Genomic DNA, 72,089 nt, shown 5'->3' on the forward strand with positions numbered 1-72,089 from the left:
AGTAGTACATTTTTTCACACTTTTGTTGATACATCATAAACTAGGAGAAAGCACCTACTTCCAAATATAAAACAAAGTACCAAACTACCATGTAACACTGATGGAGGTAAAAGAAACTCCTGGAAAAAATTTTCCTCTTTGCTTATTGGTCAGAAAAAAAATTAAAGTTTAACTTCCTTTGAGCACAAGTTTCTCAGTCTTCCTAATAAGAACAGTAGACTTTACTAACTTATTTATTACTGACTTTTTTGTGTTAGAAAGATATATAATTCACATTTGCCTACCTTCTCCTTCAAAGCAATCAATGTGGAAATATATTTCTATGAACTGTGAAGATTGGAGAAATAAAAGTAACAATTTTCTAAGATACCAAGACTATTTTCTTGTTTGTGTCTTAACATACAGACGATTGGAAGAGACAGTTCAAAGATATAACAGATAAAGAAGGTAGTCCACAAGTTCAGACTAAAGATACAGTTTAGCTAAGGGACATATTGTCAGTTTTCAGAATGCTGGGTTTTGGTGAAACAAGAAAGAAGCATTCAAGAATACATCTAGTTTTCCACACTGATTAGCATTTGACAAACCTACTTCTAGCTTCTCACTTTAAAACACGATGTCAAAATGTCCTTAAGTATGCTTAAATGACTTTTATGTATACCTACCTATCTACTTCCTGAGGGATTAACAGTCCAAAAGTCATCAAACAATTCTTAATCACACTGTAGTAACTTGACAGTCCACTAAATCAATGCATTAAACTGACAACCTATAAACCATTATTTACCAAATGATAGTTTACATATCAATTACTCAGTGGAAGTTTATTTATAATGATATCAATGAATTATGATCAGTAGTGGCAACAAAATTAAAAGATGTATAAACTTGCCTAATTGAAAACTCTACAGTAGCTTTACTTTGTAACTTTCATAATTTATTATTAAATTTTTAAGCAGTACAAAGTTACCCTTATTCATTGCTGTAATTTATGCTTTTAAATTGATCCTTTGTTGCTTCCCTTTAATTCTCTATCCAAGACTCTATAATTCTAAATACAAATGACACAAGATATAGGAAGACAATTATTCATTAATAATAGCAAAAAGTAATCATTTTCAGGGTTCCCCAAGTACTTATTAAGCTCTTTGCGTAGCCCAATGCTGACATTTGTAGAAATATAATATGTTGTTCAATAAAAAAACTGTAAGATTTTCCTTCTTTTACATGAGCAGTGGCTCATGTAAAGGTCCGCACACTGTATTAATGAGTTTACTTTGTGAATCTGCTACAAGGAAGATGATCTGACAATTCCAAAGGTCATTATATACCATGTCTTCTTTTATATATATAAAAGATGACAACTATTTTAGACATCACTCATAAAATGAAAAATAAAGTTTTAAGGTTTATATTTTAATATCATGGCCCATATTTAAATGGTATCATTTTAATCTGAGAAGTCAATGCTTTAAACATTGGAATTTTAGAGGAATTTAAATATAATTGGAATTTAAATATAATTGTACATTCATAACACATCCTCACAAACCAAGTAAAAGGAAACAAATCACTGGTAAAGAGCCAGACAGATCATAAGTATCATGTCTCAGATAGTCTATTTACTATGAAGCATGAATAGTATTACTTACCTGCCTCATTTAAATTAACAACATTTCCCTGACAGTAAATTCTGTGGGGGGTTTTTAGGAGTTTTCCATTCCTTTTAGACTTCATCCCTTTGTTTCATGAATGGATCCTGGAAATAATTATTATTTTCCCATTTGCACTTTTGTTATTTTCTCATCAACACTTGTTTTCTCATAACCGTAATGCACAGAATTCTTGCATGGTGTTTGTAGAGTATTCAATAAATCTCACTCAACATTTGGCATAGCTCACCCCAACCTACCTTTCCTCAGAGGTTCTGCATCATTCTGACAATCATGGCACTGGTGTAATTTCCTTTGCCAACAAGACAAAACAGGGAACATTCTACACTGCCTCAAGAGCACCAGCCCAGTGAGAGCATGAGCTCAGCTCTCTCATGGTACAATACCATTGTGATAAAACAAAAAGGTCCATGTAACAACTTTTTTTTTTTACAGATTCTCCATGAATTTTAATACTAAGAATCTCATTTAGAAGAAAATAAAAATTAATCCAAAGGAACAATTAATTACCTTTTCCTATTAGGTTCCTGATTACACAATAGGCTACTCTAGAAAGTCTTCCTGATTGATTCTCCAAGTCAGGATAAAAGTGACATCCACTAACAGGTCCAAACCAAATTTCTATTTCCAAAAAGCCAGATAAGAATAATATACAAGAGAACTCATTTTTTTGCTGGATATAACTACAACAAGAAAGGCTGGTTGAGCAACATTAAACTTGGCTCACTCATTTAATGGCCTCAGTTTGGGATAGAAGTGAATTTATAATGTATGACAGAAGCTAAGTTGTAATGTACAATTATATAATTTACTTGAACAGTTGGTTTCCATATGGGAAGTAACAGATTGCCCAGTTGCATTTTGGCTAAGACTAATCCTACCATTATTCAGGGTAAAACAGTTTTGTTGAAATCTGAAATCCTGCAGAAAGCATCTCTAAGTCTCTCTGATGACTCTTGACATTGTTTCCTTTTCCCTTGGAATAGTATACAGCTGTGTCCTCCTTTGTAAATGCTACTGACCTACATTTAGCACATAGTTAATTGTCTGGGAAACCATAACTATATCTCACATATTTTACAGATGAGATAACCACTCAGGTCATTCAGCCAGATTTCCATGATTAAAACAAAAAATGAAATAAAATTCAGAGATGAAGAAGAGATAGAAAAAACAAACAACAACAACAAATCTTTGTTGGCATATTCCTTTCTAAACATTTATTATAAGGAAAATGTACTGTGAAGGAAATGGGTCTTTTTCTTTCTTATTTTATATATCAGTTGATAACAAAGTAGAACTCCTACATATTTAATAATATTCCCTCACAGTTAAGTTATACTCCAGGAGAAGTATTTTATGGGCTGTGGAACATTCTTACTCATGACTTTAACATCTTAGAACAGGTTGATGGATAAGCAACGCATATTCTATATTGATGCATAAATGATCTGGATCCCAGGATATATCTTCAAAGTTTGAAAACTTACATTGTCCAGTAAAAATCTGTCATCATCACCCTTTGAAAGGGTCTTGAAATTGCAACTACCTATGGCCAAATATCATTTTCTGAACTCTATCCCCCTGTACATGGATTTATGAGCCCCATGGTTGGACAAAGGGAAATTATCCAAGGCTAGGTTGTCCAAATAGGCAGTTACCCAACAGACTGGAAGCCAAGACAATTCTCTGGAGGTAGCTGCACAGGTTCAACTGCAGCTGTGTGGGAAGTATGAACACCAGTCAGTTCTATGTAGAGTTTGGGTGTCCCCAGGAAGAACAAAATGGGAAGACTGTTTTTGTGTCCGAGGCTATTGTTTTATATTCTTTTTAAGTGGGAAGGAGGCTTAAGACATTTGCGTATCTGTACTACCTCCAAATAATTATATTATGTTATGTAATATTACAATTATGTTATAATATCATAAACTTTTTTTGCAGCTCTCGAGTATTCAAACTTAGAAAACCAAACAGAAACATAAGACTGAAAACACAATGCAACAACATCAGACACTTCCAAATAGTGCCTGCAAAGAATAACAGTCTTTCATTTGTAAACTAGCTGTACATATGCAATCTCATTTGATCCGCTGGATAACCCAAGAGGTAAGTAGTAAAGTTATTATGATCCTTTCACAGATGAGGAAATTAAAACTCATAAAGGTTGGGATATATTCAAAGGTGCCCAGATAGTAGGTGAGAACTAAGGATTCAAACCAGGTATTTTTTTTTTGAGAACCAGAGCTCTCTCCACACATGCCTTTTAGGGCAAATTCTATATGAGAGGATGGAAAGCAGTGTCAGTATTCCTGCATAATTAGGAACACAAAAAAAGGTCGTCCTCCCCATCTCCCTCAAAATTCCTACCATCTCCACTACCACCACTTCTACCCTACTTGATAAGTAAGTTCTCTACTAAGTCTTATTTTTAGATGAAAGCATTCCTGGGAGTTTTTAACATTTTAAGTTAATATGCTTTAATATAAATTCCTATTTTTATCAGATATATTTTTTACTCCTCCAAATAAGAGAGACAGAATTGGGCTTCCCTGGTGGCACAGTGGTTAAGAATCTGCCTGCCAATGCAGGGGACACGGGTTCAAGCACTGGTCCGGGAAGATCCCACATGCCGCGGAGCAACTAAGCACATGTGCCACAACTACTGAGCCTGTGCTCTAGAGCCCACGAGCCACAACTACTGAAGCCCACACACCTAGAGCCTATGCTCCGCAGCAAGAAAAGCCACCACCAATGAGAAGCCCGCGCACCGCAACAAAGAGTAGCCCCCACTTGCCGCAACTACAGAAAGCCCGCACGCAACAAAGACCCAACACTAAATAAATAAATAGAGAGAGAGACATAATTGGCAATGTCTGCAAGATAAACAAAACAAAGAAGAACTGGTGGCATAAAACACAAAAAGTCAAGGATGCTAAAACTGAAAATATTTATTAGAGTTGGCTCATTTGAAAATCATACAATGAGAAGTACCTAACCATATTCCACTTTCCAGATGTCTTTGAAATCCAAGCATAATACAGAAGAAAGTCATTACGGAATAAAAGTATCTATTTATGCCCATGCTACCAGAGCAAATGCATTATGTTCATTTAACCTCTGTTTACTGAATTCCACTGTGTGCCATATATTATGATAAACTCTGGGATTAAAAGTACAAATAAGAAAATATCCCTGCATTCAAGAAACCTGCAGTGTAGACAAATAACATCTGACACTACATCCTCTGTAGAAACTCCATTTGTTGAATGACAAAAGAAAATAATTAACCTGATACTGTCAATCATCCCTCCTTGAAACTCTCCTCCATTTGCTTATATGACACCAATGTCGGGTGCCTTCCCCAGTTACCTGCCTGTCAGCTTTCCCTTGGATGCCTCTGTGGTAGTTCCCTGTTGTTCTGCTCATCTCATAAATACCAGTGTTGCTCTCTTCCCCTCCAACAATACAGCTTCTCCCTGGGCTCTCTCAAACTCATAAGCTGATGACTCCCAATCAATGTTTCCAGCTCATTTCCCTCTCCTGACACCAGTCCTATATATTTAGCTGATTATCAGATATCTCCATATGAATGTTTTAGATATCTCATTCCCAAAATTGCTTTATGGATTCCTTTAGCCAGTGATTGGCAACATCAGCCAATTAGGACCTCAAACCCATGTATTAGCTTTTTTAATCCCAAAATTTCACTCACTTTATACATTTAATCAACTAAAAAATCACACCATTCATTCACTTATTCATTCAGTCATGTGTTAAGTATCTATTTAGTATCATGTAGTTTGTTAGACACTAGGGAGCCACGCTGACCTAATCATTGCCCTTACACAACTCATAGTCTAATCCAAGATACAGACAAACAGGTAAATATAATACACTGTTACAAATGCCATGCTGACATAGATACAGGGTGCCCTAGGACCTACACAGACTTAAGGTAGGGGTGAAGAACAGAAAGAAGGCTCCCTAAAGGAAGAGATATCTAAGATGAAATCTAGAAAATGAGTAAGAGTTAAACAGTAGGAGTGGAAAGAAAAGAGCATGTGTGAAATCATGAAAGAGAATGTAACACTGCAAAATGAATGGAAAGAATTTTAGTATGTCTAGTGCTTGGAATAAAAAAGGTTAAATGATGAATGGTGAGTGTAAAGAAGTAGACAGGGTCTTATAAGCCATGTTTAAAAGTTTAGGCTATAAGAACAACTAGAAGTCACTGAGGGATTTTAAACAGGTGAATAATATGTGCATTTGAATAGATTGAAAGAAGGAAAAAATAAAGCATGCAGATGAAATAGAAGGCTCTTAAATTAATCCAGATGACAGCTAGATATCAACTTGAACTAGGAAAACAGCAATAGGGATAGAAAAAAGTTGGCAGATCAGAGAAACTTTTAGAAGGGAGAACAAATATAATCCAGTTATCTTTAACTACAGAACGTAAGGGAGAAGGACAAGTCAAAGATGATGTTCAAGTTTCTCCTTTGAATAACTGGATGATGCCATTTATTGGAAACGACAGAGGATAAGTAAGCTTGTGGGAAGGGAAGATATGATGTATTGTTTTTTGGGGGTTTTTTTGTTTGTTTTTTTTTGTTTGTTTTTTTCCGGTACGCAGGCCTCTCACTGTTGTGGCCTCTCCCGTTGCGGAGCACAGGCTCCAGACGCGCAGGCTCAGCGGCCATGGCTCACGGGCCCAGCCGCCCCGCGGCACGTGGGATCCTCCCAGACCGGGGCACGAACCCATGTCCCCTGCATTGGCAGGTGGACCCTCAACCACTGCGCCACCAGGGAAGCCCTGATGTACTGTTTTGAAATACTTATAAAATAGCCACGTGAAAACATCTAACAGGCAATAGGATATATTGGTTTAGAGTTCAAAGATGATTGTTGAGAAGGAATCAACTGCTTGGGAATCATTACCATATGACTGGTATTTTAAGCTATGGGAATAGATGATTTAGTAAAAGAACTATAGAATGAAAAGAGAAAAAGGCTATAGGAGAAGCTCCTTAGGCAGAGTCCTACAAAGAGGCATAAGAAAGAACACCCAAAAAGGTAAAAAGAAATTTTTTACCTAGGATACCATGGAGGTCAAGGAAGTGTGTCAAGGTCAGAAGTGTCAAATACTAGAAAGTGGTAGAATAACATAAGGATTGAGGCATGTCTCTTGGCTTTATCAAGGTCACTAGTGACTTTGAAGAGAACAGCTTTCAGCCAAGCCCAGGAGCTAGTGGAGTAGTGAAGGTAAATGCCAGATCTCAGTGAGTTAAGGAAGAAATAGGCCAGAGGGGAAGCAAAAGTATAAGCAATTCTTTCAAGATGTCTGGCTGCAAGGGAGTGAAAAGAGATCAAGAGAATCCAGAAAGCGATGAGAGATCTAAGTTTGGTTTGTTTATAAAATGGGAAAAACATATACTATATTTAAATTCTAACAGAGTATATCAGAAGGAGAAAGGGAGTAATTCATTGAGGAAGGCCCCTGAGAAGAAGGTTCCTGAGAAGATGGCAGGGGATGAGATCCAGAGCTCAGGTAGAGAAATAATACTTAAAAAAGGATACTTCATTATGACAGGAGAACATGAGTAAAAGACAGGTATAGTATAGATTTTCTTTGTGGTATAATACATGTTTATAAGAGAGGAGTGGTTGGAGAAGGGCAAAAGTGGCTGGAGTACAAGGAGAATGGAAAAGCTTTCAAAGAACTTCTGTGTAGAATGAAAGAAATAAAAAGATTGCCAAGCCATGTAAAATATAAGGAAGGTTAAGGAACTACTTAAAAGTGGTTGAGATGATGAACCAGAGAAATTAAACAGGATATGGTAGAAAGTAAAGACAGGAAGTGACCAATAGAAAAAAAAAGGACTAGAGATGCACATGAGGAAGTAATGAAGAATAAGAAGTTGTATCAATAAGATGGTTTATTACTTCTGAGGAAGAAATGTTAGGCTATGACAAAGTCCAACGTGTAGCCATGAAAAAAAGATGAAGAAATAGAAAGAAGGTGAAGTTGTCTGGAGCCAAGTAAATAAAAGGATGAGATGCTGAACTATCTATAGACATGCAACATTGCAGCCGCCTAGGATGACATGACAAGTCATGAAAGAGAAAAGGACACAATGAGCCAGAAAAGTTAGTCTAAAGGGGCTCAAATGCCACATTCAAGCAACAATTACATCCAATGTTTTAATCTGTTCTAAATTTACATGTATTGTATTAGATACCAAGCCTGAGTTTGTAATTCAGAGTAAAACAATCCAATTCCTCCTCTCAAAATCTATTTAAAATCACTTGAATTCAGTTTAAAAAGTACCTAGATCCTGGGGGAAAAAACCCAGACTAGTATGGCTATTTCCCCAAAGGATTTAGATATTTGGGAGAGGGAGGTCTGAATATATGTGACAATATTATTTCCAGTTGTCACTTTGATAAATATTTCCAAATAGCATTCTCATTTCTACATAAGAGTGTTATTTTTCACCAAGCATAATAAAGGACTTTGCAAAAAGAAGTTTGGCTAGAATTGTTTAAATAATCCTTGTCTCATATTAACATTGATCAAAGAACCCAGAACTTTCACATTTTTAGTTAGGAGTGTTATTAGCTGCAAGTAAAACTAGAAACCATGACGAACAGTAGCTAGAACAAAAAGGGGTTTATTTTTATCACAAAAAAAAGAGATAAAGAAGCCAGTGCTGGTACACGTCTTCTAAGATCCAGGCTCCTTCTTTCCTTCTACTCCACTACACTTGGCACATTGACTGGTTGCAAAATTACTTCTACAGCTTTGCACCAGTCCTTCATTCAGGGCAGGAAAAAGAGAGGAGCATTAAACAGTTACATTTGTCCTTTCAATTAAGAAAACAAAAAGCTTTCCCTGAAGCCCCTGCAGCTTAAGTCTCAGTGTCCCTAAGGGGATCACAGGGCTACAGTTAGTTATGCGGGAGTCTGGGAAGTAGAGGGCAGGAATGCCACGATTAGCTCTGACCAGTAGTTCTCAAACAGTTCTCCTCCAACCCTTAAAGAATGTTTTAATATGTGTCAGGGCATTTTGATTATCACAGTGATGAGAAGGAGGCCAATTACTGATTGGCACCTAGTGCCTAGAGGTAAGAGATGCCAAAAACAGTGAAATGTAAGGAACAATCCCCTACAATGGAGATTTGCCCTGCCCAAAACACCAAAATGTCTCCACTAAGAAACCCTGACTCAGACCAGTTGCGACGAGTCACTGGAGTGGGCACACTGCTACTACAAACAAAATCTGTGTTCTGTTAGCAGAAAATGTGGGAAGAAGAGAGAGTGAGTAGAGTGAGGTGAATATCGGGTAGAACTGACAGTATCTGCAGCATCTTACCTGAGCTTTCTGGTGTTCACAATTATTTTTATTTTTTATGGAAAATTTCAAACATATACAAAGTGAAAAGAACAGTGTAGTGAATTCCCATGTACCCATCATCCAGCTTCAACAGTTATCAACATTCTACCATTTGTTTCATCTTTCCCAGTTTTTTGTTTTTATTTTAATTTTAGATTTTGACCTGGCAAGATTTCTGAGTAAATTAAAATATAAAAGAAATCTTCACTAGATAACCAGGACAAATACTGTCACTACACTGTGTATATCTAATTTAAATCTAATTGTTTTTGCATGCTCTACTACTAGCAAAGCAAATTTAATTAAAGGAGTCACTTCAGTTAAAGGCATATAGAATTCAAGCGAAAATATCTGGTGAATACTACTGTATATGAAAGGGAAAAATGCCTTTATTATTCACAATGCTCCTGACTTCCAAGACTTCTAAGAAGAGGAGAGTACTTTGTCAGTTGATTAGACTGTTGAGTGAGAAAGTAAAAAAACAGAGAATCCAAAAGAACTATAATTACAATCCTTTCAAAAAAGATTGAAGTGAAGAGAAAAATCTAAGAAGCTAAGAAGCTAAGACTCAGTACAGCTGAGAAGCAGTTAGGAAGAAGTGGGAGGGTAGAGAAGAAATGTGATACGGGTTACACCAGAAAAAAAATTTTGGAAAATTAACAAGGGGATATGTATTAAGTTTTGCATATGGTATGTAATGTACATTATTCTCCTCTCTCCATGCAATCTTCATAAAAATTTATATTTTTCATTAATGCAATAGAAAATTGAACATATTTTGGGGAAGCTTTGCAGTGCTGAGTCCTGCTTTAAAGTAGTCTCAGAAGGATACTACCACAATAAAATTATATTTACATGTTAGAGGATCTTTTTAAAGTATATCTTACTTTTCCCTTTATTCTTTATATTACACAAATAATAATATACTAAGATATATATATTTAACATATAGGAGAACAACATACAGGAAATAAAGTCCACTGAAACACACTGTAACACTACCTCCAGTCATGAGCCATATAAGCATTTCATTTATTTTTTTCCATGCAGATATATACTTTTTAAATGTTTATCAAAAATGGGAGCATGTTAATACATATAGTTTATAATCTGTGAATATGCATATCTTACAGAACAGTACTGTTCCATTCACACAACAGGGAGGAACTGGTACCCATGTTTAAAATTTTTGAAATTTCTCTGAAATTTCTCTACTGCCATGCAGAAAGCAGTGTCTTTATATTATTAAATAATAGCTCATTAAAGAAAATCTATTAATTTATAATTAATGTGCATTCCTGAAATAATATCAAGAGTGAAATTGGCCCCTTAAATACCTGCCATTACAACTGATAGAATGTTCAGAGACACATCAAAACAAATCAAACTCTGTCTTTTGATGCTTTTGTTTTGCTTTGTTTTTTCAGCAGTTGGTATGTGTTAGGTTGCTCCTAAAACAAAATAGTTGGGCCTCCCTGGTGGCGCAGTGGTTAAGAGTCCGCCTGCCGATGCAGGGGATACGGGTTCGTGCCCCGGTCTGGGAGGATCCCATATGCCGCGGAGCGGCTGGGCCCGTGAGCCATGGCCGCTGGGCCTGCGCATCCGGAGCCTGTGCTCCGCAACGGGAGAGGCCACAACAGTGAGAGGCCCGCATACCGCCAAAAAAAATAAATAAATAAATAAAACAAAATAGTTATATCCATTTTTGCATTTTTTATAACCCACAATGTCACAGAATCCTGATATTCCCATCAACATATTTGAACTATGAAAAGAAAAAAACAAGAGGAGGAAAAAGTATTCCTATTGGGAAATCACGGATGAAATAATACGTATGAATGGACGTAAAGAAGATGTATGGTTAGAGATAAGTGGGAACGAAGTATAAAAATGAAGTGAGGGGTGGGGATTTGCTATTCAAATACCATTACCCAGTCAACCAAGATTAATTCTAGGCCAGTCAAGAACTTCTCACAGATCCTTAATCTTGAAATTATAAATAATAAAACAATCCATAGTTATAAAATAATTTGTGACTCTTAACAAACTACTGCAAATTCTGCAGTTTATCTGGGCTGTATATAAGGGATCATTCAGCTATCATTTGTGGTATGCCAGACACTGTCCTAGATACAATTAAGTGAAAATGATTTCCTGCCACGAGGAATTCAGACTCTAGAGGAGACCAACATGTAAACAATTAAGTGAATAAACTTTTATAGTTGAAATAACAGAAGTATATAAAGGATCGAGTATACCCAGAGACCAAGAAACAGCTTCGTAAGTGAAATGAGTCTTAAATGGAGAGTATGAATTCGACAATTGGGCCAGGGAAAAACAGCATTCCAAGCAGAGTAAAAAGACTAACTAAAAAGCAAAGAAGCACGATATAGCAAAATACTTCACAAGATCTTCAAGTAATCCCATATGAATAAAACACAGCATGCAAGGAAGACTCTGGTAAGAGATGATACAAGAGGGAGGCAGGATGAGCTCATGGAGCGCCACATTGACAAATTTGTAGCATGTCATGTAGTTAATGAGAAACCACTGAAGGCTTTTTAATTTACAAGTAACATGACCAGGTCTTAGAAAGATTTATCTGGTAGTAGTACTGAAGATGAAATGGAGACATATAAGCCAAGACAAGGGAAATCAACTAAAGTAGTCCAGCCCAAGTGATGATGGGCTGAACTACACTTTGAAGCAGTGAGAATGGAAAAGAGGTAGATTTATGTCAGTGATGTTAACAAAGGAGAATCAGTTGGTCTCTGTTACTGTATATGGCCTTAGTTCAGACCCAGCTCTCTCATCTACTAGCTGTATGACCTTAAATAATTTACATAATTCTCAATTCAAATTTCTCCTTGACTTTAAAATAAAAATAATAATAATTCCTAACTCACAGAGTTGTTGTGAGAATTCAGTGAGCTACTGAAATATGTTAAATGCCTATCATAGTGTTAGATCACTTATTTTTATCATTATCAATGAATGGAAAATTAGTCCCCAGGTTGCTATGTTTGTTATGTGGAGGTATTTACCTATGAAAAGAAAATATAAATGACAAATTTTTGACATTTTAAGTGCCTAGCACAAAGCAGGCCCTCAATAAAAATGCACTGAGTTAATGAATAAATGAATCCTTAAAATGTCTATGGGAAAACTGTAAGATTTCTTCCTATATGTATCAGATATTTAGTAGGCAGCCCTAGATTACAAGTATAGATCTGGGAGTCATTAGTGTACAGGTATTCTTTAAAACCATGTATGACTAATTTCAATCAAGTGACCCATGCACTACAGAGGACAGATGAGGGGTAAACTCAGAACAAGAAATACCAACATTTTAAGACCAGGTAGAAAAATACACAAAAGAGCATTCTGAGAAGATAGATTATTATTTCCCATTTGCCACATTCATTGTTTAGCAAAGGAAACATGTTTGTAATTTATGATAATTATCTCAAATCACAAGACTTCTGTGAACATTATCATACCCTTCATATAACATTATGTGCTAAGATTACATGGGAAAAAAGGACAATATAACCCATAAAATATGAGGAAGTCTCTCTTTTCTATTCCTCTTATTGGAACTTTCATGAAAATGTTTCCTGGTGAAGAAGCTCTGAGAGAATACACACCAGATACTTAGTTAAATATAACTGACACATGTGACGTGAGGGAGGAAGGAAGACAATATTTTCCCTATGATTAAAAATTAGAGCATAGAGGACTTCTCTGGTGGTGCAGTGGTTAAGAATCCGCCTGCCAATGCAGGAGACACAGGTTTGATCCCTGGTCCAGGAAGATCCCACATGCCACAGAGCAACTAAGCCCGTGCACCACAACTACTGAGCCTGCACTCTAGAGCCCGCGAGCCACAACTACTGAGCCTGCACTCTAGAACCTGCAAGCAACTACTGAGTCCGCATGTCACAACTACAGAAGCCCATGTGCCTACAGCCCATGCTCCACAACAAGAGAAGCCACAGCAATGAGAAGTCCATGCACCACAATGAAGAGTAGCCCCCACCCATCTCAACTAGAGAAAGCCCACATGCAGCAACGAAGACCCAATACAGCCAAAAATAGATTTAAAAAAATTAAAAAATCAATTTAATTTAAAAGATGAAAAAAAGAACTACATTACTAACTCAAAAAAAAACACAAAAGTTAAAAAAATTAGAATATACAGATGTTAAACTATAACACTGCACCCAAAACTTATATAAAGGGAGAGTGTGATTTTTTTTAAAAAACTACATATAGGGCCTCCCTGGTGGCGCAAGTGGTTGAGAGTCAGCCTGCCGATGCAGGGGATACGGGTTCGTGCCCCGGTCTGGGAGGATCCCATATGCCGCGGAGCGGCTGGGCCTGTGAGCCATGGCCGCTGAGCCTGCGCGTCCGGAGCCTGCGCGTCCGGAGCCTGTGCTCCGCAACGGGGGAGGCCACAACAGTGAGAGGCCCGCATACCGCAAAAAAAAAAAAAAAAAAACTACATATATTTGGTCTTTGCTCACAATTCTTTAAACATAGCTCCTAAAACCTTAGTAATTTCCTGGATGATAGGGGTGATAGGAACATCGTTTGTTCTAATATTTGGTCTTTACCCTTGCTTCCTGACAAAGAGCTCCTATGTCTTTTGGAATTTCCTGGGTAATAGAAGCATCTTTTGTCTTAATGAGGCCACTCTTGGTGGGCCTTTACATAGCTTCAGGATGGGTGCTGGTCACCAGAAAGACCAAGGCATAGTTAGAGGGTTGGAATTTTCAGCCCACCCCTTAACCTCTGGGGAGGTGGGAGGCACTGGAAATTGAGATAATCACCAATGGTCAATGATTTACTCAATCAATGAAACCTCCATAAAAACTCCTAATGATGGGGTTCAGAGAGCTTCTGGGTTGGTGAATACATCAAGGTGCTGGGAGGGTGACATGTCCATAGAGGGCATGGAAGCCCTATGTGCCCCTCCCCCATATTTTGCCCTGTGCATGTCTTCCATTTGGCTGTTCCTGAATTGTATCCATTATAATAAACCAGTGATAGCAAGTGTTTTCCTGAGTTCTGTGAGATATGCTAGCAAATTATCCCACCTGAGGAGGGAGTCGTGGGAACCCCCAATACATAGATGGCTGGTCAGTAGTATAGATGGCTACCTAGTACTTGCTACTAACATCTGAAATGGGAGCAGTCATATGGAACTGAGACCTTAACCTGCGGGGTCTGTGCTAACTCTGGGTAGTGTCAGAATTGAATTAAATTGTAGGAAACCCAATTGGTGTCAGAGAATTGGAGAACTGGTTGTTGGGTGGAGGAAAAAGTTATTCAAAAGTGTTGTACAGTTTAGAAGAGAGTATAGCTAATGCAAATGCTGAGTACCAAATAGAAGTTTCAAGGACTTCAGGATATTTTCTATCTGCATGGCTAATCCCTAATAGCTATATGGTCTTCAAATGATATATTCCACAAATATGACTCCTTTCACTCAATTTCTTTTTCAATCGTAACAGTATAAATAATAAAGAGAAAATGTTGTGTACTGACTTGCCCTTGGTCTGGCAAACAGACTTTCAGTCTGCTGATGGGGTAAACAACTTCGACAAAGTTAGAGAGAGCGAGCCTAAAAAAATAATTAAATAATAAAAATTTGCAAACTATTTCCTCAAGCAAAAGTTATAAAAGACTGAATAAACCTCATTATTATTTCCTTTTCTTCACAACTTGCATCAAACTAATGTTTAATGTAGACTCTGCCTATAGCATGGTTAATACGGAAAAATTACACTAGCTGAAGCCTGGCTCCAGACAGCAGAGTTTTTAAGAACAATTCTTTTTACTGAGGAGCTGACAGGAAATCTCCATTTTGGATTGCATCCAAAGATGCAACACAACGTTCTTCTGAAGCAAAGAACAATGGATTGTATAACCCAGATCCAAACACCTCTCTTAAAATCCATGTAGAGAAATCCAATGGTATAGGAGGAAAGGGATTGTGTTGGCCTCATGGTCAAAGTTACTATTAACCTTAACTTCCACATTTAACTTTAACTTCCCCTTCTCAGATTATTATAATTTTTGGTGGAGTTTTCTCTACATATGGTTCTTTGTATTTACAATACATTACAGAATTTTTTCCATTGAATCCTGTGATCAATATCATTTATAGAACAGCCTCTTTTTTTCCAGTTTCTTCTCATAACCCAGCTAGCATCATAAAGTGAAGGTCATATCTTTGTATGCAGGAGCCCCCAGACAAAGCATGCTTTTATTCCATGTTTGACAGATGTGGCAATATATCTACTCTGCAATCATGTTTAATACTGAACTCAGGTGAAATACATGTGCTTTTTCCCTAATATATAAAACTTAAATTGACATAGCCACAGGCTGTTAGTATCCTGAGTCTTTTCAGCCTATACTGAATTAATTCTCTTACAGTTCCTTTTATCCAGTGCTCTCAGGCTGGGTACCATGGCTCTAAATTTCTAATTACTATAAAATAATTTTCTTCCCTTGAGTTAACATGCCTCTAACAGATGACCTCCAGAATGTAATTTGTAATACGTAAAGACCCGGTCTGAGAATAATTTTACATATTTTAAACGAACCTAATAGAAATCACAACAGCATCTCTACCTTTGCCAGGGGGGTAAAAAAGGCAATAATAATACACCTAACCTTAAAATAATGATCCTAAAATAAACTCTTTCCTTCTCATTAAAGTTATCCTTCCACCTTCATATATCCCCAGCAAATAATCATTGTTCAAGATTTCAAACCCAAACTTATTTCCCTTTAATTTCAGAGAAGTGATCAAAATTGGATTCTGCTGTGTTTTTTTATGGGATGGGTATATTTTGAGATGAAGGGAAGAGGAAGGATATGTTTCCCTTTTCAAAGCCTGCTTCATTCTTCAAAAAGTAATTTCAAAATCTTATAAAATCTTCAGTTATTTCAATAATCAAATCAAACCTAAAACCTGCTATCTTTAAGTTTTAAAATATACAATAACTAACCTGAGCTCTCCTTGAATAATTAACACTAAAACTGACTAGCCATTCATTCATTCTAGACCCATTTCCTCATGCAGATTAAGTACAAGGTAGAAAATAAAGTTACCTCTGTAAAAATCATCCCAAGATTAGAAGATACCAACTACAAATATACATGCCGGTCATAAGTAAAGAGAGCAAAGTTGAAGATGTCTTAAGTTAAAGAAAGAAAATAAAAATAAACCAAATTTTCCAAAAATATAATAATAAACAACTTTCCACTTGTAAAGGGAACTTGCTCCTGCATATAGGTAAGGAAAGAGCAATTCTCAGAGGCGTATGATCCTAAAGGCACGGGCATTTTCCAGTCATGATATTTTAATCCCAACTAAACCACCCTCCCTCTCCTTTCTATCAAGAACATTTATTCATGACTTGGCTGGAAGACTGGAGAATACAGTTTATGGTGGTTCTGGACATTTTTTTCTGGTAAGACTGCACATATTAATTAGCTCTCAAAAATATTCTCAGTATATGGAATTACAGGTCAGTCTTCTGCCCATTGCTTCCTAATTCCAATTCATTTTATGGATGAGGCACTGAGTTATAAATGGAGAATACGTCCAAGGCAACAGAGTCTCTGAGTACTTAATGGTGGCTTCATTATTCAGAAAGCTTCCCCAAATACAGGCATGACTGAACAAGAGGAAGCCTGATGCACCGAGGAGAGGTATAAAGGAGACAGCTGTGGCAGTAAAGGGGCCAGAAGAAACATTTGAGAAAAGGGAGGAGGAAGGTGATAACACAAATTGTGCCTGATAAGATTGAAAAAGTACACACTCACGCGTTTCGTGAAAATGTGGCTCCTTTCTTGTCCATATAATTGACGTAATGTGTCGCTCAAGTTCGTACTCTCAGCAGAATTGGGAAGTAAACCGGTCCATTAACGTTACTCCTTTTCTTCAGGTTGTAACACACAATTCCAGGGTGGAACAGTAACTTCCGGCTAAGTGATGCCTCTTTGGGGTAATGGCAGACTGCGAAAGTCTTCTCTCCCCTCCCGTTCTCCCAGATGGCGATGCTGCGGGCGGCATCTCGCACGCTATCTCCAGGCCTGGGTCTCTGTCCTAGGGAACCTACTGAGGACGTGCTGGGCTCACCCACCATGTGGGCCGCGGGCCGCGGGCCGCCCCACCCCACCCCCCGGGGTCGCCCAGGAGCAAGGCATAACTCCTAATGTTTCTCCTAACCCGTCGGGACGGCCCCGTACGCAGCTCCCAGGCTGCCCCGCGCCACGCACCACAACGCACGGCCGCGCACAGCCACGCACCACCGCGCACAGCCGCGCACAGCCACGCACTGCAGGCCAACAAGTGCGGCCTCTGCAGCAGGCAGGCTTCTTCGTGGGCCGGTGTGGTACCGCGGCCAGTACGTTTGTGTCTCCTTCTCTCTCCCTTTTTTGAAGCTTACGTGACCCCTGCGACTTGCACAGCGCCCTCGTGGTGCCTGAGTTTTGGACGCAGCCGTCATTCCCTTGAAGGCACAATGAGGTGCTTCTTGCTTCCCATCCCCACCATCAGTTTTCCTGGTAGTGCGGCCAGGTGCTTTTAATCGCCCCTTCCCACCTCGAAGTAAATCCCGACACGTGTCTGGCCATTAGCTTCCTCAGCCGCTGCCTGACTTTGTGTTTACTTGACCTTAGACTTCCCTTATATCCATCTTCCTCTTCCCAAGGCAGCAGTTCTCCCCTTCTTAGGAACCATAATGGTGGAATGGATGCAGGGGGTTTGAAAAAATAAGAGTTTACTATTACAGGATACTGCACATGTTTTCTATTTCTATAATCCCATCCCCAAAATATTAGTTTTAAAGTGTAATGAAGGGAATCCTAGGGTCATTCTGAAAGTCACAGACAGCCAAGTAATTTAACACTTACTGCCCACAAGATAATCTTTCTGGAAATATGTCCCATTTTGAATTCCCAAAGAACGTATTGCCAATCCTGCCTGGGCCTAGAGGGCATGATGAGATCTGGATGCACCCTATAATGTGTATGAGGTGCTTAGCCTGCCATATATATTGGTATTCAATAATGTTAGTTAGCTATGATTACCATGCTGCAGAAAGGGGGCAGAAAAAGATCTGAGCAGAGTGACATAGTAGGAAAAGAACATGTTCAAAGTAGTGAACCCCATAACCACATGGACCCATAAAAAGCTAAACTGGCCACTTAGGTTCACCATCAATTTCAAATGCTACCCTAGTCTGGGAAACAAAGGGCACACAACTCACACTCACTTTTGATCTCACTTTCCGTAAAGGAAACTGTAATACTGATCCTGGAGGGGAAGACCTGCCACCATTGTTTAAGATGTTCTGCCTTGCAGTGAATCATATACAGGAACATGATTTGAACCCAAGGTATATATAGTAAGATGCTATATTACAAGCTTTGGCTATTTTCAGAAAATATCACTCCAGAAATGAAAAAATTAAGTGTGTACTCAGTTGGAGATATAGAATCCTGCAAGCTGTTAGATGGATTACTGGGAGGAGAAACAGAGGGGAGAAATGGAGGGAAAGAATTAAAGAGTTTCGCCAACATAAACTCTGATTTAAGGAGGTAAGGGGGATGTGGAGGGGATGGGGCAGGGAAACTGTTGAGGAAGATGTTTGGTTAGGAAACATAAGGAAATCAGTTTGAAATGATTTTGATAGATTATCTTCCGGATAGAAGCAGTAATAGAGCCTTTCTTTTCACTTTTAAGTATATTTTAAATATAATGTTAATACTTTATTTCTTAAATATAATATTAAGAACCTTTTTTTTTAAAGGAAAAACCTAGCATCTGTTGTTGAAGACTTCACAAGACCATTCCTCATTTAAGTCAAGTTTACTTAATAAGGTCAGAACAAACTCAAACTTAATGATTTGTGGATTTTTTTTTTTTTTTTTTTTTTTTGCGGTACGCGGGCCTGTCACCGTTGTGGCCTCTCCCGTTCCGGAGCACAGGCTCCGGGACACGCAGGCTCAGTGGCCATGGCTCACGGGCCCAGCCGCTCCGCGGCATGTGGGATCTTCCCGGACCGGAGCACAAACCCGCGTCCCCTGCATCGGCAGGCGGACTCTCAACCACTGCGCCACCAGGGAAGCCCGGATTTTTTTTTTTTTTAATAAACAGCATACTACAGGATGACAAGCATATAAAAGAAAAAATTTGGTAAATCATTTGCAAGTTTATCAAATGAAAACCAGCAACTACCATTTCAAATGTTCTTGGGTTTTTATGTTGTGTGAAGGAAAACCATAGTTTAAATTGTTAACAAAGTTGCTACTTGATGCACTATTCAGTATGTAGTCCCAAATAACCTTCAGGAAGGTTATTTTGAAGGACAAAGGTGCTGCTAACCAGTTATGTTAACTTGATCCCAGGCTTACTAATGGAGTGGGAAATACCATCATGTTTGGAAAAAGAGCTTTCTCTTCAGCACACTATTTAAAGAAATAAAAATAAGGATGTCATTGAAGCTATTTCAGGTCAATTCTAAAGTATCTAGTAAAGGTCACTTTGTGGGGAAAAAATATGTTATTTAATGGATAACAGTACTTTAAAATCACTACAATGTAAATGTCTATTTCACAAATATTGGTTTATGTCATGTGGTGACTCAAGAACACTCACAACTACAACTGTAATGTAAAATATTCCAGAGGGAAAAAACAAGGAGAAGCTTCAGGACCAGAACACTGTCTTAAACTGAAAGGAAAATAGATCAAAACACACCATTTTCATATTTTAAAAGCTCCTAAAACTTGGATTTTCCGGTAACCAAAAAAGGTAATCTCCTGATCAGCTCATACACAGTCATATCTATTTCCATGCACCTCTCAAACTCTTCATATTTGATTACACTTTTCTGGATGCCAGCAAAACTCTTCACTGAAATCAAAAATACCCTTCAGGGCAGAATTTCTTTTCCAAACAATACAACTTGAAGAGTCACAGTGCCCTCTAGTGACCCATTGATAAGACCCACTTTTATTTCAATCTCAGAGAACAAAAGTTTAAGTGAATCTTGTACATTTTCAAAGAGTTTTTCCCATAAATATTTATAAATGTCAATTTATGTTTCTGGGAGGGAAAAGTATTTATGATAAATTAGCACAAAGCACACTGGAGAATGACTCCTTTTTTGTCCATTGCTCCCACAGTTGCATTGTATCTGGAGGGCAAAAAGGGCTTAACTCCAAACCTGCAAAACAAGGGACATTAAAATGTACAAATGTAAAATTTTAATCTCTAACTGTGGTAAGGACAAGTTTATGGAGTTTTGGATCTGTATTTAAGTCCCAAATCTGTCAATGCCTGATGAGACCTGTGGAAAGTAACGTGATCTCACTGCACCTCACTTTTCTTCATCTGTAAATGAAAAAAGGTTAGTAGCTTTGGTGAGGATGCAGGGAAATGGACTCTAAATATTTCTAGTGAGAGCATCGATGCTACAGCCTTTCTGGAGGGAAAATTGGCAATAACTCAAACTAACAGGCGTTTCCTAAGTTCATTGCCAGTAACTCTCAAAAACCAGGAGTTTCCAAATGTACGTTGCCTTAGTGCCAGAAAAAGGGCAAATATTTAACTCTAACTCTTGTCCCATACACTAAGTGCTTTAAGTATATTTGCTCATTTAACTCTCACAAAAATCTTATGAGCTAGCACTATAATTAACCCTATTTACATATCAGTAAACTGAGACACTAAAATTTGCACAAGTGGTGTAAACTCGGTAATACCTGGACACAAACTCAGGCTCTATGGTTCAGAGTCCACACTGCTAACCATTATGCAATACTTCCAGAGCTTCCTCTTCTGGGAATTTATCCTAAAAAAATAATCAAAAATATGCACAAAGACTTTTCAATCAGAGTGTTAATCTCACCATTATTTATAATAGAGGGGAAAAAAAGGAAAATAACCTAAATTACCATTAAAATGATTATGTTAAAACCAAACCATTGACTCTGCAACCTTAAAGAGTATCTAATGACATGGAAAATGTTCCCAAATATATTAAGTGAAAATAACACATTAGAAACATACATACATAACATGCATATGTATATGTACAGTGTGCTCCCATTGCTTAAGTATATATTCAAGAAAAAGGAAGGAAAATTATCAAAGTGTAAATAGTAATTATGTCTATTTGGTGAGTTTAGGGGGCAATTATTTTTATTTTCTTTTTTTAATGCCTATTTTCCAAATTTTCTAAATTAATTCTAAAAATACTTTATTTTTAATGAAGGGTTCAGGCCAAATGTGCTCTAAGGTATTTTCTAGCTCTAAATTTCTATTATTTGGAATGTGATGAATAGAGGATAGTCATGGAATTTTAGAACTAGGGGAGAAAAAATTTTACCTTCTCTCCAGAAGTTTCCAAATCTGTTTGATCCTCAGAATCACCTGGGCTGATCAAAGTACAAACTCCCTGCCTCCCTCTTTCCCTGATCCAAATCACCTGAGGATGAAGCTCAGGTGATTCTTGTAATCTAACAGTGTGGGGAACTACTAATTTACCCCCATTGCATCATTTCAATCCTCTCACTAGCCATAAAACAGGACTCATAAACCAAACGCAGACCAGAGCCATCGTATACTATTATAAGCAATCCAATTGATAATGATACTGACAAATTTTAACTTCAGGTTCAATTTCTTAATTTTCTTGAGGAAAAATGCATCTTAAGATAAACAACACATTTACTAATAAAAAATTTTAGCCATAACAATAATGAAAGTTAGATCCACCAACACTGAGCAGAGAGAATGTATTCTTACCTATATTCATTGCAAATAGCTTGTCCACATTTCTCAACTATATACATGCCTATTTAAAGGAACCAAGATTTGTCCCTTTAGGGGATTTGTACCTTTAGACACAAAATCAGATATCCCCCCCCAAAAAAAAACATATTTGATATTATGCGGGGGCAGTTCAGCTAATGCAGCAAGAAATTTTGTTTTAAGCAGAAGATTGTCCAAAGGTTCTCAATAGTCCTAGTTGCACAGAGTAAGAAAAAGACACTCTGGACACAGTGAAAGCATTTATAAAGAGACAAGGAAAGACTTGCAAAATCTCCCTTGAAGTTCCAGAATTTAAGTATCACCTTTCTGAAGCTACTTGGCTTATTCTTAGAGAAGCAATTCTTATTAGTGGTGTAGTAGCCTAAGTGAGTCTCACATTGGCTGTATGGAAAGAAATAAAGTGACACTGTCTCTCAGGGAGATGAACATCACCTGAGTCTATCTTATCCAAGCCACAAACCTAGTTGTCACTTTGTACATGAAGACATCTACCACAAGGTGTACCCCAGCAGAAAACAGGAGACTGACTGCTGGTTTTAAAAATGATAGGTAAATAAATTTGAGAGGTAAGCTGGTTCATCTCTCCTTCCTAAAATTCATAAAAGAAATATCTCCTGATATAAGTCTTAACAAAAAACATACATACGCACACTCACAAAACATTTAAAAATAAAAACCAAGACCAAGGCTGAGTTGAAAAACTTCATGAAAATAGTTTGGCTATAGTGGGCATCGAGGCGACATGAATTGTGGGTAGCATGTGCTGTTGGTTTGATTGCTTTGGTGACTCGTCAGATAACACTTTCCCCCAAGTTCTAACTCCAAACTCTGCTTCAATTCCCTTACCTGAGCTTTCATTCTGCTTTCTTACAGTCCTGGAAAATGTTCTACTCAAGGCAGCAAGTACACACATAGCTCAGATGAACTATAATTAAGGTGGCAAGAGACCAAGGAAAAGAGCAAGCAGTGTTAGTTCAATTGTTTCCTTTGCACGGGTAGCAGATGGACTCCGAGGTCTAATAACCCTTCTGTACTTCAGCTGAGGCGGACAATACATCATTATACTCAGATGGGAGCAAGAAGAAGGTGCCTAGCAACTTGGACCTGGAATGCCTGGGCTTTTGTCAATTTATGTCATAATCTTAATATTAAACAGGCTTGCTCTCATTTGCCAGTCATCACCTCATTTTATGTTTTTCAAACACAAGAAAATTAAATAGTCTTTCCTGAAAGTACTTTAGCCTACTTTAGATATAGAACAGTAGTAGTATTTAAGAGTCTCCCCTTATAAATGTGTACATAAAACTGCCATGAGCCTTGATGGAAATTATATCAGTAAGTTGGGGGGCCTACCACGGGTAATATTTTCATTAGCCACAGTATGCACATAACCCAGGTTCTTTTTGGAATTCAGTAGGATACCAAGGACTATTTTTTTGGACCCCATTACTCTTGTGTTCCTGTGCTTTATGTATATAAGAAATCATTAGAACTTCTATTTCTATCTAGTTTTATATTCTCCTTTTTAAGCTCTATTTGTCTATATTTTATGATGCAAATAAAATGTGTGTGCTTTGGATTGTGTGCTCAAGCATTTTAGGTGACTAGATCACAGTATGTGTTCAATTAGTAGTTGATAAAGGAAGACATGAAGAAAATAATGAAGAAGGAAAGGAGATCTGAGAATGAATAAAAATCAATGAACCATCAGTGGACCACATGCCCTTCTCACAGCGCAGCACAGGAAGAAAATTCTATTACTAACATATAACCAGGACGATGAAAATCACCACTTCTCTCCAATATCCTACTATGATGTCTATTTATGTCAATCCAGGAGAAGACAGAGCTTGTTAATCTTTCACTCTATGTGAAGAAAAGAAATATTGGGAAAAATTAATTTCTATCAGGAAACCCAGAAATTTTGGTTGGGGATGTAAATGTCATACCCAGTCCTTAGGTCTCAGGTAAACAGCTTAACATAATAGCTCACATTCTCCTGACTTTCGTGAAAAAGAAGAAAGAGATCATTATGTAGACACTGAATCTAAGTTATACCTGAACTCTTGCAAATCTTTTTGACAATAAAAAGATGGAATGAAAAAAATGTTGCCAACAGAATTATCATTAATTATGATGAAAAATATATAACAGTGTATGTTATTCATAACAGGACCCATCCTCCCCAGTAGCCATGGACATTTGGAGTCGGAAGACACTTCAAGGAGGAAAAAATTAGGAGATTTTATGGACCACATAGTTCTCATCAACTCAGGAGAGAGAGAAGAAATGTCCCAGTCTAAATTTTACTTGGAGAAGGAAACTTTTCCTGACACTATATTGATGTGTGTTGGTCTAATATAATGTCTTCTCCATTCTTCTCCCAGTGATATACTCTCCTGCCATATGACAACCTCTAGTGAGAAAAGTTGTGTCTATCTCATTCTTATCTTATCCCTATCATCCTATGGTATATAACCATATAGTTGGAAGATCTTAAGTATATGTTACAAAGGGCCATAAAGTAGTACAGAGAAGAAAAAATGTGAGAAAAGCAATTAGTAAAACAATTAGTGGAGGCAAAGAAGAAACGAAAAGAAAATCATTATAACTAAGCCATTGAAGGCTTCTCTCTTGAGTGGATAATGTCATATTCCTGTTTCAAACACAAAGAGGGATTTGACTTTTTTTTCTTCCTTCAAGATTGTTGTTAAACTTCTACAAGAAGTTTAGAGTATTTTAGAATCCTATATGTAAATGGATAAAAGTAGCCAAAGATTCTTCTCCATGGTCCTAATTTCAGCTGGACAACTGACTTCCTGTAGAGAACGTATTTTAACATTTCCAGGTGAAGGCCATGGCTTTCTCATTGGTAAAATGGAGCTAAATTATCTTCCAGTACTTCCTTCATAAATTGTTTTGAAATCCAAAAAACCACTGGGAAGTTTTAAAACTTTTTGTTACGTTTTTTCCTCCAAAGATAAAAAGGGATCATCCCTTCAATGAGGGGAAGACATGACATCTACAGGAGTAAGTCATTTTAGATTCTTAAATGTACAACATTTTTTTTAACATCTTTATTGGAGCATAATTACTTTACAATGGTGTGTTAGTTTCTGCTTTATAACAAAGTGAATCAGTTATACATATACATATGTTCCCATATCTCTTCCCTCTTGTGTCTCCCTCCCTCCCACCCTCCCTATCCCACCCCTCTAGGTGGTCACAAACCACGGAGCTGATCTCCCTGTGCTATGCGGTTGCTTCCCACTAGCTAGCTATTTTACGTTTGGTAGTGTATATATATGTCCATGCCACTCTCTCACTTTGTCACAGCTTACCCTTGCCCCTCCCCATATCCTCAAGTCCATTCTCTAGTAGGTCTGTGTCTTTATTCCCGTGTTACAACATTATTAAAAAGGAACTTCAAACCTTCAGTTCTGGATAACCTCTCACAATTGAGCCACTGTTTTAATACATTCTTATAATGCCAAGGTTTTAGAAAAGAGGGCAAAAATACCTTCTTAGGGCAGTTTGTGTGCAAATAGAACAGCTTATTAAAGATTCCCTCAATGAGAATGTGTAAACACTGGTCTTGGCCACAAAGAAACAATTTCCTGGGGCAAACTTCATGGTCTGATTTCCCAGAAATACCCTGGAAACTGAACAGAAGGAAACGCCTTATACTGCTTTGTCTGTAGCCACAAAATATACACATAGGGTCCCACCCAGCCTGAATTTAACACTATGCCCCCAAAAAGAACAAAAATAATAACAGAATCCCATAATGAGTCCACTGTATGTGTAAAAATAGTATCTGCACTACCTGTGGGTGAAAGCCAATATAATTATGGTCCAAGAAACTGAGTTCCTTCAAAGTGGAAATGGGAACAGGTGCCCTGTGATAATATTTTCTAGGCATGAAACCATTCAAGGTTACCTCTGCTCCCCTCAGCTCTACTTAGTTTAAATCCATCCTAGGGTGGAAAAGGAAGAGGGCACTTGCTAATTTACTCAATTTAGAGTATTTAATGGACCTCAGTGAATATTTACAAGAATATCTAGGGACTTCCCTGGTGGCGCAGTGGTTAAGAATCCACCTGCCAACACAGAGGACACAGGTTCGATCCATGGTCTGGGAAGATCCCACATGCCGTGGAGCAACTAAGCCCGTGCACCACAACTACTGAGCCTGCACTCTAGAGCCCACGAGCCACAACTACTGAGCCCAAGTGCCACAGCTACTGAAGCCTGCGTGCTACAACTACTGAAGCCCGCATGCCACAACTACTGAAGCCCGCGCACCTAGAGCCCGTGCTCCACAACAAGAGAATCCACCGCAATGAGAAGCCCGCGCACTGCAACGAAGAGTAGCCCCCGCTCGCCACAACTAGAGAAAGCCCGCGTGCAGCAACGAAGATCTAACGCAGCCAAAAATAAATAAATAAACATAAAAAAAGAATACATCTAACTATCAAATATTAATTTCTTTTAAAAACTGTCATTATTGTAATTGTTGATCTAACAGAAGAACGTATGTTTAACTATATCTCTACTACGATCTTATACCCCAAATCAGGCTTATTGATGTCTTTTTGTCCTACACCCATCCCATCAAACTAGTTTACTACCAAGATTAGCTTCTTCTGTTAGCAGATTGGAAACTATAGAGTCAACATCAACCTCTCTCTCTCCTTCTCTCCATATACTCAACTGATCAACATTCCTTTAAATATTTCTTAGAAATGCCTCTCATTTTCTCTGCCACTACCAGGGTCCAGGTCTTTGGCATCCTGCTCTGATTGCTTCCAACCTTGCCTTTCCACCATTGGTTCTCAACACTAAATTTTAGAATTACCTCAAAAAATTTAAGAAATACCCAAACCTTTCATACAACTATCCCTAGAGGGTAAGCTCTTGTTGCTTGCCTGCTTCACTCAAAATAATAAGAAATTTTAGTGTAGAGATGTGGAATTTTTATTATTTTTAAACGGTAGTACTTTACAGTAATATTTATATTCATACTATCAATGGACACACAAGTATTTCTGGTCCCTCCCTGAGTGTAAAATGACCGTGCCATTTATTTTGTAGGAGAAATTTTTCTTTGCCCCAAATTACCCACAGGTTAAAAACTGCTATAATTGAGTTAGGAAGGGTTATTGCTATTATATAATATGATTGAAAGATCACAGGACTAGGGGATTTGAATTTTAGTTCCAATTCTTGGGTAAATTATTTATTCTGCTGAGCTTCAGTTTTCTTTTTTTAAAAGAGAATAATAATATTTTCCCTTCATACCTCACAGAATTATTTTCAGGATTAAATGAGATAATATATATGAAAAAGTATGAGAACTACAAATTCCAAATGCCCTCCTCTTCAGTATATACATTTTAGAAATAAAATGTATATACTTTTATTTCTAAATAGACTTTAAATCTTTAGATTGTCTACTTTGTTATAAGTAAATATTGCAAATTAATCAATATTCTGCAAAGAGAAAAAAGCATTTTTCAACAGTTATTGTCTCTATAATCACATATGCTTGCTGTGCACCAGAGGCAGCCCTCTCTACTTAAAGAAACTATAAGTCTGAGAATGTGGAACCCCTCTCAGGCTGCCAGCACTTTCTTCCAATTCTGTAATCACTCCTCACTGTCCTTGGCAAACCCTCCCTAAGTCTGCAAACAATTCCTGCTTCCTAATTTCAGACGAGATCGGGCGCGTTCAGGGTGGTATGGCCGTAGACTCTGCTTCCTAATTTCAAAGAAAAGAAAAAGAAGCCAAACCAACAGGTAAACTTCCAGCCATGCATAGGTTCATCAGGCCTGGTATCCTCTAAATTCCGCTGTATAGGGGTCTGGGGAAAAGTACAGGAGAAGCTGCTGCTGAGAGTGAGGTTGCTCGCATCTGGTGAGGGTACCTCCTCATGTGTTTGATGGTGAGAAAGGAGAGTGTGTCTAAACGTAAATTCACAGGATGGCATTGAATAAGTGCAAGGGGAAGGCAGAGGGCCAAGGCTAGTTTCAGCCCAAAGTCACACAGCAGACAGATTTAAATCTGCGTAGGGCCTCACTTAAAGATTAATCTAGACTACCTCCCAATTCAGGGACTAAAAGAAAAGTCCATGGAACAGAAGGGATTTCTAATCATATCCCAATATACTAGATAAATCCTAATTAAGTTCATATCCCATGGGATCTTAGTCAAAAAAAACAAAAACATACCAAAAAACCCTCTTCTCATAAAACAGAGACTACCTATATCAAACTTCCTTATCCTAGATATTTAGAAACACTGGCAAGTTATAACAACTACCCAATACATGATTCTGAATATAAATTTAGAGGATTCTTCAATTAAACTGTATTTAAATGCAATATCCATTTATTTTCTTATTCAGTTGAGAAATTATTTATTGACTATGTTGAAGATAAAATGGCAAAATACATTTCTTCTATCTAAGAGTTTACAATATTGTATTATATTTCTCAATCATTTGGAGTTATTGAATTTTTTGAAAATCTGATGAAATATACAGCTTCTCTTACCAGAAATACAAAAATACCTGTAAAATTTGCATCAGTTTGAAGGTTAAAGACTATCTGATGCTTATTAAGAGCCCTTAATGTTGAAGGAAAAATAGGTATGAAGATAATACAAAGTAGCATAACATTAAAGCAATAAGATCTGCTCTAAGAGCTTAGACCAAGGACCATTTATTTAGGTGTAAAATACTCAGGAAAGTATTCATGATGGATGTCACTTTGGGGCTTGTCTTTAAAGGATGAGCAGGACTTTGCCAGACCGAGACAAGGGTGGGGAGACAACATTTAATGCTACAGGAACAGGATAAACAAAAGTAGGGGATAACATATGTGTGTGAATATTAGGCATGTCCAAACAAGAAAAAATTTAAAGTTCCACTAAAAAGTCTAGATTTCATCCTACATATAATGCCAAGTCATTAATGTTTTTTAAACAAAAGAGGGAAATCATCAGAATGGTGTGTTGGAAAGATTATCCTAGTGACAAAGAACGAATTAGTGTGGATAAAAATTAAAGATAGAGAGAAGGTTATTGCAGTGGTATGAGGGACAAGTAATGAGGCAGTGGCAGTAAGGTTCATATAACTAATGACTCTTCAGAGGTAGAACCAAGTAAAATTGGCTATTGATTAAAATGTGGAGGGTGCAGGAAAAGGAGGGATTAGAGGTGATTACAAAGACATCTCTTTTAAAAATGTTAGGAAACACAGGAAACGAAGCTCATTTTGAGGGGAAGATCAGTTTATTTAGGGTAGATTGAGTTTGAGCAATTAGTTGTCCCTGAAAATAAGATTTTGCTTATTAATCCATCCATTAGAATACTAATAGTATTAATAAATACGATATTAAAAGAAAAGGGACTAAAACCAAATCTTGAGACTTCATAAGGAAATTGTTCAATCGCCCAGTTTTCAACACTTATTCAAACAAGTAGGAGTTCAGTGACTAGTTTGCAACTCATATCACATTTCCAAGTCCCAGCCTCTTTAATTTTAGACTTTGGAACATAAAGAGACCAATCTACAGTATATAAAAACAGAAAGTGTTCCAATACTCAGCAATAAGCAGAAACAAGCAATGTTGCCAACTCATCAAAAATATTGATTTCTTCCAAAGAGAAAGAATCTCATCAAAAGAGTTTAGGCACCAGTTACCTGACAACAGCAGGCACCAGAACTTTTATCAGAAACCAGCTTCAGCAGGCACCAGAACTTTGATCAGAAACCAGCTTCCTGTCTCAGACTCAGCCTTCTCAGAATAGACTGAGAGCTAAATGAGACACAATACATCATCTAATGCAAACTTCCTTAAATAAACAAAAAAGCTAATGTCCAGGGATATTAAGGAAGTCACTTTGGTAATAAACAACTAGAACTTTTGTCTCCCATTTCAGGTATGCTTTCCTCAGCCCCATATTTTCAAATGTTTCCTTGTGTATGAGTTAATCCAGTGGATTTGGAGTTAACCTATGTTCCACAGAGAAGACCACAGGAGAATATCGAGCTGCCATACTGATGGATTATTGGGGTTGTTTCCAGCTGTTTGTACAGAACCACTCATATAGCTGGCTGAGATGAGGGATGTGTACTTAGTGAGAAAATGGTTAGAAAGCAGAAACAGTTTCTCATAGGTGTCCTCTACCTTCCCAGTGGCTGCTAAGAGATCTGATATCAAAGGATTCTATGTTGTCCACCCTCCAGCCTGCCCTTCTCTCTCACTGAGCCTCGTGCCCTCAAATTAGCTATCCCTATTCCTTACTTGAGAGAATGCTAGTGCTTAAAAATTACTACTCTATGGAATAAAGAAGCAATGTAATGAAAATGGTCTTTGAACTTCAGAGTTTGGGAAGCTATTTTGAAAGGGTCCCTTCACTACATTGTTACAGGAGCAGAAACCAAAAACTTTATCCAAAATTGTTGGAAAATCAGACTCTCTAGGAGCAGGACCCAGGAAACTGTTCAACAAACTCCACAAGACTCTAATGTTCAGCAAGTTTAAAAAATCCCCAGTATAATGTGTATTCAAATTGTTTTCCCCGAAGTTACATTTTGGGTGTTCCATTTCAATAGTTAATCTAAAACTCTTGCATGGGAAAAAAGCAATACAAAACTGCTGGAGATTAAATGTGGCAATGCAAGTACTGGAACCAGAAGGTTTTGGAGATTTCATCCAGCATCCTGTTTCTCATGTAGAGGAATGCCTCATGCATTGCAGAAATTTCCCAATGTTGCACACTCATGGAAAGGAAGATCGAGTCTGTTTATTTTCCAATCTTTTTCTTTAGATTACTGATAGAAAGTAAAATTCAAAAAAAGGATATCAATTTCAAGTTAATTCCTGAAGGATAAATAAAGAAACTAAATGTAGACAAAATTTGATAACCAATTTATTCTCCATATGCTAAATCATTAACTCGTTCTCTCCTTAGGTACCAAACAAAGATTTATGTGCCCAAAAATATTCAACTCACTTGACACTTTACATAAGAAAAAACAGCAGGCCTCTCACTTAGTGAGACTCTGCTTCATGGCTATTTATACACGGAGTAGAATAACAAATCATTAGGACATGTTTGAGAGGGGGAAAAGGCATGAATAACTACAGTGCTTATATTTCATGTGTGTCAGTCTACTATCTGAGCATTTATAGAGCCCAGAGGAGGAATTTTTTGATATTTCTTTTCAGTTAAACCCAGCTGGTAAAATTTATAGCTTTTCTGGTTCACAGAAAACTATGGCCTTTGTACAGGAAGGGTGTTGGGCTTCTAGGAAGTAGAGAATAAATGATATTACTGAGAAATATTACTTTTCAACTTATTTTATACTGGTTCTATATCACAGTCTAACTTCAATGTTTCTCCAGGACCTTCTAAAATCACAGAAAAAGAAATCATATTGGAAAGTAGATTAGTCTTAAGGAATGAATATCTCAAGGGAGGAACGGTTTACTGTGTTAGATGAAGTTTCTTGTATATAAAATTAGGTTGTACCTGCACACAAATGTTCCTTAAAATATTATACTTATTAGCTAAGGTAAAGCTTACTCAGCAAGATTTGTTAGATCTTACTCTACATCAGCACTAAATATTACCTATTATAAGGAATATTTTCTCTGTAAAATAGACAGCTGGAAAATATAGAGAAAATGGGGCTAGTTTGGTATCAAGTGACACACTCCAGAAGCCAGATAATAAATTTCAGAATATTTGGGGTGCACTGAAATTATACTTATTGTGACGGGATGAAGATTCTTACAACATGAATTTTTCAAGCATGAGAGAGGATTCTGGTAGACTGGCAATGCTCTGTTTCTTAACCTGACTGGTTACTTTGTGAAAATCAGTGAACTATATTTTTTTATACTTTTCTATACATTTGTTACATTTCACAGTTAAAAGTCAAAAGAGACCATATCTCAACCATTCGTTAATCTCTGGTGCCTCCTAAGAACACATTAAAATTACATTGAAAGTATTTTTTAAAGTTCAAACCTACAGAGCAAAAAGAACAGAAGAGGATAAAATCAAAAAGAGAGATGTCAACTAAATTTTGGAAGGTGGAAAGTACATGGACTTATAATAACTGACTTAGGAGACAAGAGAAAACCAAATTCTTGCCTAGAAAGAAGATGCAAACCTTGAAGAACCATAAAAAGGCTCACAAGCTGGGTCTACCAGGTACCTCTGAAGTTCAGGTTCTGGTGGGACTGAAGATAGGATTGGTTATCTGTGTATAAGAAGCAGTTAAAACACAGTGGTTCTACTCCATGTGTTGCTGACTAGAATCTTCCTTTCCCCACTGCTCTGCAGTGACACTAATGTCATAAATCAAGTGTACATATATATGTGAGTCTTTTTCTGGACTCACTGGTTTGTCTTTTCTTATGCCAATATCTCATGCTCTATTTACAATAACTTTATAATAAATAAGTCCTGATATCATGTAGGGTAAGACTTACCATTTTATTCTTTTAAAAGTTGTCTTTGCTATTCTTGACCCTTTGCATTTTCATACACGTTTCATCATTATTTTGTCAAACACACATACATGTACATACACACACCGCACCCCACTGCTGAGTGTTAATTGAGATTGTTTTGAGTAATAGATTGATTTGGTAGAATGAACATCTATACAGATGTATACTCTTTCTTAGATCTTTAAAAATTTCTCTTGATAATATTTTTAGTGTTCTGTGTGGAACTTTTGTACCTCTGATCTAAATTGGATTTTTAAAAGTTATTATAAATGATATATTGTTGTTTAATAAAAACCTGTTGTTAATATAAAAAAAGGAGCAGTTAAACCCTTAGATATCCTCCATCACCTCAAAAAAGACTAAAGAGCTTGAACCTTAGAAACTTTGCACTAGGAGTCCCTGGGCACAGCTGAGGGCAGAAATGCCATAGTGAGTGAAATTCTAGATACTAAATAGCAAGATCCTTAATCCCACCTCCCCATACTCCATCTTGACTCTTGGAATGCTGGCAGTAAGCCTTATAACCCTAAGCAAGAAGGTAAAGTTAAAGGATTTCTACCTTGGAAAACTAACCATAAATAAAGAAAATATCCACATACTCAGAGTTGACTGAACAATGGAGAAGTGTGCTCCCCACCCAAATAGCCTACAGAGAACGCAGTTTAATCAACACACCCTGCAGACACACACTTACACACACACACCTTTTGGCCAAATCTTTAATCCTTCATTCTTAATTATAAACAGGAAAAACTTACCAGATATCAGAAGAAAAATCTTTGACATGAATGATAGTGACAAATATAAATGAAAAGAAAAATGAAAGCCAGAAGAAATAGAGTCAATACAAAGAACAAAATACAACTTTAAACACTGAAATTAATATCTTCAAAGAGATTTTTTTAAGTGCTAAGTAATGGGGATCAGTGAAAATTTTTATGATACTAAAGATAAAGACACCACAATCCTCCAAAGAGAAAAGCAGATTGCCAATGAAAGAGTGGGAATTAGAACGTTTCAGACTTCTCAATTGCAATACTGGACTCTGGGGAAAAAATGGCACAATACCTTAAAATTCTGAGGGAAATTGGTATACAACCTAGAATTCTATAACAATCCAAATTGGAAATCAAATGGGAGCATAGAATAAAGATATTTTCAGTCCTATAAGTTCTCAAGAAAATTTCTCTCTCATATATCTATTCTCAGTAAGCTACTGAAAGATGTATTCCACCAAAACTAGGGAGTAAATCAAGAAAAAGGAAGCTAAGAGGTCCATAAAACACAAAAGAGTAAAGAAGTAAGTTTATAGAATATTAGAACTAGTTAACAGCAATGCTTATATAATATTTTAAGTAAGTTAAGAAAAATCCCAGGACAATACTGGGATTTCAAAGTATTGAAAAGACAGCAACTAGTCTGCATTGAAAACATGATGAAGGAAAGCTTCAGACAGGATATTCTTAAGAAAATATTAAATTGATAAATTACCTAACATGTCTGAATGAATGGAGAGGAAATTTGAATTTCTGACATGAAGTTTAAGGATAATTAGTCGTGGATACAAAAAAAAACCAAAAAAAAAACAAAAAAAAAAACCCAAAAAACTAAAGAAACCAAAAAGGAGTAAGGGAAAAGGCCCAAGAGAAAGGAAAATTATTACACAAGAACTCAGACTTCCAACCAAGATGAATTAACAGGGGCTGGACTTACTCTACCACCTGAAGCAAACAATAAAAAAGACAGTGGTTTTTAAGACACTGAACACTAAGTAACAAAAGACAGTGATCTCTGGGAGAATGCTCCAACAAATAGCATAATCCATATTATTCTTAAATACACATAAAACACACCATACTATGGGCCATGAAAAAAAAAGACAACAAAAAAAGACAAATACTGTTAAGTCACTCGTATGTGGAATATAAAAAAGCCAAATATAGAAACAGAGGCTAGAATGGTGGTTACCAGGACCTGGGGAGTAGGGGAAAAGGAGAGCTGTTGGTCAAAGAGTATAAACTCCAGTAATAAGATGAATAAATTCTGGAGATCTAATGTACAACATGGGGATTATAGTTAACAATACTGTATTATATACTTGAAAGTTGCTAAGAGAGTATATATTAAATGTCCTCACCATACACACACAAAAGTGGCATAATGCAAGTGTTAGCTAATACTATGGTGGTAAGCATTTTGGAATATATAAGTGTATCAAATCAACACGAGGTACACCTTAAACTTACATAATGTTATATATCAATTATACCTCAATAAAGCTGGGGGAAAAAGTCTCAGCCTAAAAAAGTCTGCACTGCCAACTTCATACAAGATTGGGGAATTGCAAATTAAAACAACAAGTTACCACTACATACCTATTAGAATGGCCAAAATCCAAAACACCAACAATACCAAATGCTGGTGAGAATGTGGAGCAACAGAAGTGCTCATTCATTTCCAGATGAGAATGCAAACTAGTACAGTCACTTTGGAAGACAGTTTGGCAGTTTCTTACAAAAGTAAACATACTCTTACCATACAACCCAGTAATGGTGCTCCTTATTATCTACTCAAATGAACTGAAAGCTATGTCCACACAACAATCTGCACATGGATGTTTATAGCAGCTTTACTTACAATTACCAAAACTTGGGAGCAACCAAGATGTCCCTCAATAGGTGAATATATTCATAAACTGTGGTACATCCAGACAATGGACAATTCAACACTAAAAAGAAAGGAGTTCTCAAGTCACAAAAAGAAATGGAGGAAACTTAAGAGCATATGACTAAGTGAAAGAAGCCAAATACAATGAAATAAGAACAAATCTGATCAGAGGTGTGAGAGACTTCTATACCCAAAACTACAAAACGTTGTTGAGAGAAACTAAAGACTTAAATACATGGAGAGCTATACTTTGTTAATGGGTCACAAAACTCAGTATTAAGATGTCAGTTCTCCCCAAATTGATGTATAGATTTAAAAAATCCAATGAAAAATCCCAGCAGGACTTTTGTAGAAATTGACAAACTGATTCTAAAATTCACTGTAAATGCAAAGGACAGCCATGAAAATTTTGAAAAAGAACAAAGTTGAAGGATTAACACTTCCTGGTTTCAAGAATCATCATACAACTATAGTGAAAAGATCCAGGGAGGCTGCACAGCCCCTTAGAACCTTCAGGGTCCTGGGGACAGCAGGAGGGTCTGGAGCTGGAGCAGCATCTGGTACCCACCCTCTTCCCACAGCACCTCCAGGGGGCCATGTCTAATGGGGTTTACCTCCTGCCCAGCAGGCCAACATAGATGTGAAGCCAGAGATGTTCGGCAAGCCTCTAGTGGACTCCCTGGTGTGGCTAGAGGACTGTACACCTAAGAACCCAGATACAGTGACTGGCTATTCCCTGAACAATGTTGACTTTGGAGCCTCAGATCCACAAATAATTTAGCTCATCTCCCTAGCTGCCCAGAAATTCATCTCAGGTTTTGCTAATGATGTACAGCAAGACTGAAAAATAAAGAGCACAAGCTCTGGCATCTCCTGAAGCAAGAGAAAGGACCACAAGTACTCTCTGACCATGGAGGAGTTGATCTCTGCCCTCAGTGAGTACGACATCAATGTAAAAAAGCCATAATACTTCACCTGAGCCACCCAACCTAAATGTCCTCATACCCTCACACCAGCTTATTTTCATCATAACTTCATCTTGACAAGTTAAAGAAAAAAACTTATAAAACATTGCTTGTAAAACTTATAAAACAATAGAGTAAAAACAATGTGATATTTGAATCAATATACATAAGTAGATGAATGGCGCAGAATGGAGATCTAGAAATAGACCCACATGTGTGATTTTCCATAAAGATGCAAAGGAAATTCAGTGGAGAAAAGGAAGTCTTTTCAATAAACAGTGTTGGAACAATTGGAATTCCATATTCAAAAAAAAAAGAACTTTGATTTACTCCTCACATCATATACACAAATTAAACCAAAATGAATCATAAGCCTAAAAGTAAAACCTAAAATTATAAAATGTCTAGAAGAAAAATTAGGAGAAAATCTTTGTGACCTTGAGTTAAGCAAAGATTTATTGGATACAACACTATTAGCACAATCTATAAAAGAAAAAAATTAATAAAATGAACTTCAATAAAATTTTAAACTTTTGCTTTTTGAAAGCTTCAAAACTTAAGAAAATAAAGACAAGCCACAAACTGGGAGAAAATATTTGTAAATCATAGATCTGATAAATGACTTGTATCAGAATATATAAAGAAGAATTTAAAACTCAACAATAAGAAAAAATTTTAAACTCAATTTTAAAAATGAGCAAAGGATGTGAACATACACTTCATTAAAGAAGATATGCAAGAGGGAGCATTACTCAACATAGTGAAGGCCATATATGACAAGCCCACAACTAATATCATACTCAATGGTGAAAAGCTGAAAGCATATCCTCTAAGATCAGGAACAAGACAAGAATGGTCACTCTCGCCAATTTTATTCAACATAGTATTAAAAGTCCTAGCTACAGCAATCAGACTAGAAAAAGAAATAAAAGTAATCCAAATTGAAAAAGAAGAAGTAAAATTGTCACTGTTTGCAGATGACATGATACTATACATAAAAATCCTAACGATGCCACCAGAAAACTATCAGACCTCATCAATGAATTTGGTAAAGTTGCAAGATAAAAAACTAATATACAGAAATCTGTTGCATTTCTGTACACTAACAACAAACTATCAGAACGAGAAATTAAGGAAACAATCCCACATACCACTGCATCAAAAAGAATAAAATACCTAAGAATAAATCTACCTAAGACAGTAAAAGACCTGTACTCAGAAAACTATAAGACACTGATGAAAGAAATTGAAGAGGACACAAAAAGATGGAAAGATATACTGTGTTCTTGCATTAGAAAAATTAATATTGTTAAAGTGACCATACTACCCAAGGTAACCTTGGGTAGTATGAAATTCCTGTCAAAATATAATTTAGTGCAATTCAGTGTATACCTATAAAATTACCAATGGCATTTTTCACAGAACTAGAATAAATAATTTCTAAATTTGTATGGAAACACAAAAGACCCTAAATAGCCAAAGCAACCTTGAGAAAGAAGAACAGAACTGGAGAAATCATGCTCCCTAACTTCAGACTACACTACAAAAGCTACAGTAACCAAAACAGTATGGTACTCACACAAAAACAGACACATAGATCAATGGAACAGAATACAGAGCCCATAAATAAACCCAAGCATTTATGGTCAGCTAATCTACAACAAAGGAGGTAAGAATATACAATGGAGAAGAAGCAGTCTCTTCAATAAGTGGTGCTGGGAAAACTGGATAGCTACCTACAAAGGAAGGAAATTAGAACATTCTCTGACACCATATACAAAAATAAACTCAAAGTGGATTAAAGAACTAAATGTAAACCATAAAACTCCTGGAAGAAAAAATAGGCAGAACGCTCTTTGACATAAATCTTAGCAATATTTTTTTGGATCTGTCTCCTAAAGCAAAGGAAATAAAAGCAAAAATAAACAAATGAGACCTAATTAAACTTAAAATCTTTTGCACAGCAAAATAAACCATCAACAAAATGAAAAGACAACCTAATAATTGTGAGAAAATACTTGCAAATGATATTACCAATAAGGGGTTAATATCCAACGTATATAAACAGCTCATACAACTCAACATCAAAAAACCCCCACAACCCAACGTTTAAAAAGGCAGAAGACCTGAATAGACATTTTTCCAAAGAGGAAATGCAGATGGCCAAGAGGCACATGAAAAGATACTCAACATTGCTAATCATCAGGGAAGTGCAAATCGAAACCACAATGAGATATCACCTCACACCTGTCAGAATAGCTATCATCAAAAAGAACACAAATGACAAACTCTGGCAAGGATTTGGTGAAAAAGGAGCACTTATACACTGTTGGTGCGAATGTAATTGATGCAGCCACTGTGGAAAACAGTATAGAAGCTTCTCAAAAAACTAATAATAGAGCTACCATATGACCCAGCAATTCCACTCTGAGTATATATCAAAAAAAACAACATCAGCAACACTAATTTGAAAAGATACATGCACCCCAATATTCATAGTAGCATTATTTACAATTGTTGATATGGAAGCAACCTAAGTGTCCATCAACAGATGGATGGATAAAGAAGATGTGGTATATATATATATATATATATATATATATATACAATGGAATACTACTCACCTATGAAAATGAATGAAATTTTGCCATTTGCAACAACATGGGTGGACTTGGAGGGCATTATGCTAAGTGTAATAAGTCAGACAGTGAAAGACAAATACTGTGTAATATCACTTATAAGTGGAATCTAAAAAAATACAACAAACTAGTGAATATAACAAAAAAGAAGCAGAGTCACAGATATAGAGAACAAACTAGTGGTTACCAGTGGGGAGCGGGAAAGTGGAAGGGAAAATACAGGAGGGGGGGATTAAGAGATACAAACTATTATGTAAAAAATAAGCTACAAGTATATATTTTACAACACAGGGAATATAGCCAATATTTTATAATAACTATAAATGGAGTATAACCTTTAAAAATTATGAATCACTATATTGTACACCTATAACTTATATAATATTGTACATCAACTATACTTCAATTTAAAAAAAGAAGATGAGGGCTTCCCTGGTGGCACAGTGGTTGAGAGTCCGCCTGCCCCTGCAAGGGACATGGGTTCGTGCCCCAGTCCGGGAAGATCCCACATGCCGTGGAGTGGCTAGGCCCGTGAACCATGGCCGCTGAGCCTGCGCATCTGGAGCCTGTGCTCCACAACGGGAGAGGCCACAACAGTGAGAGGCCTGCATACCAAAAAAAAAAAAAAAAGAAGATGATATGCAGATGGCAAATAAGAACATAAGGGATTCTTAATGTCATTAGTTATTAGGGCAACAGAAATTAAAACCACAGTGAGTTAAAACTATACATCTAGTAGAATGGCTAAAATTAAAAAGACCAAAGACTGACAATACCAAGTGTTGGAGAGGGTGTGAAAGAATTGGAACTCTCATTTCACCCCTAGGCACTTAACCAAGAGAGATGAAAACATATATCCATACAAAGATTTGTAAATGAATGTTCAATGAATGTTCATAGTGTTTTTATTTATAATAGCTAAAAAATGGAAACAACCCAATCATCCATCATCAGGTGCACACACACACACACACACACACACACACACACAAAAGGTGGTACATCCATACAATGGAATACAATTCAGCAATAAAAGTAAACAACCTATTGTGATTTGCAACCACATGAGTGACTCTCACAATAATTATGTTAAGTGGAAGAAGCCAGACCAAAATAGACTCATGCTCTATGATTCAATTATGTAAAATGCTTGAAAACACAAGCTAATCTTTATGACAAAATGTGTATCAGTGATTGTCTATCAGGTGATGGGCAGTATGGAGAGATTACAAAGGGACACAAGAAAACTTTTGAGAGTGATGGGTATGTTCATTATCTTGATTGTGGTGATGGTTTCATGGGAGTAAACACATGTAAAATCTTATCAAATTTCCACATTAAATGTGTACCTTATTGTATCGTGTATTATACCTCTGTAAAATTGTTATTAAAAGCTATAAATCAAATGAAATATAACTGTCGATATTAGTAATATTTACATAATCATAATAATTAAAAAACTGAGTAAGACATCTTTTTTAAGAAGCTGGAGGCTGAGTTATTAATTTGCATTTTTCTGATTTCTATTGAGGTTTCATACCTCTTTATATACTGATTGGTCGTTTGGGATTTTTCCTTCTATGGATTGCTTATTCAAGCACTTTGCCTTTTTTGGATGGTTTTCCTATGTTATCCTTGCTGATTTGCAGGAGTTCCTTATATAGTCTAGATATTCATCCCTTTTTGGTTATATGTGCTGCAAATGTCTTCTCTCAGTCTGTCCCTGTCAGTTAACTTTGGCTAACTCCTTCCTCTTCTTTGCAGGCCACCTAAATTTCCCTACCCAAAACACTGGGCAGGTCACAATTTCAACTTACAGTATGTGTCAACTGTTTCAACCTTATCACTCACTGCTCTCCTGAAATTTAATATTCCAAATAAACTACAAAATATCTTAAAGGAATCTTCTATATTATGAAATCAATGAGTTAGCCTGGAGAATAAGTTTGCCCCAGCCAGAGAAATCTATACATAACTTTAGAAAATAGCAGGCTATGTAAAGTGGTAATAAGAGAAATAATGCGTTTTGTTAAACTTAGTCCACCTCTACCCCTCAAATTTCCCATATCCACTTATTTATTTTTGAGGCAGTAAGTGCAGTGGTAAACCTTTCAGATGATGGACATGATTTCAAGTCATGAGCCTCCATCTCCCATGTAAAATGGAGTAGGTACTATCTACCTCACAGAACTGTTTTGAGGATGTATTATGACAGTGTAAGTGCTTAATTAGCACAGCACCTTGGTCATAGTTAGCACCCAGTAAATGGTAGCCATTATTATTACCGAGACTGCTCTCTCCCAGCCCATTCTCTCTTTCAACCCAGCAAAAATACTTTTACTTATATTTTTTATACTTTTTAAATTTTTTTAAAAAATTTATAGGAGTATAGTTGATATACAATGTGTTAGTTCAGGTGTACAGCAAACTGAGTCAGTTATACATATACATATATCCTTTCTTTTTTCTTCTACTTATATTTTAAAGCTCCGTTCAAAAGACATCTCTTCCATAAAAGCATCGCCAAATCAGTGCAAGCTGACTTCAGTACAACACTGCTTAAATCCCATTTTCACCCTCAAAATATTCATCACGCCAAAATATTCATCATTCTCTTTTCTGTGATCTCAAGCTCATTATCCGTTTTACTTACATGTGTATGAGAATATGGCGATGAAATCAATACGTGACTATTTCCCACAATAAAATGTGAACTCCGTGAAGTCAGGAATAATTATCTCCATCACTCATTTTTAATACAATGAAGGGTTTTCTTCTTAAATATTGCTAGCAGCTAGACTAAACATGTTATACAGATGCAAATGATAAAGGGATCAAAGTAAACAGAAACAATATTTTGACCTATCATAAAGAAAACTATCTTTTAAAGTAACAGAAGAAGGAGGAGGGAAGAGAAAAAGAGGAGGAGGAAGAAAGGGGGGAAGAGAAGAAGGAAGGGTGGAAAAAGGTGGTGAAGAAGAATCCTATAGAAGATTCGGAATATAACAATATCCTACAGTATTACCCCTTTTCAAAGTAGCTCAACTATACACACCATATGAATTTTATCAGTAGAGTTCATTTGAATTGCTATATTTAAATCAATGTGTATCTATTACTGATTAAAGGCACAGTGTCAGCCACCTTTCATTTTTAATTTTATGTAAAAGAAAGTCATATCGGTTTTCTCAACATATCAATGTGAAAGCTCACATGGTGAGAAACTTTACTTACATATGGAAACTTTCACTTCTGGGTGAAAATTAAATACTTAATTAAAATTACTGTTATGTACCCCCTGTCTATAACACTCATCTTTCTGAAGAGGGGTGTCATATGTTGCAACACCCATGGTGTGAAAGCCAAACTCCCCAGTCTAAAAATATTTCCATTCTATTTTAATGATGATTTAATAAAAAAGGGAACACGTATTTGAGTCAATATTTAAATAAGGTTTAGTCTTTAAGTGGAAAGTTTTTATTTTTGTTTTAATTTTTTACTTTTGATGTAAAGTAATTTATTTAATATCCACATACCTGAATAATGTTTACCTTACTCCCTGGTGATAAAATAATTTTTAAAATTAAAAATGAGTATTTATGACTTTGTACATTATTTTTGTCTTTTGAATATGTTCTGGTTATCTATTTCTTTAAAAAACTCACTGAAAATTGGATTGACTTAAAACAACAGTCATTTTGTTATTTCCACTGGTTTCTGTAGGCCAAGAATTTAGGGAAGGCTCATCTGAGTGGTTCTGGCTTGGGGCCTCTCATGAACTTCATGTATTATGCCTTAGAACTTTCTGAGGTCTTAAAAGAATATTCTAGCTCTATCTTTCCCTTAGGTCTTTGTCCTAAAGCCCTTTCTAAATTTGAGAACAATTTGCTTTCTGAAAAGACTGCTCTGAATCCTTTGCATTTCCTAAGAATTTCACTCAGAACTGAATAATTTGCTCATTAGTTCATCACTCTCCTCTTTTATTTTGTTATGGGCAGCAAGAAAAGCCAGATCACTGAGTTCATTAGGAACACAGTCTATGATCCACATTCACACAGGCAAGAATTTTGCTAAACTTTCTGCCGCTACATAATGAGGGTCCCTCTTTCTCCAACTTCCAATTATGATTTCCTCCTTTTGCCTTAAGACCTTTCAGACAGCCTTCCTGAGACCCTTTAGGCTACTGCTAAGGCTCTCCTCAAGTTTCTTCCAGCTTTCACCAACAAACCTCCCTAGGTACTTCAGGGTTTCACTAACAGTCTCTTCCTATAGGATTCTGTCCACTTGAGATTTTTGTTATGTCAGCACTCCATTTCTGCATCAAATTCTGCTCCAATTATCTATTGCTACATGATAAATCACCCCAAAATGTAGTTGCTTAAAACAACAATAATTTTATTCTCTTTCATGATTTCTGTAGCTCAGAAATTCAGAAAGTGATCAGTTTACAGTTCTGGCTCAGCGTCCCTTATTTGTAGTCACACAGTAGATAGATTGGAACATTGAGGAGCTGGAGCAGCTGGGATGGCTAGACACATCTCTCCTAACTTGTAGATTCAATGTTCCTCTATGTGTTCTCTCCATATAGGCTGATTTCAGCTCCCTCACAGCACAGCAGTATCAGGGGAGTTGGTCAGCTTCCATGGTCTGACTTCCTACAAGACATACCAAGAGAACTAAATAGAAGCTTATGTTCTGTTCTTTCTAGTATCATAAGTAATGCAAAGTCACCTCAACTGGACTCCATTTGTGAAGCAATTACAATCCTACCCAAAGTCAAGTTGAGGGAACAAATGAGACTCCATCTTTTTATGGGTGAGTGGCAAGGTTCTAAAAATGTATGTGACATGGGAGTTACTTTGTAACCATTTTCCAAAAATACAATCTGCTACATAATAATACTTTTAGACTTTGTTCCATATGGTTTCTTTCTCTAGCTATTTTTAAGTGGGAAGTAAAACAAACCATCAGCCCTTGGAACAGTATCCCAGTTGAGGATGGAGGGAGGGGCCATCATTTAACACTAGGTAGCCATGGGCTTTTTTTTTTAACCATGACTTCAAATTATGGATCCATAATCCTGATTACTATACAAAATTAGGTTTTCACTGTATACTTTAAAGGGAATCCATGCTTTTTTTCTTGAAAATGTCTATTTATAAATACAATTGTTTTGTTACTCTTCTGTGAAATGCTAGAGTACCTTGCTATTGTGCAACCTTAATTCCTCTACACTGAGTGGTATAAAATATTAAACATTTATTTCTTCACTCATTTTCCATACATGTAGCAACATATATAAATCTTTCTTTTAAATAACTTTATCAATACACCAAAGAACAATAATAGTCATATCTGATTGATGAAGTTAAAAGTCATTTTTATTTTTTTTGTAAATGCTTTCTATTTTTTTTTTTTTTTTTTTTTTTTTTTTTTTCTGTATGCGGGCCTCTCACTGCTGTGGCCTCCCCCGTTGCGGAGCACAGGCTCCGGACACACAGGCCCCGCGGCCATGGCTCGCGGGCCCAGCCGCTCCGCGGCATGTGGGATCCTCCGGGATCGGGGCACGAACCCGCGTCCCCTGCATCGGCAGGCGGACTCTCAACCACTGCGCCACCAGGGAGGCCCGTAAATGCTTTCTACATTGACCATATTGTCTAGTGAAAATTATTTTTACTATTGGAGAGGAATCAAAACTCCTTGCAATTTAACTTTATCCCCTTGCACAGTATGTTACATGCTGAAAACTTAAGAATAATTATATTTTCAGTGATTCCAACACCTCCATATGTCAGTATGTATTGCCATAAGCACATACTTAGGAGAAAGGCAGTATATGAAAATAAAATTTAATAAGCAGTTTAATACATCTGATACCATATATACACATGTATATAATTCACTCCTGCTTTAAAGAGGCATTAATAAAATGATACTGTATTCCCCTAGAAAGAGGAACCCATCCATCACGCAAAGTGTGGTTTGTGATTCTGTGGCAGTTTGGGGAAGCAGGGCTTCTTAACCCACTCCTGTTATCCACACAATCCCCCCATTTGCTTTTACAACTGAGAAACAGATAAAATTAGACAGTGTGACTATCTCTTGTCTCTGACTAAAGTGAAATTTCTGGAATTGAATATACTCCAGATTTTTTGGACAGTCCAATTCCAATTGTTGTGTCTCATAAGTACGTTTACATCTTCATTTTTGATGGAAAAAGTAGTCCCATACCTACAGGTCTTCCATGCTAACATCTCTAGCAAGTCCTATGCCAACACAAAAACATCAGTCCAGGTGAAAACATAACGTGGCAGCTTTGAATTGGAAAGAGCATGGATTTTGGAGTCAGAAAGACCAGTGTTCAAATCCCTACTAGTCCCTGTATTACCTCTGGAATGTTTAGCAAATTCCTTCTCTCTGACCCTCTGTTACCTTGATTGTAGTAACGGTTTCACAGGTGTTTGGGCATGTTCAAATCCATCAAATTGTGTGCATTAAGTATACGCAGTTCTTTGTATATTAATTACACCTCAATAAAGCGGTTTTTTAAAATAGTGTATGGTATAATATACCTACCTCAGAAAGTAGATCTGAGGAATCTATGAAAGGCTATAAAGTGCATGATCCATGAGCAGTCTGGAAGTTATTTTTTGGTAGTAAAGACTTAACTTTATTTACTCGGATAATTGCAGGATTCTAAGAAATCCCAAGAGAAAAGAGGAGGAAGTGGAAGCATTGGACAAGAGAGACAGTCTTTCCTTCAAATAACTTTGCTTTCCTTCAAATAACTTTGCTTTCTTCAAAAGCAATAGAATTTATTTCCTGAGAAACAGAGACTGCTAAGACAGGCTAACTAAGGGACTGTTTTAGCTTTAGCTCTTTGAGAACAAGACCTGGATTCCACCTCCAACCTTCGTAAAGCTGACTTGTTAGGGTTCATACCCATTCTAATGCAAACACATGAAAACAATTAAACAGTTAAATTCCAGCCTGGCTTCTCAATACTATGGCTTATTAGCTCTTAGCAGGGGATACTGCTGTGGCCAGAAACCTGGTTTACTACAGAGTGATTTCTGCAGAGAATGTAAAATCATATCAGCAGGTTTGTTACAAATCACTTCTTGGCAATAGAATAAAGCTTGAATATTCAACTGGCAGTGTGTGTATGTGTACCTCCTATATGACCATGTCCACCCTAGAAGATTAAAGTGGAAGATTAAAAATAGTCTAGATAATTTGGATAAGAGGAACAATAATAAAACTTGCTGTTTATTCATGGAGAAAAATGGTGATGTTTCCAATATCTGAATTATATGAACTCAAAAAATTTGAACACCCAGCTCTCATTCATATTTACAGATAATTTTATCAACATATTTAAAGGAAATTGCCTAACCATCTACTTTCTTTTATCTGTTTGACACAGTCAGTATTAGAGAATTAGCAGAAGCAAGATCTTCCAAAGACACCGTCCACCGATGTGAAACCGTCACATTTAAATCCAGCTAAAAATACAGGTAGAGTTATTTCAATTTCTATAAACCAAGATACAATCTTTTTAAAAAGGTGCAATAGTTGTAAAATCTTTAGATAATCAAAGTGATTATTTCTAATCACATAAAAATGATGCATCTCACATCCACCTATCATGGAGTAATTGAGAAATTACTGTGAGGTAAAGTCTAACTCCTCAGAAATAATATAATAATATATCCTAAAGCTCTACATCATATGTGTGATTTTTCATTCACTATGAAAATACCTGTATGATGTAAGTAAAGGCAGTTTGCCTCCAGGTTATGAAAATAATTACTTCATAAAAATAGAAATGGAAAGAATCAAATATTATGAACTTTTAGAAATCAGTAGGGATTAGGAACCAGGACGGCAGAGTAGAAGGACGTGCTCTCACTCCCATTTGCAAGGACACCAGAATCACAACTAGCTGCTGGGCAATCATCGACAGGAAGACACTGGAACTCACCAAAAAAGATACCCTCATCCAAAAACAAAGGAGAAGCCACAATGAGAGAGTAAGAGGGGTGCAATCACAGTAAAATCAAATCCCATAACTGCTGGGTGGGTGACTCACAGACTGGAGAACACTTATACCACAGAAGTCCACCCACTGGAGTGAAGGTTCTGAGCCCCACGTCAGGTTCCCAACCTAGGGGTCCGGCAATGGAAGGAGGAATTCCTAGAGAATCAGACTTTGAAGGCTAGTGAAATTTGACTGCAGGACATCGACAGGACTGGCGGAAACAGAGACTCCACTCCTGGAGGGCACACACAAAGTAATGTGCTCATCGGGACCCAGGGGGAGGAGCAGTGACCCCAGAGGAGACTGAACCAGACCTACGTGCTAGTGTTGGAGGGTCTCCTGCAGATGTGGGCAGTGGCTGTGGCTCACGGTGGGGACAAGGACACTGGCAGCAGAAGTTCTGGGAAGTACTCCTTGGCGTGAGCCCTCCCAGAGTCCACAATTAGCCCCACCAAAGAGCCCAGGTAGTCTCTACTGTTGGGTTGCCTCAGGCCAAACAACCAACAGGGGAGGAACGAAGCCCCACCCATCAGCAGTCAAGCGGATAAAAGTTTTACTGAGCTCTGCCCACCAGAGCAACACCCAGCTCTACCTACCACCAGTCCCTTCCAACAGGAAACTTGCACAAGCCTCTTAGATAGCCTCATCCACCAGAGGGCAGACAGCAGAAGCAAGAAGAACTACAATCCTGCAGCCTGTGGAACAAAAACGACATTCACAGAAAGATAGACAAGATGAAAAGGCAGAGGGCTACATACCAGATGAAGGAACAAGATAAAACCCCAGAAAAACAACTAAAGGAAGTGGAGATAGGCAATCTTCCAGAAAAAGAATTCAGAATAATGATAGTGGAGATGATCCAGGACCTCAGAAAAAGAATCTAAGCAAAGATAGAGAAGATGCAAGAAATGTTTAACAAAGACCTAGAAGAATTAAGGAGCAAACAAACAGAGATGAACAATACAATAACTGAAATGAAAACTACACTAGAAGGAATCAATAGCAGAATAAGTGAGGCAGAAGAACGGATAAGTGACCTGGAAGACAGAATGGTGGAATTCACTGCTGCAGAACAGAATAAATAAAAAAGGATGAAAAGAAATGAAGACAGCCTAAGACACCTCTGGGACAACATTAAACGCAACAACATTCACATTATAGGGGACTCAGAAGGAGAAGACAGAGAGAAAGGACCCAAGAAAATATTTGAAGAGATTATAGTCGAAAACTTCCCTAACATGGGAAAGGAAATAGCCACCAAAGTCCAGGAAGTGCAGAGAGAATAAACCCAAGGAGAAACATGCTGAGGCACATAGTAATCAAACTGGCAAAAATTAAAGACAAAGAAAAATTATTGAAAGCAGCAAGGGAAAAATGACAAATAACATACAAGGGAACTCCCATAAGGTTAACAGCTGATTTCTCAGCAGAAACTCTACAAGCCAGAAGGGAGTGGCATGATATACTTAAAGTGATGAAAGGGAAGATACTACAGCCAAGATAACTCTACCCAGCAAGGATCTCATTGAGATTCGATGGAAAAATCAAAAGCTTTACAGAAAAGCAAAAGCCAAGAGAATTCAGCACCACCAAGCCAGCTCTACAACAAATGCTAAAGGAACTTCTCTAAGTGGGAAACACAAGAGAAGAAAAGGACCCACAAAAACAAACCCAAAACAATTAAGAAAATGGTCATACGAACATACATATTGATAATTACCTTAAATGTGAATGGATTAAATGCTCCAACCAAAAGTCACAGGCTTGCTGAATGGATACAAAAACAAGACCCATCTATATGCTGTCTACAAGAGACCTACTTCAGACCTAGGGACACACACAGATTGAAAGTAGGAGAGGCAAAAATATATTCCACACAAATGGAAATCAAAAGAAAGCTGGAGTAGCTATACTCATATCAGAAAAAATAGACTTTAAAATAAAGAATGTTACAGGAGGCAAGGAAGAGCACTACATAATGATCAAGGGATCAATCCAAGAAGAAGATATAATAATTATAAATATATATGCACACAACATAGGAGCACTTCAATACATAAGGCAAATGCTAACAGCTATAAAAGAGGAAATTGACAGTAACACAATAATAGTGGGGGATGTTAACACCTCACTTACACCAATGGACAAATCATCCAAAATGAAGATAAATAAGGAAACAGAAGCTTTAAATGACACAATAGACCAGATAGATTTAATTGATATTTATAGGACATTCCATCCAGAAACAGCAGATTATACTTTCTTCTCAAGTGCGCACAGAACATTCTCCAGGATAGATCACGTCTTGGGTCACAAATCAAGCCACAGTAAATTTAAGAAAATTGAAGTCATATCAAGCATCTTTTCTGACCACAATGCTATGAGATTAGAAATTAATTACAGTGAAAAAAAATGTAAAAAACATAAACACATGAAGGCCAAACAATACATTACTAAATAACCAAGAGATCACTGAAGAAATCAAAGAGCAAGTCAAAAAATACCTAGAGACAAATGACAATGAAAACACGACAATCCCAAACCTATAGGATGCAGCAAAAGCAGTCGTAGGTGGGAACTTTATAGCTATACAAGCCTACCTCAAGAAACAAGAAAAACCTCAAATAAACAATCTAACCTTACACCTAAAGGAACTAGAGAAAGAAGAACAAACAAAACCCAAAGTTAGCAGAAAGAAAGAAATCATAAATATCAGAGCAGCAATAAATGAAATAGAAACAAAGAAAACAATAGCAGAGACCCATGAAACTAAAAGCTGGTTCTTTGAGAAGATAAACAAAACTGATAAACCATTAACCAGACTCATCAAGAAAAAGCGGGGGAGGACTCAAATCAATAAAATTAGAAATGAAAAAGAAGTTACAACAGACACCACAGAAATACAAAGCATCCTAAGAGACTACTGCAAGCAACTCTATACCAATAAAATGGACACCCTGGAAGAAATGGACAAATTCTTAGAAAGGTATAACCTTCCAAGACTGAACCAAGAAGAAATAGAAAATATAAACAGACCAGTCACAAGTAATGAAATTGAAACTGTGATTAAAAATCTTCCAACAAACAAAAGTCCAGGACCACATGGTTTCAGAGGTGAATTCTATCAAACATTTAGAGAAGAGCCAACACCCATCCTTCTCAAACTCTTCCAAAAAATTGCAGAGGAAGCAACACTCCCAAACTCGTTCTATGAGGCCACCATCACCCTGATACCTAAACCAGACAAAGATACTACAAAAAAAGAAAATTACAGATCAATATCACTGATGAATATAGATGCAAAAATCCTCAACAAAATACTAGCAAACAGAATCCAACAACACATTAAAAGGATCATACACCATGATCAAGTGGGATTTATCCCAGGGATGCAAGAATTCTTCAATATACATAAATCAATCAATGTGATAAACCATATTAACAAATTGAAGAATAAAAACCATATGATCAGCTCAATAGATGCAGACAAAGCGTTTGACGAAATTCAACACCCATTTATGATAAAAACTCTCCAGAAAGTGGGCATAGAGGGAACCTAACTCAACATAATAAAGGCCATATATGACAAACCCACAGCAACCATCATTCTCAATGGTGAAAAACTGAAAGCATTTCCTCTAAGATCAGGAAAAAGACAAGGTTGTCCACTCTCACCACTATTATTCAACATAGTTTTGGAAGTCCTAGCCACGGCAGAGAAGAAAAAGAAATAAAAGGAATACAAATTGGAAAAGAAGAAGTAAAACTGTCATTCTTTGCAGATGACATGATACTATACATAGAGAATCCTAAAGATGCCACCAGAATACTAGTAGAGCTAATCAATGAATTTGGTAAAGTTGCAGGATACAAAATTAATGCACAGAAATATCTTGAATTCCTATGCACTAATGATGAAAAATCTGAAAGAGAAATTAAGGAAACACTCCCATTTACCATTGCAACAAAAAGAATACAATACCTAGGAATAAACCTACCTAAGGAGACAAAAGATCTCTATGCAGAAAACTATAAGACACTGATGAAAGAAATTAAAGATGATACCAACAGATGGAGAGATATACCATGTTCTTGGAGTGGAAGAATCAATATTGTGAAAATGACTATACTACCCAAAATAATCTACAGATTCAATGCAGTCCCGATCAAATTACCAATGGCATTTTTTAAAGAACTAGAACAAAAAATCTTAAAATTTGTATGGAGACAAAAAAGACCCCAAATAGTGAAAGCAGTCTTGAGGGAAAAAAACGGAGCTGGAGGAATCAGACTCCTTGACTTCAGACTATACTACAAAGCTACAGTAATCAAGACAATATGGTACGGGCACAAAGACAGAAACATAGATCAACGGAACAAGATAGAAAGCCCAGAGATAAGCCCACGCACCTATGGTCAACTAATCTATGACAAAGGAGGCAAGGATATACAATGGAGGAAAGAGAGTCTCCTCAATAAGTGGTGCTGGGAAAATTGGACAGCTACATATAAAAGAACAAAATTAGAACACTCCCTAACACCATACACAAAAATAAACTCAAAGTGGATTAGAGACCTAAGTGTAAGACCAGACATTATAAAACTCTTAGAGGAAAACATAGCAAGAACACTCTTTGACATAAATCAGAGCAAGATCTTTTTTGATCCACCTCCTAGAGTAATGGAAATAAAAACAAAAATAAACAAATGGGACCTAATGAAACTTAAAAGTTTTTGCACAGCAAAGGAAACCATAAACAAGACAAAAAGACAACCCTCAGAATGGGAGAAAATATTTACAATTGAATCAAAGGACAAAGGATTAATCTCCAAAATATATAAACAGTTCATGCAGCTCAATATTAAAAAAACAAAGAACCCAATCCAAAAATGGGCAGAAGACCTAAATAGACCTTTCTCCAAAGAAGACATACAGATGGCCAAGAAGCACATGAAAAGCTGCTCAACATCACTAATTATTAGAGAAATGCAAATCAAAACTACAATGAGGTATCACCTTACACCAGTTAGAATGGGCATCATCAGAAAATCTACAAACAACAAATGCTGGAGAGGGTGTGGAGAAAAGGGAACCCTCTTGCACTGCTGGTGGGAATGTAAATGATACAGCCACTATGGAGTACAGTATGGAGGTTCCTTAAAAAACTAAGAATAGAATTACCATATGATCCAGCAATCCCACTACTGGGCATATACCCAGAGAAAACCATAATTCAAAAAGACACATGCACCCCAATGTCCACTGCAGTACTATTTACAATAGTCAAGTCATGGAAGCAACCTAAATGCCCATCGACAGACGAATGGATAAAGAAGATGTGATACATATATACAATGGAATATTACTCAGCCATAAAAAGGAACGAAATTGGGTCATTTGTAGAGATGTGGATGGATCTAGAGACTGTCATGCAGAATGAAGTAAGTCAGAAAGAGAAGAATAAATATCATATATTAATGCATATATGTGGAACCTAGAAAAATGGTACAGATGAACCAGTTTGCATGGCAGAAATTGAGACACAGATGTAGAGAACAAATGTATGGCCACCAAGGGGGAAAACCGGCAGGGGGGTGGGGATGGTGGTGTGCTGAATTGGGCAATTGGGATTGACATGTATACACTAATATGTATAAAATTGATGACCAATAGGGACCTGCTGTATAAAAAAATAAATAAAATTAAATTTAAAAATTTAAAAAAAAGATGTATAGTAGATGATAGTTTCATGGGATAACTCGAGACCTATGTACATTTTCTGGGTTGGAATGAGAGAAAATAAACATTTACCTGATGTTTAAAAAAAAAAAAAAAGAAAATCAGTAGGGATATATCCCCAAACCTCCATATTAAAAAATAAAAAGCAGTAGTTGTCACCCAGGTAGAGGAGTGTATTTCTCAGTACATCCATAATAATGGTAAAATCTTCCTAAAACATAATTCCTTATGTCATAATTCAGTTCAAAAGTTTATAATGATTTCCTATTGTCAGCCTGCTTTGCATAATATCAAATTTCACCATCCATTCATTTCTCAAACAGTTATTGAGTGCCTATGACATGCTAAGCATTGTGTTGAATATTGATAGTCTCTGCCTGAAAAAAAGTCAATGATTAATATGTAATGTTATAAATACCAGTACAGGACATTATGAGAACACAGAGAGAGGAGGAATATTAAAAGCAGGTAGAATACCTCCCAATCCTCCACCCAGTGGCAGAAGACAACCCAAGCCCAGGCTCTCCCAGCCCTTACACAGTAGCAGGAGACTGTTGGTGTCTTCTGGCCCTCCACCCACTGGCAAAGAGTGACCCAGATGTGATGTCTCCTGACTTTCTACCAGTGGCAGGCAGCACTTTCTTCCTGAAAAAGCAAAGACTGAGCAGGAAGCACACTATACTGACAAAAGAAAGGCCAGATGAAATGCTCTCCATCCCACGGGTCCACCATCCTCCATTCACCACCTAGCTTTGTCCAGTCAACTTACAGTCTTGTGAGAAATAACAAATGCTTAACAATGCTGGGTTTCTTTAAAACTTCTTAAATTTTTAATAGAAGTATTAGATTTCAACAAAATTGAGAGGATGATACAGAGATTTCCCATATACCCCCTTCCCTCACAGATACATAGCCTCCCCCACTATCAACATCACTCACCAGAGTGGTACGTTTGTTACAATTGATGAGCCTGCATTGATGCATTATAATCACTCTAAGTCTATAGTTTACACTAAGATTCACTCTTGGGTTGTACCTTCTATGGGTTTGGACAAATGTATAATGACATATATCCTTCATTATAATAGCATACAGAGTATTTTCATCACTCTAAAAATCCTCTGTGCTTTGCCTATTCATCCCCCCTCTACCCACCACCGCATATACATACCCCTGACAGCAACTGACCTTTTTATTATCTCCCTAGTTCTGCTTTTTCCAGAATGTCATACAGTTGGAATCATATAGTGTGTAGTCTTTTCAGATGGGCTTCTTTCACTTAGTGATATACATTTAAGCTTCCTCCATGTCTTTTCATGGCTTGATAGCTCATTTCTTTTTAGAGCTGAATAACATTCCATTGTCTGGATGTACCATGATTTATTTATCCATTTATCTACTGGAGGACATCTTGGTTGCTTCCAAATTTTGGCAATTATGAATAAAGCTGCTGCAAACACCCTTGAGCACGTTTTTGTGTGGACATAAATTTTAAACTCCTTTGATTAAACAAATACCAAAGAGCATGATTGTTGGATCAAGTGGTAAGAGTATGTTTAGTTTTATGAGAAACTGCCAAACTGCCTTCTAAAATGGTTGCAGCATTTTGCATTCCCACCAGCAATGAATGAAAGTTCCTGATGTTCCACATCCTCATCAGCATTTGGTGTTGTCAAGCGTTCTGGATTTGGGCCATTCAAAAAGGTGCATAGTGGTATCTCGTTGTTGTTAATTTGCATTTCCCTGATAACATAAGTCGTAGAACATTTTTTCTTATGCTGTTTGCCATCCATATATTCTCTTTGGTGACATGTCTGCTCAGGTCTTTAGCCCATTTTTAAAACAGATTATTTGTTTTCTTATTGTTGAGTTTTAAGAGTTCTTTTATATTTTGGATAGCAGTCCTTTATCAGATGTGTCTTTTGCAAATATTTTCTCCTTCTCTGTGGGTTGTCTTCTAATTCTCTTGTTATTGTCTTTAGCAGAGAAGAAGTTTTCAATTTTAATGAAGTCCAGCTTATCAATTCTTTATTTCACAGATCACATCTTTGGTGTTGTATAACAAATGCTGTTTTAAGCCACTATGTTTTTTGAGGGGTATGTTATACACTGTAGTTAACTGGTACTCACCTCAAAAGCCATGACAAAAAAAAAAAAAACTGAATTCATCAAGTTCATCACTATAAAAATATGCTTCCCTTTTCTAATTTTCTATTTTGTTTACCCAGTTATCTAAGCATAAAATCTAGGAGTCATCTTAGTGTCCTCCCACTCTTCCATTTACTTTATTCTGTACACAAAAGAGAGCTGCTGAAAAATTTTAAGCAGGGGAGAAACATAAACAGATTTGTACTTTAGAAAGATCCATACTAGCAGTTCTCAAAGTGTGGCCTAAGAAGCCGTGGGTCCCCCAAGACCATATAGAAGGTTTTCAAGGTCAAAAATATTTTTGCAATAATAGTATTGTTCACCCTCATTTTTTAGAGTGTACAATGGAGGCTTACAGAGGCTATATAACGTGACATTTCAACATACTGAATGTAGAAATAGATATGTGAATCCATCTGTCTTCTATTAAACCAAACATACAGAGACTTGCAAAAAAAGTAAGAAGCAATGCCACTCTTCTCATTAAATTTTATTTTGTTTTGTAAAATATATTTTTCATAAGAACATGTTATTTATGTTAACACATAATGAGATTGTTTTTATCTTTAAATTTTTAATTTAATTCTAAGTTTCTATCACCTACATAAACAAAAGCTTTTGGGGGTCCTCAATACTTTTTGAGAGTATAAAGTAGACTTAAGACAGAAAATAAAACTGAAAATGACTTATCTAGACTATAGGCAATATGGTAGATATTTTCAAAAGGTGCCAGATAATAGTCAAGAAGATAAATAAGAAGCCAGTTGGATACTTTCAAAGTGAAAGCTGTGCTAACGTAAACAATAGCAATGTGGGTTGGCAGAAAGAGGTGGACAAAAGAGATGTTAAGGATATAGACTCAATAGGCCATAAGAACTAAAAGTATTTGTAGAGGATAAAGGAATGGGAAGACTCTAGGATCACTGCTGGGTTTCTGCCTTAGGAAACTACCCACTTGAAAAACTACAACTTATCCTTAAAGGCAAGGGCTTCTCCTCTGTGAAGTCTTTTTTGACCTACCCAACTGTGGTGTCACATATGGCCTAAAATCTAAGTCCATTCTTATACCTGCCCCACTGATTACAATCATTTGTCTAATATGCCTCTACCTTCTACCGGACTTGAGTTTCCTGAAGTCGGAGACAATATCCTATTCATTTATGTCCTCAGTGCCTCCACAATGCCTGCCATGTATATTAGGTCCTCAATAAATGTCAGATGAATGTATAATAGATACAAAAATTATTGATGCATCCCTACCCTTTCTGCTCACTAAAAAGTATCTTGTCTTGGTCTGCTAGCTTCCATGAAACTTTGACCCATTAAGATGAGTTCAATTTTATCAAAAATTCCCAGATTTTGAGAAAGAGAGGAACAAACTGAAAAGGCAAAAAGAAAAGAAAAAGAAAAAGTAAGAGACATAGAGGCAGGTTTGGGAGAGAAATATTGGGGACTTAGCACAAATAGAGGCACTTAGGAACACAAAGGGACAGGAGAGAACATGAAAGAAGAAAGAAAGCTTCTAGAAGGATTCATAACTAAGGATTATGAACTTGTTATTCATTTAGTATTCTTAAGGAAGCCCAAATAAATGTGGGAATTACTTTTTAATTACTTTTGGTTGCTAAACTGTGTTTCTTTAATGTAGTACTATGCCAAAACTGGGCCATATGGGGCCTAGGAATTTATTTGGATTATAAATGAAGCATGCATGCATGAACCAAATTAATATGAGGCATTTTCCACTGAAAGACTTTAAGTTTCACAGTATTTTGTGTGAATTTTTTGTTAAGCATGTACAGATGCTTTGGTTTTAGCCTAAGATATTTCCTCTGCTGGGATTCAGACACGTCTGGGTATGTCTGATGAGGTAGTGGAAGACCACAGGTGTCTATTTATACAAATTGATCTGCCTAGGGGTGTAGAGTGACTGCAGGGAGTAGGGTGTTTCAAGGCACACTGTGGGAGACATCTGGGATTTGAAGGGAATAGCATGGTGGCTCTCCTGCTCAGGACACATAGACTCGTGTTTGAGCTCTAAGGAGTGAGAGGTGTTATAGGCAAAAATGGAAAAAAACAAAAACAAACAAACAAACAAAAAACTGTTTTCCCAAAGGAACTTAGGAGACACCTTTTAAGACTCTCTTTGTGTGCTTCCTACAAAATATATTCTGTGCAGAACACAGCTTATTCCTGGGCCAGGGTCATTTACAGGGCATACTACTCTACATGGTCCCTCAAGTTTGCAGCTTTGGGAGCTCCAGAAGTATGGTGATAGCATGCAGCAACTGGTCTCAGTTGTTTTCTTAGGAAGAGGACATCACTGAGCAGAAGGGCTATCTAGGAGAGTATAGGAGAGACCCTTAAAGATACCCTAAAAATATACTTAGCAGGGAGTTTTCAGGAGGCTAAGACTCTCGCAAGTCAGTAAAACTTGAGTTTTTAGAACTAATGTGACCTCATTTGTGCACACTGCTTTCTAACACAAACCTTGTGATGACACCAGCCTAGCACCATGATCTGTTGAAGCCATGTTAAAGAATGAATACTTGTTGCCTTGATGAGTGGATCTCTTATTTTAGTTAGTGAGTAAATCCCACTTCATTTCAGAAAGGATTTGAGGCAGCTGTCTAGTTTATTTAACAGTGAGTTGCAGCCTGAAGCTATTCTATTGAAACAATTTTTTTCTAATATCTAAGAGACATCCTGATCAAAAGCCTACTTGTTAAGCATTTATTCACAGGTGGTGTTGCACTAAGGCCCTTCACCAAGAAAGCTTCCAAACATGACCCATGTTCTTTGGAATTCAGCAGTCTGAAGTGGACTGAGAACTCATTTCAGGAAGGGAATAAGATTAGAAGTTTCTATCTATAAATAATGAGAAAAAGAGGGAAAAAAGAATGAGAAAAAGGAAAAATTAGCAGTCTGGGACAGAAGCGGTATGCCTTATCATGAATGTTGTATAGAACTCATGTATTTGTTTCCTTTTACAAAGGGAACCTATGGAAACCTTTTTTCCCTTTACATCATCTATTTACCACCATTTGGCATTTTCCTAGCACATGCACCCAAAAGGCTCACAAATCTCTTCTCAAAAGATGTTATGAGGTAGAGGATAAGGGCTATTTTGTTTTGTTGATAGTGAATCTATGCTAATCTTTCAAAGAAGAATTTAGTCCCACAGATATCTTTGGGTTTCATTGATAACTGAGTGAGAATGTTCCAGAGATGAGATGACCTGCAAAGAACTATATTATAATCTTAAAAAAAAATAGGAAATGGATCAAAATTAACCTTCAAGAGTCTAAAAATATGAAATATCATTCATTGTTCCTTTTCTGTTTTTCCTCTGCACAAGTAGTTTTTAACTTTCTCCCAAGAAAAAATTCTTTTTCATTTTCTAGGAAACCCGACATAAAACAAGGAAAATCTAAAAAGCTACTGGTTTCACTTTTTCTTTAGAATTGCTGTACACCCTTATAAAAGATTTATCTTGATGCTAATACCAGCAAAGGGAATCTGAAATTTGATCTGCTTCTGGTAGTAAATTAAATAAAGATTTTTAGACACCAATCAAATCTCATACTACTTCACAGATGTTGCAATGAAAAAGTCAAAACCTGTTACGATTTCCAATTAGTAAACTGCTCCTTTCCATTGCTGGGCTTGCAGCTAAGCACAGGTACCATGATAGATGTGGAGATACAGAGATTTAAGCCATGGTCAGACATTACACAGATGTCCTTCATAAATGTCAGAGACAAAATCGACAATTCCTTGGAGATTGGAGTTTTCAGGGCTAAAGCTCTGGACGCATTCATCACAGAAGCCGGCAGGATGCCATTGCCCCAAAGCAGAGCCAAGCCAAGCATGCTTAGTTACGTTAAGATCTTGAAGCACATCTAGTAATCAGGGGCTCTAAAATGGAAACCCAAGCATTAGTGTAGAAAAGTCATCATGGGAAGTACAATCACAGACATTCAGTTTCAACTTGTGGAAGCTTATGGCAGAATTGCTGTCATTTTCTCTGGACTTTCTACAGCAAAAGGAAATCAAATTATTCCAGGAGGAAAATATGCTGTGGTTTTCTTTTCCGAGGAAAACACAATTTGCTCTCTCCTATTATGTTTGACTGAGGTCAGAATTGACATTGTTGCCAGTGTGTCTGCTGTTAAAAGTCTTGAATAAGCCTTTAAATAATGGCAAGTTAAAATGCAGAGCAGACAGAGAAAACCCCAAAGGCTTTCTTTTTGAAGCTAATATGAATCATTCATTTATTTCAGTAGCTTGAGACATTTATGTATAAACACACTTAGAAAAATTAGTGATACTATGTATAACATGAGTCATTTAAAACCTCATCTTCTTTCATGAGAAAGTCCAGTCTTTCACCTGGCTCAGTCTGAGCAAATATTTCATTATTTGAGTGTTCATTCTATATTTTAATGCTAAGTCTACAGCTTAGCTTCATTCCAAACGTTATTTCACCTAAATTTTTAGCTTCCTCTAAAGCATTTAGGAATTTCTCTTTAAAAACATTTATTACGAAAAGCCAATAGAATTCAGGAAGTTTATACTAACCCAAGCATAAAATTCTCAGAGAATTCCAGGACAGTGATTAGTGACAGTTTAGATTAAGCAGCTATAACAAAGATACCCAAAATAGAGTAGTTCAAACAAAATGAATTTTATTTATCTTCCGTGAAACAATTCAGATATAAATGGCTAGTCCACAAAACCATCAGGGACCCAGATTCCTTGTGTCTTTTCATTTGGCATCCCCTGAAGTGTGGTCTGGTCAGATGGTCAAAACTGAGTCACCAGCAACTGAGCATTCCAGCCAGCAAGAATGGGGAAAGATAGAAAGTAGAGGGCAAGCAACTTCCTTTTAAAGGAGCAACACTCAGTTTTGCTCACATCATTTTTGTTTATATTCTACTGTCAAAAAAATTATTCACACAGCTGCAACTGGTTATAAAGAAGTGAGAAAACATAGTGTTTAGCTAGAAAGCTATGTGCCTAGCTACAATTCAGAGATTCTCTTACTAAAAGGAAAAAGAGAATGGATACAGGGGACAATTACAGCCTCTGCCAGAGACAGTATATCCTGAAGTGTGTTAAGGAAACACTAGTTCCATGAATTGTCAACAGACTTACCAAAAAACAAGTTCTTTACAGCTGGACTTATCAGGGCCTTTAATGCACCTATGGTTAAACTCTATGAGGGAGGAATAGCTTTGCTACATTACCTAGATTTATTTGACCATGGGACCCATATTTCAAAGGTCAACTCTTAGAGCTAACATGTGCTGGAATACATTTTGGGAAACACTACTTTGGAATACTACTCTTAAATTCATTAACTCTAGCTACAAATCAAAATTCGTCCAAGAGAAAAATGAAAACATTGGCGTATTCACATTATACTCTTTGAAAGAGCTGAATATACCTAAAGACAGCATATTTGAATTCTTGCAGTGAGCTCATTAAGATTAGTTTGAGAAACTATTTTGCTTTTTCCTTCAAAAGGGGGGAAAGGTATTTCTTTATGAAAGACAAAATAAATGCATATGATAGGCATCCTGCATAATGGAGTGTCCAAGGGGTTAATGGTCTAGCCCAGGCTAAATCAGTTAGGCCACAAGTCAAACAATTTAATAAATGGAAAATCAGTTAAACATTGTTTATGGTGCCAGTTCAATGTCCTTTAACACACAAAGCTACAGGGTAGGGTCCAGTTAATAGTAGCCCTTATGTCACCTGGTATATACACTGGTGGGGTATTGGATGAGGCAGTGGAGGCTAAAGAGCATTATCTTTGTTACACACATCAAGAAAACACCTTGAGACTAGTCCACAGTTCAAATCAGCAGAGTCATCACTAGTGCTTACTTTTTAAAAAATAACTTTATATATTTATTTGTTTATTTATTTTTGCTGCGTTGGGCTTTCTCTAGTTATGGCTAGTGAGGCCTACTCCTCGTTGTGGTGCGTGGGCTTCTCTTGTTGCGGAGCATGGGCTCTAGGCCCACAGGCTTCAGTAGTTGTGGCTCATGGGCTGTAGAATGCAGGCTCATTAGTTGTGGCACATGGGCTTAGTTGCTCCACGGTCTGTGGGATCTTCCTGGACCAGGGTTCAAACCCCTGTCCCTTGCATTGTCAGGTGGATTCTTAACCACTGTGCCACCAGGTAAGTCCCTACTTCTTTTATATTTAAGGAAAGTCGAGAGTCTAAGACACTCTTAGATCATCATACAAGGAACACGACCTAATTTTGCCATCTGGGGAATGGATTTTTATATCTGTTCGGTTCACATTGCCTATATCAATGTTCAGTTTCTCTTAAACTGAAAGGGCACTGCTAAAATTCTGGTAAAAATGACTATGGAACCCACCAGGCCTGAGTTCAAATCCTTACTTCAGCACTTCCCAGCTATGTGGCTTCAAACAATCTATCTAACATAAGCCTCAGTCTCCTTGTCTATAATATAAAGACTATAATGCCTACCTCAAAGTTTTTGTGAGAATAAAATGAGAAGTAGTGAAACAGGAGGGAAGGGTGCAGGGCACAACCTTTAAAAGAATGACATAGCCCGAGGACATGATATAAACTGATTAGAGCCAAATAGGTCCAAGATGGCAGATGAATGGACTTCCACTAGACCTTCAGCCTCAGTATACCCTCATTGTAACACATCAGCAAGCTAAATGACACACCCACAGGAGCCATGACAGTTCCAAGGCTGACAATAAATGTCAAAAAATGGGCAGTAGCCCAATTCCTGGAAATACCCACTCCTTCCTGAAATAGCTGGAATACTCCTCCTACTCATTAGCTTATGAAATTACCCACCCCTATAAAAACTGACAGTCCCATACCCTGGGGCTTCTCTCCCTTTCTGAGATGGCCCACATTCTGTCTGTGGAGTGTGTTTCTCCCAAGGCTTCTCACCTTCTGAGATGGCCCACAATCTGTATGTGGAATGTGTTTCTCTCTAAATAAATCCACTTCTTACCTATCACTTTGTCTCTCACTGCATTCTTTTTGTGATGAGACATCAAGAACCTGAGCTTCATTAAGTCCTGAGACCAGGTGTGTGATCTCAGTTAAAAGACTGTGGGTTCAAGACCCAATCTGAGTTGCATGGTTTCAGTAGTACAAGGAGTACCTAGCACAGTGGCTGCCACATAATAGAAAGTTCTCAAAATGTTAGTTTTCTTCCATTCTTCCCACTCTTCCCCAGCAGAATGATTAAGATCATGGGTGATGAAGACATACATACCTAAGTTTCAGTCCTCGCTCTGCCTCTTAGTAGCTATGTACCTTGAACCAGTTTTTTAATCCCTCCAAATCTCTGTTTCTTCATCCATAAACCAAATATTAATAGCACTTACCTTGGGACTTCCCTGGTGGTGCAGTGGTTAAGAATCCACCTGCCAATGCAGGGGACACAGGTTCAAGCCCTGATCCAGGAAGATCCCACATGCCGCAGAGCAATTAAGCACGTGTGCCACAACTACTGAGCCTGTGCTCTAGAGCCCGAGAGCCACAACTACTGAAGCCCACATGCTTAGAGCCCGTGCTCTACAACAACAGAAGCCACTGCAATGAGAAGCCCACGCATCACAACGAAGAGTAGCCCCCACTTGCCTCAACTAGAGAAAGCCTGTGTGCAGCAACAAAGACCCAACGCAGCCAAAAATAAATAAATAAATAAATTTATTTTTTAAAAAACTTACCTTATTGGATTATTAAGGATGAAATATAATATTAAGAAATCAGTACAGTGGCTGACATACATTGTATTTCATCAACCTAAGACTTAATCAATTTTAAGATGCATCCTGATTTTAGAGATGTTTAAATATAGAAGAAAACTATGTGTACCTTGTGGATAAAATATGGTAGTATGCACTTAATAAATAGTTGTTGTTATCACATATAACTTATTACATTTAACTTATTATTAAGGAGACTTGTATGGAGACCCAAGGTAAAGCTTACAGATATTGGAAAGACCAACAACTTTAGTCCTAGAAAGCTAAGTGAAATCAGAAGAGCTAACATTATGACCCAGTATAACATGATTAACATAATAATAGAGCTATATCTGCAGTGTGGAGATACTAGAGAAGAAGCTATGATAAACTCTGGCCTAGGATTATGGGGTAGGGGTTGAAGGAGATGAAGATGGAAAGAAAAAGCTTCACAAAGAATTGATTCATAAACATGAAGAATGAACAAAGTGTTTACCAGCTAGGAAAGGACATCCCAAACAGAGGAGAAAGCCTCTGGAAAATTACCAATTTGGGGAGAAACACAAGATAGCTCAGTATTACTGGAATGCAAATTGCTTTCATCTTGGATGAGAGAGTTCACAGGAATCCACATGGCCAGCAAAGATAAGCCCTCTTCATTCCCTGAAGGGATGGTTTCTAAGTAAAGGAATTTAAATCCATTCACAGAAGAAACATAAAATAAATGTGCATAATTGCCTAACCCTGTAGGATAATACAAAAAAGATGAGTGAAATCTCTAGGGCAAAAAGAAAAATAGACTTGCAGATCCTATTTCCTAAAGAAGAGTATGTATAATACTAATCAAAGAACAAAAGATGACAAATTTGAGGGTCCTTCATGTTTTCAAGAGGTTAGATTCAAACAAATCCATGTGCAAATGGATCATTCCTTAAAAAAACAAAAACACTAACTTAAGCACATTTTATTTCCATTCTAATATCACTTTCTAAATAACAATTGGATTTTGTACATATTCTGAGGTACAAATGCTTGGAAGATACACTCTGACTACCAAATTTTTTTGTATCAGTAGATAGGCAATCTTTGATCCAAAAATTCCCATCAGAAAGGTCGTAAGAACATACTAATCTTATATTAAGAAAACTAATAATCTTCATTGAACTATTTAATGTATAGGACATGGAACCAACCTCCTAGATTTTCTGCTACACTCTTGGAATTTTACACCTTCAGTCTTTCACATATACCCGTTTCTGAACACTTTGCATATATAATGAAAATTCTAAGGACTAAGCAGAAAATGGAAAATACTAATCTTACCCATGTTGACAAATGCTATTAGCTTTTGACTACCTTGGTTGGCTCTGTATAAAAAAGGGTATACTGAGATTCTCCTTGAGATGTGGCCAAGGGTCACCTGCCAGTACACACAGCATGTGCTACAGTGTAGCAGGGCTCCAGCTCCCATCACAGCAAAATAAAACCCTGCTGTCAGGAAGCATATGTGGACTAAGTCAAACAATAAAAACTAAAAGTAACAAACCATGAGAATAAATGCCACATTAGGGGATTTATTCTCTACCTACAGGTAAGTCCTTCCTGTGGAGACAGCATTTGAGAGGCTACCTGTGGAGACCCCTGACCCTAGATACTGACACCAGTGGTTTTGAAACAGGATGAAAGGGGGCAGGGCACAACCTTTAAAAGAATGACATAGCCTGAGGACATGATATAAACTGATTAGAGGGCTTCCCTGGTGGTGCAGTGGTTAAGAATCCACCTGCCAATGCAGGGGACACAGGTTCAAGTACTGGTCTGGGAAGATCCCGCATACCACGGAGCAACTAAGCCCGTGCGCCACAACTACTGAGCCCACACGCCACAACTACTGAAGCCTGTGTGCCTAGAGCCCATGCTCCACAACAAGAGAGGCCACTCCAACGAGAAGCCCATGCACCACAACAAAGAGAAGCCCCTGCTCGCTGCAACTAGAGAAAGCCCACGCACAGCAACAAAGACCCAATGCAGCCAAAAATATTAATTAATTAATTAATTAATTTTTAAAAAACTGATTACAGCCAAATAGGTCCAAAACGGCAGATGAGTTGACTTCCACTAGACCTTCAGCCTCAGTATACCCTCATTGTAACACATCAGCAAGCTAAATGACACACCAACAGGAGCCATGACAGTTCCAAGGCCAACCATAAAGGTCAAAAAGTGGATGATGGCCCAATTTCTGGAAATCCCGACCCATTCTCCAAAATAGCTGGAATAGTCCTCCCACTCATTAACCTATGAAATTACCCACCCCTATAAAAACTGACAACTCCATACCCTAGGGCCTCTCTCCCCTTCTGAGATAGCCCACATTCTGTCTGTGGAGTGTGTTTCTCCCAAGGCCTCTTGCCTTCTGAGGTGGCCCACACTCTGTATGGGGAGTGTGTTTCTCTCTAAATAAATCCACTTCTTACCTATCACTTTGTCTCTCACCAAATTGTTTCTGTGATGAGACATCAAGAACCTGAGCTTCATTTAGTCCTGAGACCAGGTGTGTGATTTCAGTTAAAAGACCATGGATTCAAGTCCCAATCTCAGTTTTTGGCTGAGTTCAAGTCCTGGCCTGTGGGTTCAAGTCCCAATCTGAGGTACACAGGTTCAGTTTTATAGAACCAGTGTCAGGGTTTAAATCTACCATGCTGTTCCTCTCATCCTCTCTCCCCAAACTTGAACTATACATACCTGAATGGACCAAATCTATTTTAAGCTGCTCTTGACTATATCTTAACTGGAATTATTTGACCAGTCACTGTGAAAAAGAATGAGACTTAGCGAGTGTCAGAAAGGAAGAAGAGAATATTCATAATGAGGAAGCTCATTTGCCCAGGGCTGGCCACTGTTCACGGGCTTTCCACCCTAGAGTTTTGCTAATCCCATGACTTGTCTGAAGGCTTTCTCAAAAATAGTCTTTCTCCATTTGAAAAACAACATCTCCCCCTTGGTTCCCTAATCCCCAATCACCAGTTGAGGTTTTTCTGCCTTAGTTCTATTTCTTTTTCTTCTCTGAAACAATTTCCTCAAATTCCCAACACCCTCCTCTGTTATGTTTAGGTTCCTTAGCAATCAGTTGGGGGCAATGCTTAATGAGTTACAGCTTTGCATCTGTCTGTACAGATGATTTTAAGACAGAAAGGGAGGTTTTCATGTCACAGAATTGAGCTGTTACAGAAATAGAACAAGGGAAAGAATTTAACACCTTTCATATTCACTCCCTGTGCTTGGGGTGGGAGGTCTCCTTGGGCCCCCTCCCCTTAGAGTAATGATGGCTCTGAATCTGAGGCTGGCAGACTGAAGAGGCAGGAAGGTAAGGATGTGACTGGGCACAAGGAATTAGCAGAGAATCAGTAACAACTAACTTTCCCCTTCCCCCAGTCATTCTTTGTCTTCTGAGAGGACATACTTGGCTTAGAAAAATGTTTTCTAGAAACAATGGTTACTCTTTCAAAGCAGAGAAAGAAGGAAGGGAGGAAGGAAGGAAGGAAGGAAGGAAAGAAAGGAAGAAAGAAAGAAAGAAAGAAAGAAAGAAAGAAAGAAAGAAAGAAAGAAAAGAAAGGAAGAAGAAAGAAAGAAAGAAAGAAAGAAAGAAAGAAAGAAAGAAAGAAAAAGAAAGAAAGAAAGAAAAAAAAAGAAAGAGAGGCTGGACCTTCAAGATGGCAGAGGAGTAAGACGTGGAGATCATCTTCCTCCCCATAAATACATCAAAATACATCTACATGTGGAAAAACTCCTACAGAACACCTACTGAACACTGGCAGAAGACCTCAGACTTCCCAAAGGCAAGAAAATCACCACGTACCTGGGTAGAGCAAAAGAAAAAAGAAAAAGCAGAGACAAAAGAATAGGGAAGGGACCTGTACCTCTGGGAGAGAGCTCTGAAGGAGGAAAAGTTTCCACACACTAGGAAGCCCCTTCACTGGCAGAGACAGTGGGTGGGTGGGGGGAAAGCTTTGGAGCCAAAAAGGAGAGTGTAGCAACAGGGGTGCAGAGGGCAAAGCAGAGAGATTCCCACACAGAGGATCAGGGCTGACCAGCACTCACCAGCCTGAGAGGCTTGTCTGCTCAAACACCAGGGCGGGTGGGGGCTGGAAACGGAGGCTTGGGCTTCGGAGGTCAGATCCCAGGGAGAGGACTGGGGTTGGCTGCATGAACACAGCCTGAAGGGAGCTAGTGCACCACAGCTAGCCGGGAGGGAGTCCGGGAAAAAGTCTGGACCTGTCTAAGAGGCAAAAGACCTTTGTTTTGGGGTGTGAGAGGAGAGGGGATTCCTCCCCACTGTGCCCACAGAAGGCAGAGTACCGCCTAAACGAGCTCTAGAGACAGTCACGAGCAGTGGCTATCAGCTTGGACCACAGAGACAGGTATGAAACTCTAACGCTGCTACTGTTGCCACCAAGAACCCTGTGTGCAAGCACAGGTCACTATCCACATCCCCCAGGAGCCTGTGCAGCATGCCACTGCCAGGGTCCCGATATCCAGGGACAACTTCCCTGGGAGAACACACGGCGCACCTCAAGCTGGTGCAATGTCACGCCAGCCTCTGCTGCCGCAGGCTCTCCCTGCATTCCAATTAATATTACTCTACCCCTCCCTCCCCCTGGCCTGAGTGAGCAAGAGAGCCCTAATTAGCTGCTGCTTTAACTCCCTCCTGTCTGGGTGAGGAACGAGACACCTGAGGGTGACCTACATGCAGAGGCAGGGCCAAAACCAAAGCTGAACCCCAGGAGCTGTGCAAACAAAGAAAACAAAGGGAAATTTTTCCATGCAGCCTCAGGAGCAGCAGATTGAATCCCCACAATCAACTTGATAAACCCTGCATCTGAAGAATACCTGAATAGACAACAAACGTTCCCAAAATTAAGACAATGGACTTTAGGAAAAACTGTAGACTTGGGGTTAGCCTTCTATGTCTAATTTGTTTCTGGTATTACGTTTATCTTAGTATAGTATTTAGTGCTTATTATCATTGGTGGATTTGTTTATTGGTTTGGTTGCTCTCTTCCTTTTCTTATATATATATATAAACATTTTTTTCCTTTTTGCCTTTTTGTGAGTGTGTATGTGTATGCTTCTTTGTGTGATATTGTCTGTATAGGTTTGCTTTTACCATTTGTCCTAGGGTTCTGTCTGTCATTTTTCTGTTTTTGTTTTTGTTTTGTTACTTTGGGGTTTTTTTGTTTGTTTTTCTCTCTTCTTTTTCTTCTGAGCCATGTGGCCAGCAGGGTCTTGGTGCCCTGGCTGGGTGTTGGGCCTGAGACTTCAAGGTGGGAGGGCCAAGTCCAGGACATTGAACGACAAGAAACCTCCACCCCCACGTAATATCAATCGGCGAGAGCTCTCCCAAAGATATTCATCTCAGTACTAAGACCCAACTGCACCCAAAGGCCAGCAAGATCCAGTGCTGGATACCCCATGCCAAAAAACTAGCAAGACAGGAACACAAACTCACCCATTAGCAGAGAGGCTGCCTAAAGTCATACTAAGTTCAAAGACACTCCAAAACACACCACGGGATGTAGCGCTGCCCAACAGAAGGACAAGATACAGTCCCACCCACCAGAACAGGCACCAGTCCCCTCCACCAGGAAGCTTACACAAGCCACTGAGCCAACCTCAGTCACTGGGGGCAGACACCAAAAATAACGAGAACTATGAACCTGCAACCTATGAAAAGAAGACTGCAAACAGTAAGTTAAACAAAATGAGAAAACAGAGAAGTATGCAGCAGATGAAGAAACAAGGTAAAAACCCACCAGACCAAATAAATGAAGATGAAATAGGTGGTCTACCTGAAAAAGAATTCAGAGTAATGACAATAAGGATGATCCAAAATCTTCGAAATAGAATGGAGAAAATACTAGAAACATTTAACAAGGACCTAGAAGAACTAAAGAGTAAACAAACAATGATGAACAACACAATAAATGAAATTAAAAATACTCTAGAAGAAATCAGTAGCAGAATAACTGAGGCAGAAGAAAGAATAAGTGACCTGGGGGCTTCCCTGGTGGCGCAGTGGTTGAGAGTCTGCCTGCCAATGCAGGGGACATGGGTTTGAGCCCTGGTCCGGGAAGATCCCACATGCCGCAGAGCAACTGGGCCCATGAGCCACGGCTGCTGAGCCTGCGCGTCTGGAGCCTGTGCTCCGCAACAGGACAGGCCGCGACAGTGAGAGGCCCGCGCACCGCGATGAAGAGTGGCCCCCGCTTGCCACAACTAGAGAAAGCCCTCACACAGAAACGAAGACCCAACACAGCCATAAATAAATAAATAAATAAAGCAAAAACTGTCAAAAAAAAAAAAAAGAAAATATTAAAAAAAAAAAAAAAAGAATAAGTGACCTGGAAGATAAAAGAGTGGAAATAACTGCCACAGAGCAGAATAAAAAAAAAAGAATGAAAAGAATTAAGGACAGTCTCAGAGACCTCTGGGGCAACATTAAACATACAAACATTCGAATTATAGGGGTCTCAGAAGAAGAAGATAAAAAGAAAGGGTCTGGGAATATATTTGAAGAGATTGTCATTGAAAACTTCCCTAACGTGGGAAAGGAAATACTCAATCAAGTCCAGGAAATGCAGAGTCCAATACAGGATAAATCCAAGGAGAAACACACCAAGACACATATTAATCAAACTAACAGAAACTAAATTCAATGAAAAAAATATTAAATACAACAAGGGAACGGAAACAAATAACATACAGGGAATCTCCATAAGGTTAACAGCTGAACTTTCAGCAGAAACTCTGCAAGCCAGAAGGAGGTGGAAGGACATATTTAAAGTGATAAAAGGGAAAAACCTACAACCAAGATTACTCTACTCAGCAAGGATCTCATTCAGATTTGATGGAGAAATTAAACCTTTACAGACAAGCAAAAGTTAAGAGATTTCAGCACCACTAAACCAGCTTTACAACAAATGCTAAAGGAACTTCTCTAGGCAGAAAACACAAGGGAAGGAAAAGACCTACAATAACAAATCCAAAACAATTAAGAAAATGGTAATAGGAACATACATATTGATAATTACCTTAAATGTAAATGGATTAAATGCTCCAACCAAAAGACACAGACTGGCTGAATGGATACAAAAACAAGACCCATATACATGCTGTCTACAACAGAACCACTTCAGACCTAGGGAAATATACAGATTGAAAGTGAGGGGAGGCAAAAAGATACTCCATGCAAATGGAAATCAAAAGAAAGCTAGAGCAGCAATACTCATATCAAACAAAATAGATTTTAAAATAAAGACTATTACAAGAGACAAAGCAAAACACTACATAATGCTCAAGGCATAAATCCAAGAAGTTATAACAATTGTAAATATTTATGCACCAAACATAGGAGCACCTCAATACATAAGGCAAATACTAACAGCCATAAAAGGGGAAAACGACAGTAACACAATAATAGTAGGGGATTTTAACACCCCACTTTCACCAATGGAGAGATCATCAAAATGAAAATAAATAAGGAAACATAAGCTTTAAAAGACACATTAGACCAGATAGACTTAATTGATATTTATAGGACATTCCATCCAAAAACAGCAGAATACACTTTCTTCTCAAGTGCTCATGGAACATTCTCCAGGATAGATCAGATCTTGGGTCACAAATCAAGCCTCAGTAAATGTAACAAAATTGAAATCATATCAAGTATCTTTCCCAACCAAAATGCTATGAGACTAAATATCAATTACAGGAAAAAAATCTGTAAAAAATACAAGCACTTGGAGGCTAAACAACACACTACTAACTAACCAAGAGATCACTAAAGAAATCAAAGAGGAAATCAAAAATATCTAGAAACAAATGACAATGAAACCACAATGACCCAAAACCTATGGGATTCAGCAAAAGTGTTCTAAGAGGGAAGCTTATAGCAGTACAATCCTACATCAAGAAACAAGAAAAATCTTAAATAAAAAACCTAACCTTACACCTAAAGCAATTAGAGAGAGAAGAACAAAAAAAACCCCAAAGTTAGCAGAAGGAAAGAAATCATAAAGATCAGATCAGAAATAAATGAAAAGGAAATGAAGGAAATGATAGCAAAGATCAATAAAACTAAAAGCTGGTTCTTTGAGAAGATAAACAAAATTGAAAAACCATTAGCCAGACTCATCAAGAAAAATGGGAGAAGACCCAAATCATCAGAATTAGAAATGAAAAAGGAGAAGTAACAACAGACACTGCAGAAATACAAAGGCTCATGAGAGATTACTACAAGCAACTATATGTCAATCAAATGGACAACCTGGAAGAAATGGACAAATTCTCAGAAAAGTAGAACTTCCGAGACTGAACCAGAAAGAAATAGAAAATATGAAGAGACCAATCACAAGCAGTGAAATTGAAAGTGTGATTAAAAATCTTCCAAAAAACAAAGCCTAAGACCAGATGGCTTCACAGGTGAATTCTATCAAACATTTAGAAAAGAGTTAACACCTATCCTTCTCAAACCCTTTCAAATATAGTAGAGGGAGGAACACTCCCAAACTCATTCTACGAGACCACCAACACCCTCATACCAAAACCAGACAAAGATGTCACAAAAAAAGAAAACTACAGGCCAATATCACTGATGAACGTAGATGCAAAAATCCTTAACAAAATACTAGCAGACAGAATCCAACAGCACATTAAAAGGATCATACACCATGATCAAGTGGGGTTTATCCCAGGAGCGCAAGGATTCTTCAATATATGCAAATCAATCAAGGTGGTACACCATATTAACAAACTGAAGGATAAAATTCATACGATAATCTCAATAGATACAGAAAACTCTTTTGACAAAATTCAACACCCATTTATGATAAAAACTCTCCAGAAAGTAGGCACAGCGGGAACCTACCTCAACATAATAAAGGCCATATATGACAAACCCACAGCCAACATCAGTCTCAATGGTGAAAAACTGAAAACCTTTCCTCTAAGATCAGGAACAAGTCAAGGTTGCCCACTCTCACCACTATTATTCAACATAGTTTCAGAAGTTTTAGTCACAGCAGTCAGAGAAGAAAAAGAAATAAAAGGAATCCAACTCAGAAAAGAAGGAAGTAAAACTGTCACTGTGTGCAGATAACATGATACTGTACATAGAGAATCCTAAAAATGCCACCAGAAAACTACTAGAGCTAATCAATGAATTTAGTAAAGTAGCAGGATACAAAATTAAGGCACAGAAATCTCTTGCATTCCTATACACTAATGATGAAAAATCTGAAAGAGAAATTAAGGAAATAATCCCATTTACCACTGCAACACAAAGAATAAAATACCTGGGAATAAACCTTCCTAAGGAGACAAAGGACCTGTATGCAGAAAATTTTAAGACACTGATGAAAGAAATTAAAGATGATACAAACAAATGGAGAGATATACCATGTTCTTGGATTGGAGGAATCAACATTGTGAAAATGACTATACTACCCAAAGCAATCTACAGATTCAATGTAATCCGTATCAAGCTACCAATGGCATTTTTCACAGAACTAGAACAAAAAGTTGCACAATTTGTATGGAAACACAAATGACCCCAAGTAGCCAAAGCGACTTCAGACTATACTACAAAGCTACAGTAATCAAGACAGTATGGTACT

Source organism: Mesoplodon densirostris, chromosome 1, assembly GCF_025265405.1.
Source record: "Mesoplodon densirostris isolate mMesDen1 chromosome 1, mMesDen1 primary haplotype, whole genome shotgun sequence".
NCBI lineage: Eukaryota > Metazoa > Chordata > Mammalia > Artiodactyla > Ziphiidae > Mesoplodon > Mesoplodon densirostris.